Source organism: Bos indicus x Bos taurus, chromosome 6 (assembly GCF_003369695.1).
Source record: "Bos indicus x Bos taurus breed Angus x Brahman F1 hybrid chromosome 6, Bos_hybrid_MaternalHap_v2.0, whole genome shotgun sequence".
NCBI classification, from domain to species: domain Eukaryota; kingdom Metazoa; phylum Chordata; class Mammalia; order Artiodactyla; family Bovidae; genus Bos; species Bos indicus x Bos taurus.
Window position 1 is genome coordinate 46694270 of NC_040081.1, and position 72089 is coordinate 46766358.

The following is a 72089-nucleotide window of genomic DNA, read 5'->3' on the forward strand; positions in this document are numbered from 1 at the left end:
CAGATGGTAAAGAATCTGCCTGCAATGCAGGAGACCTGGATTCGATCCCTGGGGGGTGGGGGAAGATCCCCTGGAATGGCAACCCACTTCAGTAATCTTCTTGGAGAATCCCATGGACAGAGGAGCCTGGCAGGCTACAGTCCATGGGGTTGCAAAGAGTTGGACACAACTGAGAGGCTAACACTTTCACCTTCTTCTCCATTAGCCTGTGGAGGGGGAGCATGTTTCAGACACTAGCAACCAGGAGTGCAGGGGTACCGGCCCTTTGAAATGGAGGCCTTGGAAGGGGTCCTGGGGACCGAGGATTCTGCAGAAGCCCCAGAGCAGGAGTGGCAGGAATACTTGTCTTGGGCCTTGCATAGCAGTTATTTTCCAAGTGTTCACTAGCTGCTGTTATGATATTGACTTTCCAGCACTTTAGACGCTGTTCAATAAATCTTTGTTGCATGATCAAAGGATGAATAACACCCTACCTTCCCATGAAGCATCCTCCAGTCCTTGCCCAACAGCTCTTTCCCTGTTAGAATGGAAGGATTCCTGAGAGGCTTCGCTAGTACTCTCATACCACCTTGCCTGGGGGCGAGGAGCTACTATTTATTGAGCATTTGCTATATACACAGGGCACAGTGCTAAACACATGTCTCCTTTAAACATCGTAGACTTCAGTGAGAAAATAATGACAATATCGAGCACTTCCATGTGTTAGACCCAGTTCCAAACATATTTTAACTCATCTATTCCTTATATTAACTCTAAGAAGTGTGTATGTGTGTGTGTGTGTGCACTCAGTCACTTCAGTCATATTCAGCTCTTTGCAACCCTACGGACTGTTACCTGCCAGGCTCCTCTGTCCATGGGGATTCTCCAGACAAGAACACTGGAGTGGGTTACTATGCCCCCTTCCAGGGGATCTTCCTGACCCAGGAACCAAACCAGCATCTCTTAGGTCTCCAGAATTGGCAGGCGGGTTGTTTACCACGAGTGCCACCTATGAAACCCTAACTCTAAGAGGTGAATATTATTGTCTCCATTGACAGATATTGAGATGGGGGCCCAGAGAGGTTAAGCAGCTTGTTTAAGGTCACACAGCTGGCTGGTGGGAACTCTTGTCAGATTCTCAAGCTCATGCCTTAATGACTGAGCTAGTCTCCCTCTACCTAACCTTGGTGATTGATGGATGGGGAAAAAGGTGGAGGTTCCCCTGGGGTTCAAGATTCCTGGACTTCCTTAAAAGGTTAAAACCTCAGTTACACACTTCACATTTGCCTGAGAGGGGCTGGCACAGTGAAGGTTTTCACAGGTGTGTGCTGGGTGATGGAATGAATGAAGGGAGGGGCAGAGGTGGCAGATGCTTGGTTTTCTATCAGGTGTGGGGCTTCTGCTCCATCTGTACTCTTTCCTGAGAATTCTTGTTCTTAACTTTGGATTTTTGCTCAACGGGAACATTTGAAGGTGTTGAAGTCTCATGGGCCATGCATGTCAGGCAAACTTCCAAGCTATTATACAGCTCTAAATATATACCCGAGATGGTCCCCTGTGTTTTATGTACAATGACTCATCTAATCCTCAAGACTGCTCTGTGATAGAGGGGCTCAACTCATTCCCACTTTACAGATGATGAAATGGAAGCACAGAGAGGGGAGTTCCTGTCCCAGACCTCTCCTTGTGTGGGGGCCGGAGTTGGGATTGGAGCCCAGGCAGGCTGGCCCCAGAGTCCACTCTCAGCAGATACTGCAGGGCAAAGGGGAGCCTCTGACCACAGCCCATGCTGCTGCCTGGGCAGCCTTCATAGGCCTGGCTGCTGCCTCTCCTGTGGGACAGAGTGATTTGGAGCTTGGACAGACTGAAAACTCAAAACGGCATTTGCTTTAGTCTTCCACCTCCTTTTTAAAGTTACTTGAAATCTTTTAAAGACAGTGCCAGTGACATTAAAAACATGAGCAATACCCGGGAGAGTGACCTTGGGCCCAGCTACTTGACATCTCTGTGCCCCAGTTTTCCTGTTGATCAAATGGGGGTAATAACAATACATGTTTCGCAGAGTTGTAGGGATGAAGTGAGTTAATACGTGCTAAAGGCTTACAGCGGTGCTGCGTGCACAGTAAATACGCAGTAACTCTCTTTTTGTTATCTCCTCTCCTTCCTCCATTTTCCTTCTTCATTTCCTCAGGGAGATGTTTCTTAAACCCTAGATAAGGTCAGGTACCCCTGAGAAGCTTTTTAATAGTGTTGTCCTTCCTACTTTGTAATGCTTTTTGCAATTGTGTTTGTGTATATATATATATATGTATACATATATATTTATACATTTAAATATGTATATGTATTTAAGGCATTATTCTAGATCATCAGCTCTGCAAATGCAAAATCTGGTCTCCTATTCATCACTGTACCTTACTACTTGGGCTTCCCTGGTGGCTCAGTTGTAAAGAATCCACCTCCAATGAAGGAGCCATAAGAGATGCAGGTTTGGTCCCTGGGTCAGGCAGATCCCCTGGAGGAGGGCATGGCACCCATTCCAGGATCCTTGCCTGGAGAATCCCATGGCCAGAGGAGTCTGGAGGACTGCAGTCCATAGGGTCCCAAAGAGTCAGACACAGCTGAAGCGACTTAGCATGCATGCATGAACCCTAATGCACATCATTGTCCTCAGCACAGAGCAGACACTCAGTAAGCATTTCCAGAGTGGGTGCTGTGAGAGAAGTTCCCCCACCACCCAGGACTGGATGCTGGCCTCCAGTCACCGCTTAGTCTTCTTTTCACTACAGCCCAGCACTATTGCTCCCATAGCCCCTGCCAGCCTCTCTGGAAGGAATCTGGAGAAGTTGTGTGTACCATGAGCTGGACTCAGGGCACCTCCCCAAACATCTCTCTCCTGAACCTTCTGCCCACTTCCATCAGGTCCATTTTCTCCCAGCCTTCTGTTTTTTCTTTTTCTATTTGGCTGCTTGGGGTCTTAGTCCCCAGCCAGGGGTTGAACTCGTCGCCCTTGCGTTGGAAGTGTAGAATCCTAACCACTGGACCACCAGGGAAGTCCTTTCATGGGACTTCTTGATCTCATCTTGTTCCTCGTGACTTCTCTGTTCTTTTTCCTAGTTTCATCTGTTACTTCCTCACTTTTAACTTATTCTTTCAACATAGCATTTTGGGGTACCTCTTCAGGTGAGTTCCTGAATGTTTTATTGTCAGAAGGGCTGAACAGAAAATGCCTTTCTACATTCACTGGAAATATGAGAATGGATCTTTTGCTTTGGTTCTTATCAGACTTACCCTGCAGACCCCTCTGTGTATCCTCAAGGTTCTTCAGGCTGGAGTTGAGCAGGAAGTGCATTTAACAAAACCTTCATTTGAGGCCCAGGAGACCCAAGCAGCAATGAGCAAGGCTTGGTCACTCTGTGAAGATGACTTCAGAACAAATGGATTGAAAACTTGGCAAGCCCCTGGTTCCTGAATCTCTCCTTTCGCAACATGTCTTAGATTCAGAGCCATTCTATACTCATGAGGGTGGTAAGAAATACTGTTTGAAAACATCTCATTTCACTTTTCAGTACATTTGCTTGGAACCCCCCTTAACTTTCCGACATTTTCTTATCTATGTTGTACCAAAGTTTAATTTCTTCCCTCCTTCACAGAGATGGATGGGCACGAGCTCTCTGCTGACAGGATGGTAGATGGATTTATGCCCGTAATAAGAGGTAAGAGCAGAAGGGACTTTCTTTGGCTTGTGAAGAGATCAATGCCTCCTGAGAACCAGCCGAGACCTCTGGTATCCCAGCACAGAGTCTGTGGCCAGTGGCACCTTGGATGAGGCTGGAGGAGAAAACAGGTGCATCTTCCTGTCTGGACTCGGCTGCCTGGCCACAGTCAGGATGGAGTCGGGGAACCTGTGAGCTCCTTCCTGGGTCTCCATCCCAGGCTGACTCCTGTGAGGACGCCAGAATTTGGGAAAAGAAAGAAAACAAAATAAAAAAAGGAAATATAGGCTTCACAGGACATTCAGGTTTAATCCTGAACCTCAAGGTGTCCCAGCTTTGGGCTCTGTGTGCCCCGTTCAGCACACATGACCCATCCCAAAGCATCTCTCTGTACTGTTTATCTCTGTTGATTCAAATACTGTTTCAGTGCAGCTTTAAAAAAGCAGGAGGGCGGATGGAAGACACCAGGGTGTTTTCTTCAGTCTCAGACAGGCTTGCAAAAGCAAATGACAAGCCCAATCCAGCTCTTCCATTTCCTCTTCTCTTAGTCTTTTTTTTTCTCCTGTCCACATTTTTTTCTTCCTGTCCAAAAAAAAAAAAAAAAAAAAACCCAAAAAGAAAAACCACATTCTTGTGACTGAGTATTGGAGCGGCTGGTACAGGTTAAGTTTTAGAGAAGTGTGGGCATGCTTGGTATCGTAGTCAATCTGAAACAATTTTCAGAATGCCAGGCCCTTTCTGCACTTTTACTTTCTTTCAAATGAAAAAGCTTTATTGTTTTGACTGATTGGAGAGGTAAGCAATCTGTGTGGTTTACTGGCTTAGAATTCAGACTGAGGTCAAGTTTCTTTTTATATTTAGGTAAAATGGCTTGGCACCAGCTTGCTACTGCAGAAATGCATCGACTTTCCTGGGGTCTATTTGTTTTTCTCCTGTGTCAAGTCCAAGAATCCAGGAACTGACTTGATTCAAGCTGTCAGTCCTGGTTACAGCTGCCTGGCGTGGGGAGGTATCGGTAGCCTCTAGTCGGGTCTGTGGATTGTGGCCCCCAGACCAAGGCAGGAACCAGAGTCCTCTCCTTAGTCACTGCGGTGATGTCAGCTGGTAGGTCCCCTAAGGGTGTCTCTTTCTTCAGGGAGTTCTTGAGATTCTATGAAAGTAACCTGCCCACTATTAGAATGACCACTAAAACTACAGCTTCTTTATTTCTCACTTGTCTGATTCTTACCACTGACCCCTTCTGTCAAAATATGAGCCTGCCTATGTGCATACCACACACATATAGACATACATACAGACACACACAGACACGTATACACAGATACACACGGATACAAACAAGACATCTGCATCTCCCGTTACCCCTACAGAACTCCACTTCCTAACCCTGGCTCCACCTCCTGGTGTTTAAAGTGTGGTCCAGGGCCCAGTAGACCCTAAGCTTGTTAGAAATGCAGAGTCCTAGGCCACACCCCAGGCCAATTGACTTGAAATCTATCTGTACGTGATCTCTACTGATTCATATGTGCTGCTCTCCTCCTGCTGGGAAACCTTGCCTTTTCCAGCCATCAAAGGCTCTTTGGATACTGCTTGCCTTGCATCTGGGCCAATATCCAGGGTCTGTCACGTTCTGGTCTGCCCAATAGCCTCCAACCTGCTGTGGTTCCCCCTCGGAAGGTCTTCTGGACCCTGGAGGGTGAGTCTTGTGTCTGTGTTTCAGACTCTCTTTGGTCTCTGATGCAGCGCAGGTGAGGAAAGTGGTTTGTCTTTAGAAGACTGCTCTGGAGCTTGAACTCGCTCAGAGCCATCTCTAGATGCTTCCAGGATGCACTGAATTTAAGGGAGGGAATCCAGGCATCCAGATTGAACCCGTCTGGTGTCCTGCATCCTTGGGCTTTGGCCCAGTGATCTTGCCTAGTATGTCTGTCTGTATGTGCCATAGTGTAGCAGTTACCCTCCAGAAGTCGAGAGGCGGCAGCCCTGAAACCTCTCACGAGATAGTGACTTACCGGTCCCCCAGAGCCTGATTCTCCCTTTGTTTTCAGGTGATACACTTGGAACTAAAGCCTGCTGTTGCTGCAGGTGAATGAATTCCCCTCCTTGCTTTGGTGAGGACGTGTTCTGCTGCTTTCAATAGAAATCCAGCGACACTGGTGTAACCAGATAGAGGTTTATATTCCTTTGCTAACAGTGTGTTCAAAGCGGGGCTGTCCAGGGATGATCTGGGGGCTCAGCGATGCCAGACCAGGCCCCTTCCAGCTCCATGTGCCACCATCCTTAACATGTGGGTCCACCCCCAGGCACCCCTGGGCATGGGATGTGTACCACAGGCAAAACGAGGTGAAGATCTGGTGCCAGCTGATCTGTTACTGTTTGTATCAGAAAAGCAATGGCTTTCTGGGAAGCCGTACCCTGTGCATCTCATTAACCCAAATTGGGTCATGGGGATGTGTGAATAAGGGAGAAGCGAGCCTGGGGTTGGATAGATATTGAGCAGAGTCTTCACAGCTGTAATTCAGGATGTATTGCCAGGTGGTGCTCTGAGTTGATCCGATGTGGGAGTGATTGGGGAGTACAAAGGCAGAATTCAGAGGCTGCTCTGATAGTCTGGGCAAAAGTGAGGAAGATGTCCTTGTGGATGGGTGAAGCCCACATGGGCCAGCTACAGGAAGGACCCCATCTTCATGGTGACACCTCCAAGCCCCCCGCTGCCCTCACGTGGACCCTGTGGTTGCCTCCGGGTTCATCTCTGCTTTTGTTTGCCTTCTGCACAGCAGCCATAATGATCTTTAAAAAATACGTACATCCAAACTAGGACAAGTGACTCTCTGTGGAGAAATTAACCGACAATACGGATTCAGTCAGGCTCTCCTGTCCCACTCTCTCACGACCTCATGTCTTATGTTCTGTAAACAATGACGTTGCTGAGCTTGGTAGCACTGGGCCTGTGCACCCACTTGGCCACGGGCCACTTTTGTCTGTCTTAGTCTATCAGTAGTCTTTGAAGACTCGCTGCTGCTGCTGCCCAGAAAGAATAAACAGGTCTGCAGTCCTCACACCTCCTTGAGTTTTTTCTGTCTTCCCTGGTTGTACCTTATCTACCCTGGGATCAGGGAACAATTTGAGTGGCAAGACAATTGGCTCAGTCAGCAGGATATCCAGCAGGTAGGGGAGCCTGCGGCTCCAATGGAAGGAAGAAGCCAGTGGCCACCACAGTGCATTTGGTACCCGGTGGCCACTGTCCTCTCGGCGTGGGTCCCAAGGGAAGACTGGGAGGCAGTGAATGGGTCATCGGATGATATTGAAAAGACATTATAGGCAGTGAGCTCTCGCTTGCTGGACAAAGCAGCATGTAGGTACTGCTGCTAACACCGTGAGGTGGGTTTTATTGACTGACTTGAAGGCGAACATGGAGAATGCTCTCCCTGATGCTGCGTGAGTGTACAAAAAGTATTGAAAAAGCCTTATAAGCAGCGAGGTCTCACTTGCCAGATAAAGCAGCATGCGCTGCCACCAACACTATGGGGTGGACTTTGTTGAACATGGAGAATGCTCTCCTTGATGCTATGTGAGTGTGCGAACTGCAGAGATGGGCAGAGGAACTAGAGCAACAGGTGCAGTTGCTAGAACAAGAGCTGCATGGCCTTGGGGACTATGGTGTCTTAGACTGAGATTACAGAATGCCAGGCGACTCATGCAGGGTGCACTTAATCAAACACACAGCCTGATGAAATGATTGATGCGGCCATCTGCACCATGTGGACGAAAGCAGGAGAGTTCCTGGATTCCATGAGTAAATGGCACACTTATGCTGAGTTAACCCAAGTGGTGAGAGAATTGGGCATGAGATAGGGCATGTTTAACCTAAATGCCCGGAGCCCATATGATGAACGTTTTACTGGCTGTATTCGAGATGCCGTTTTAACCAATGCTCAGCCCACCTATTTTGGATCCTTGCCTGCTGTACTTACACCCTACTTGGGGCACCCCGTCTGGCTAGCTTGAGAAACACAAAGGGGCTGTGTCAGGCTGTCAGGCTAAAGGGTTTAGGGCTGTGAAAACCCTGAAAGTCAGCCGAGCTGACAAATGCCCCGTCTCGGTGACACAGGCGCAAATGTGGGCTGATGCACTAGCAGCAGGACTTGACAGAAATAAAATTGACAAGCAACTAATGCTGTACTCCTAGAGCTGTGGAAGCAATTGAGACCAGAGCAGCAGTTTACTAAATGTGGAAAGCGCCCACAGCATGAGGAACAGGCGGTTCAGATAGAGGACTTTATGCCAACTGGAGATGTCTCTGCTGATGCCCTGTTCCATTTTGAATAGGGCTCAAACCAAGGTGCCTGCCTAGAGAGCCCAAGTGGGGACTGGAGGCTCCATGTGAAACTTGCAATTCCCTGGTCACCAACCGATGTACAAAGAGTAATGGCCCTGGTTGACACCGGTGCTGAATGCAGCCTGGTACATGACAAACCAGAACAGTTTCCTGGCCGCAGTGCACATATTGATGGCTATGGTGGCCAAAACATTGAAGTAAAGGTTGTGTCCTTGACATTGGAAACTGGGTGACTTTTTGTGCAAGTGTACACTGTGTACGTGTCCCCAGTTCTGGAATATATTTTGGAGATAGAAATCTTCAAGGTCTTGTGCTGTGGACCTCTGTGGGGAATTCCGTCTCCAGTGCATGTTGCGAAGGCAGTCATGAGGGGATATGCCAAGCATCCCCCACAGGTGTTGCCGACACCCCGGAGGGCAGTGACTGTGAGACAATATCGTCTACCAGGTGGCCACAAATAGATGCCACCATTGCCGAGCTAACAAAAGTGGACGTTGTATGTTCTACACAAAGCCCATTCAACTCGCCTATGTGGCCCGTCTGGAAGCCTGATGGCTCTTGGTGGATGACTGTGGACTACGGGGAACTGAATAAAATGGTGCCACCTGTGCATGCTGCTATGCCATTTATCCATGGCTTGATGGACCAGTTAACTACAGCGCTGGGCACTCATCACTATGTGGTGGACTTACTGATGCTTGTTTCTCTGTAGTTATAGCTGCTGAGAGTCAAGATCAGTTTGCATTCACTTGGGAAGGGTATCAGTGGATGTTCCAAGTCCTTTCCAAGGATATCTGCATAGCCCAACAATATGGCATGGTTGCAAGAAATTTGGAAGAATGGAACTGCCCTGCATCAGTGAAACTGTTTAATTATATCGATGACGTGCTACTGATTAATCTCTGATTCTTTTGCAGATGAAAAACAGTGTACTGTAGAGCTGTATCCTATGATGTAGACAGTGTACTGTAAAGGTTGTAACCTCAGATTAAAAAAAATGTAATCATGTGGGTGAAACAAGTTCTTCCTAATGAGGTGATGCCTTGGCTACACTGGCACCTACCATCAAGCAGGGACAAAAACCAAGTAGGCAATTGCCAGAGGGTGGGATCTTCCTATTTCTTGGAGAGAAATAGCAGATGCCTGCCATGATTATTCCACACGTGCCCGGGAAGCGCTTCATCCCTGCAGGCTGGCAGCCACTGATGGACAGGTGGTGAGGGGAGAGTTCCTTTGACTCGGTGGCAAGTGGACTTTGTAGGGCCTCTGCCACTATCAGAGGATGCCAGCTTCACTTTAATAACTGTAGATACAGCTACAGGTTTGCTGTTTGGCCATGCAAGGCCGCTGACCAATGCTGTACACTTAAGGTGCTTGACTGACTGATAGCAATGTATGGCTGTCCTCTGATTACAGAGAGTGACTAGGGTACTCATTTCACCAGAAAGGAAGTGCGAGACTGGGCAAAGAGGCTGGGAATTCAATGGGTATTTCATGTCCCATATCACCCACAGGCATCAGGCATGATTGAGTGATACAATGGTTTGTTAAAACAAGGCTTGCGGCTGTCTATTGATTCCCCCCTCCTTAAAGTGGTGGACCTGATGCCTATGGGGGGTTTTACGGGTCCTCAATGAAAAACCATGTAGCCTCCCTGGTCGAGGCTCTTCTGAATCGAGCTGCTGCGCTGATACAACTGCAGATGGCAACAACAGATATTCTCTGAAAACCTGGCTATGGAACCCAAGGTAATATCTTGTTGCCAGCCCCAACGGAGATTGCACAAGAACAGATGGTGGACTGGACTTGGCCATGGAAGATGAAGGTCCACCCCATGCATTGAGTAGCTCTCCTAGCCCCATGCGGGCAGAGGCTGCAACATGACTTTCAGACTGTACCCTGGGTGACAAGCCCCTGGCCCCCTCCTGTGCGTGTGACCTGGCCAGGACCACAGGGAGCTGCCTCAGTGTTGAAAGGTGCATTTATACTCTCCCTGTGGCCTGTCATGAATTTCCCTATTATGCTCCACGTGGAGCCACAGGATGTAAGAAATCCGTGACGTGCAACGCCTAACTGGAGACACACTGCAGGAGAGGTGGGCCAGCCTGTCCAGTACCCGGCACTGGGTTTTGCTCTGTAGCAGCTGTGCAGCCTGCCCTCGAGTGGTTTGTTGTTGTAGCCCTTACTGTTGTTGTGGAATGTGGGTGCAAGCAGCTGTGTGCACCAGAAAAAAACCCACAGGGGGTCGAGTCTGTGTAAACAGTGGGACAGAAGACCTGAGGAGTGGATTGTGGAGAAATTAACTGACAACACAGGCTCAGTCAGGCTCTCCTGTCCCACTCTCTCATGGCCTCATACCTTCTGTTCTGTAAACAATATTGCTGACCTTGGTAGCACTGGGCTTGTGTGCCCACTTGGCCATGGGCCACTTTTGTCTGTCTTAGTGTATCAGCAGTCTTTGAAGACTCGCTGCTGCTGCTGCTGCTGCCTGGAGAGAATAAATATGTCTGCAGTCCACGCAGCTCCTCGAGTCTTCTTCCAGCTTCCCTGATTGCGCCTCATCTACCCTGGATCAATGAACAGTGTGAGTGGCAAGACACTCCCTTTGCTTTGTTTGAGTCTCTTCCCATTTCATGTACAAACCCTAAATCCCTACCATAGCTGAGGAGGCCCTAGCACATCTGGTGCCTGAGGAACTTCTCACCTTGTCTCCTACCAGTCCCCTCTTCCCTCTGCTCCAGCCACACAAGCTCCCTCTGCTTTTCACCTACACTTGATCTGGCCCCAGGACATTTGAACTCTTCTCCCCCACTCTGCCTCCAGCACTTTGTTCCCCAACATTGGTGCCCCACAGGCTCTTTCTCATCTTATAAACGCCATCTCTTCTGAGAGGTCTTCCTTGACCACCTATCTAAAGTCATCAGACACACCATCACCACTTCTTTTTTGTGGACCTTCTACTGTTTATAGCACATGTGCTTCCTGGGAGTGGAAATCTCCATCTTATGCACCCATGTCCCTGGTGCTCAGAATGGCGTGGGACACACACAGGAGTGCTGAGCTGCTATGCTGTGCTTAGTCGCTCAGTCGTGTCCGACTCTTTGCGACCCCATGGACTGTAACCCACCAGGCTTCTCTGTCCATGAGATTCTCCAGCCAAGAATACTGGAGTGGGTTGCCATGCCTTCCAGGGGATCTTCCCAACCCAGGGATCGAACCCAGGTCTCCCACATTGCAGGCAGATTCTTTACCATCTGAGCCACCAGGGAAGCCCAAGAATACTGGAATGGGTAACCTATCCCTACTCCAGGGGATCTTCCTGACCCAGGAATCGAACCAGGGTCTCCTACATTGCAGGTGGATCCTTTACCAGCTGAGCTACCAGGGAATCCCTAGCAGCACTGTACCTAGGTGTTAACTGCAGGTGATGAGACGAATTAAGGACTCATTCAAACTGCGGAGGAGGAGCTGGTGTGCCTTCCTCAGTGTGAGGGCAGTGCCCGAAATGCGTCCAGTGGGCTTGGCCCCTGGGTGAGAAGCCCAAGGTTTCATAAGCAGTCATCCACCTCAGATGGGAAAATGGGAGCCTAGAGCAGGATCTGGAGAACAGGTGAGGTGGTCAGAGACTGGAGCAAACGCTGGGCAGGCAGTTGCCTTCCAGGAGCCTGGTGCCATCTGGCTTGGCTACTTTCTGGGCAGAACAGTCCCATTTGCCCAGTTACAAGTTGTCTTTAAAGCCCTACCTCATGTATCACCAGTTCCTTTCTTAGTGGCTGATTGATTCTGAGGGATGAGGGGAATCAAGGAGGCCTCTCAAGCTCTTAGCAAGGTGACAGTGACGTGGGTGATTCTGTTGACTAAAGGGGATCACGAGGAGAAGTCATTGGTTTAAGACATATGAGGATGAGTTGCTCAGGGTATTATGGATGCTTCTCCAGGCCTCCTGTTCCTGGGAATGTGAGTGTAATGAGGGGTGTTTGCCTAATCAGTCTGTGATCCCGCTTTCCTTTCCCCTCTTGTGGTCTGGCTGAACCATGTCTTCCTTTTCATGCCGTCTTGGCAGTCCCCCACCTCCCCCGCCTGGCTCCTTCTGCCTGGTGATACTTCCCCTGGCCCCTTCTGGCTTCCTCTGGGATAGATCTGTGGGCTGTCTGTTTCTTGATTACACGGAAGCAAAATCAGGACTGATTTTTTCCTCCAGTCGTGAATTCTAGTGCAATGGAATTGCTTCTGTAGCAAAAAATAGAGTACTGACGTATAAATGGAAAGCAACCCTCTGCCCACTGCTGAAGGTTTAGTCTGGTGTTTACAGGAAGCCTTGTAGCAGGAGTTCACCAGGCTTTCCAGACTTTGTGTAATTACCCTCCTTGAGCCCTGGAAAGCTGGAGGAGGGCACAAACTATTGGTGCTTATATAACAGAAGGAGTAACTGAGGCTGTGTTTATTCTTGTAAAGAATCAGTGAAACAGAGCAAGGCCTGACCCCTTGCCTTGACTTATTGCTCAGAAAGGAGGGTGGCCATTCTCAGGGAGCTACCCAGCACATCACTGGGGGTCTGTGGGCCAGGTCTGAGGTTTGCCCAGCCCCTTACCTTCATCAAGAACTTCAGGCCAATCAATCTTTGGAAAAGAGCCAAAGCCTTAACCGTGGAGCCTGACTGGGTCAACTTTTAATAAGAAGCATCTGATCACAGCTTTTGTGGGTGATGTGCTGGTGTAGAAAGACAGTTTAAATCAAGCAAAGATGAGGCATAAACCCTGGAGAGTTCACTGGGTAGGAAGCTCATGGCCCAGAACCAAGATTAGCTGGTACCTAGGTAATTCTAAGCACTTGGAGCAACAGAATAAAATGTTCCTTTTTTCCTGGCTGAGTTCTGCCCGCATCTGCCCTTGGCTATGATGCACTCCATCTCCATTTCCATCTGGCAACTCACTCATCCTTCAGGTTAGCTTGTGCTTCATCTTCCTGAGATTGTCCCTGGGTCCTGGTTGGAGGGAAATGCACATTTCCGTCACAGGTTTGTGTACTTATTGTGCTTTCTGCCTGGAAGTTTTTGCAGAGTTATCTGTCTGACATCTTCCCTCACTTCTTCCAGGTCTCAGTTCCAATTGGACCGCCTCAGAGATGCATTCTCTGATCACTGCCTATACTAACACCTGCACTGATCTCTCTCCTTGATGCGTTTTTCTTTAGAGACACTAATATTACTTGATTCTCTCTCTCTCACACACACACACACACCCCTATCTACCTACTTACCTATCATCTATCTCATTGTCTATGCAAATTTTGGTCTGTAACCTCCATGAAAGTATAAGCTTCATGGGTAGAGTATAAACTTAATTATCTTGATCACAGCTGCTCTCCAGTTGTGCTAGCCTAATGCCTGGCATAGTTTGTTCAACATGAACATATTTGTCAGTGAGAAAACTGATGGATGCCTGAACTCTGTGCAGCCACAGCAACCTCTTTTTATTTCTATTGTAGCACTTCCATATACTTTCTATCATCCCCTTGAGACTATAAGTTTTTTTTTCTTCTTTTTTTTTGAGCAGGAAATCCTATAATTTCTTTTCCAGAACTGCTTGCCCTTTGCTCAGAATCTGGCACAATGCAATGCTCAGAAGTAAGACGGGTTGGTAACCAACTGACTTTCTGAATGTCCTGGTAAGAGACAAAGATGGACCAAGGTTACGGCTGTGGGGTCAGAGAAGGGCCAAGTCAGTAGCAACTAGTGACAACTTGTATAGGACGGGAAGTAGCAGAGGGGGTTGTGCTTAACTCTGACAATTTCAGCAAGAAGGGCCTTGTGGGTGGTAATATTAACTGAAATATCAAACCCAGGAGAAGGTGCAGGTGGTCAATGGGAAATGGGGGGTAACTCATCTTAAGTCATTTGCATTATCTGACCTCCAATAAGCAGTTATCTTATCGTGTTCTTTTTATCCCCACACTGAAATAAAAATAATATTTTCTCATTTTCTCAGAAGGATGTCATTAAAAAATTTTAATACATAAATAATTTTGTCAAACCAATATTAATGCTTATGATGGGCTAAACTCTATGACGAGACAGTGGATAGGAAAGTTGCTTACATGCTTTGCCCCCTTTGTTTTGGAGTGTCTTTTCTCTTTATCTCACTTTATTAAATGCCCTGAAAGATGATGCTGTGAAAGTGCTGCACTCAATATGCCAGCAAATTTGGAAAACTCAGCAGTGGCCACAGGACTGGAAAAGGTCCGTTTTCATTCCAATCCCAAAGAAAGGCAATGCCAAAGAATGCTCAAACTACCACACAATTGCACTCATTTCACACGCTAGTAAAGTAATGCTCAAAATTCTCCAAGCCAGGCTTCAGCAATACATGAACCGTGAACTTCCTGATGTTCAAGCTGGTTTTAGAAAAGGCAGAGGAACCAGAGATCAAATTGCCAACATCCGCTAGATCATGGAAAAAGCAAGAGAGTTCCAGAAAAACATCTATTTCTGCTTTATTGACTATGCCAAAGCCTTTGACTGTGTGGATCACAATAAAGTGTGGAAAATTCAGAAAGAGATGGGAATACCAGACCGCCTGATCTGCCTCTTGAGAAATTTGTATGCAGGTCAGGAAGCAACAGTTAGAACTGGACATGGAACAACAGACTGGTTCCAAATAGGAAAAGGAGTACATCAAGGCTGTATATTGTCACCCTGTTTATTTAACTTCTACGCAGAGTACATCATGAGAAACGCTGGACTGGAAGAAACACAAGCTGGAATCAAGATTGCCGGGAGAAATATCAATCACCTCAGATATGCAGATGACACCACCCTTATGGCAGAAAGTGAAGAGGAACTAAAAAGCCTCTTGATGAAAGTGAAAGTGGAGAGTGAAAAAGTTGGCTTTAAAGCTCAACATTCAGAAAACGAAGATCATGGCATCCGGTCCCACCACTTCGTTGGAAATAGATGGGGAAACAGTGCAAACAGTATCAGACTTTATTTTTGGGGGCTCCAAAATCACTGCAGATGGTGACTGCAGCCATGAAATTAAAAGACGCTTACTCCTTGGAAGGAAAATTATGACCAACCTAGATAGCATATTCAAAAGCAGAGACATTACTTTGCCAACAAAGGTCCGTCTAGTCAAGGCTATGGTTTTTCCTGTGGTCATGTATGGATGTGAGAGTTGGACTGTGAAGAAGGCTGAGCACTGAAGAATTGATGCTTTTGAACTGTGGTGTTGGAGAAGACTCTTGAGAGTCCCTTGGACTGCAAGGAGATCCAACCAGTCCATTCTAAAGGAGATCAGCCCTGGGATTTCTTTGGAAGGAATGATGCTGAAGCTGAAACTCCAGTACTTTGGCCACCTCATGTGAAGAGTTGACTCATTGGAAAAGACTCTGATGCTGGAAGGGATTGGGGGCAAGAGGAGAAGGGGATGACAGAGGATGAGATGGCTGGATGGCATCACTGACTCGAGGGACATGAGTCTGAGTGAATTCTGGGAGTTGGTGATGAACAGGGAGGCCTGGTGTGCTGCGATTCATGGGGTTGCAAAGAGTCGGACACGACTGAGCGACTGATCTGATCTGATCTGAACTGGACGTTTTACAGGGTAAAAGTAACTGCACTTTGTTGTTGTTCAGTCACTCAGTCGTTTCCCACTCTTTGAGACCTCATGGACTGCAGCTTATCAGGCTTCCCTGTCCTTTACCATCTCCTGGAGCTAGCTCAGACTCATATCCATTGAGTCAATGTTGCCATGCAACCATCTCATTCTTTGTCCCCCTCCCCTCCTGTCCTCAATCTTCCCAGAATCAGGGTTTTTTCCAATCGGTTGGCTCCTCACATCCAGTGGCCAAAGTATTCGAGCATCAGCTTCAGAACCAGTCCTTCCAATGAATATTCAGGGTTGATTTCCTTTAGGATTGACTGGTTTGATCTCCTGGCTGTCTAAGGACTCTCATGAATCTTCTCCAGCACCATTTGAAAGCACCAATTCTTTGGTGCTCGGCCTTCTTTATGGTCCAACTCTCACATCCGTACATGATTACTGGAAAATTCATAACTTTGACTAGATGGACCTTTGTCACAAAGCAATGTCTCTATTTTTTAATACACTGTCTAGGTTGGTCATAGCTTTTTGTCCAAGAAACAACTGTCTTTTAATTTCATGGCTGTAGTCACCATCTGCAGTGATTTTAGAGCCTTCCCAAAACAATCTGTCACTGTTTTCATTGTTTCCCCATCTATTTGCCACGAAGTGATGGGACCATATGTGAAGAATTATGGACCATTTCAATGTTTTTTTTTTTTTCTTTTTGGCTAGGGGAAGTAGAGAGAGAAAATGGAGAAAACTTTAGAGTAGGGTCTCCAAACTCTGGGATCTAGTGCCTGATGATCTGAGGTGGAGCTGGTATAATAATATTAGAAATAGAAGTGTGCAATAAATGTAATGCACTTGAATCATCCCGAAACCATACTCCCCACCTCTGGTCTGTGGAAAATTGTCTTCCACAAAACCGGTCTCTGATGCCAAAAATGTTGGGGACCATTGCTTTAGAAGATAGCATTTGATTTATGTCTATACCTTCCATTTGTTCATCTTTTATACATATCTTTTATGATCTTCCAGTTTTGCTTGTACCATTTTCTGCCAAACTTTGAAAAATAACATATCTTTGTAATTTCAATTTTTTTTTCCAAACTAGAACATCAAAACTGAATAGCTTTAAAAATGTAAAGTTTTTATCTTATTAGCTTATATGCCAATTTTCTAAATATATAGGACATAGAAGAAATGGCTCCATGGAAAGATTTGGGCTTTTAATCTGAAGATTAGTTTCCATATAGTTTACAAAAATAAGTATAAGACATTATTCCACTGAGGGAGAGTGATCCAGATCATAAAATTTCTATTTCCATTCCTACGTTAATCATAACATATTAGAAACACAGACTTTAACTCCCCAGTTTTACCATTCTTATGTAGTACAAATTGTTTCCCAGATTGTCTAGTTTCGATTTGAAATATTATGTTCATAAAACTCCGAGGAGCACAATTTCTTTGTAATGCCTTCCTCTCATCACTGCTGCTGTGTATAATTTATGTAGCATCTCTGACAGTCTTTGTGCTTTGTGTAGCTGAGATTCCAGTGTTAGGTCTTTATCCTGAAGAACTTAGAATTCAGAATCTAAAGTTCCATGCACTGTGAACAGTAAAGCCAGAAATGATGGTGGTGGGTGGAGGTTTCAAGGTCTCTCTAAATCTGCTCTAACAAGGTTCTCACATCATCATTGAAATGGGTCCTTTTTGTACTCAGTAGCCAGGATTAAAAATGGGACCTTGGGTAACCCCAGTTCTTTTTCTGTGAAGCTATGAGAACTTGTCAGGCTCTATAGTCTTAATTTTCATGAAAACTTATCAGAGTGGCAGGTTGTTTAATTCATAACAATGAATGTCTACCCCTGGGTACCATATGTACTATTTTACCTAGCATGTAAATTTCCTGGAGGAATAGCCTATGTGTTTTGTATTTTAAAAATACTTTCACTATGTTAGAACTATGTCTAAGTCTTATTACTTCAATATTGAGTAAAAGAATCCCTAGCAAAATATTTAAACAAACATAAAAAAGGGAATTCATTGACTTAAGAACTTAAAAAGCTAAGGGGTTGTCTGCTTCATGTGTGGCTGGTTCCAGGCTCAAATGATGTCACAATTGATTGTCAGGTCCTGGTGTCTCTCCATCCTTCCATTCTACTTCCCATGGTTTGTTTTTATGGTTGTCAGCTCAGCCTTCTCCTCTTGGTGGCAACCTGGCTCCAACTAATCCAGGCCAGAAGATAAGAAGATAAGAGAGCTTTTCTCTATATTTCTCTGTCTCTGTCTCTCTGTGTTTCAAGCAAAAGTCATTAGTTTTAATTGCTTATCCATCCCTGACCCATCATGGTAGCTGAGGATGTAATGTTCTCATTAGCCAGACCAGGTATGGCATTATTATTGATATAATCTAAGCATCATCAGATGAGAGTGAAAGAAGGAGTATTTCACTGAACAAAATTGGGCTATTATTTCTGTATAAGAGTGAGGGATGCTGGCTAGTCTATCAAAAGAGATAGTTGGTAATCATTTACTGACAGATGAATCTGAATCATTTAAATTTGGACTGTCATTTGGATTTCTCAAACCCTCGTCAGAAACTGCTAAGAGGACAAAGCAACGTATTTATTTTCATCAAGTCAATATTCCTAAGAAAGACTGCTAATGCAGGACTGTTCAGAAACTTTTGTATTAACAGCCTTGTTTTCAAGTCTAAATTAACCATAAGAATGTTACTCACTGATGCATTCAGTTAATCAGTTATCTAGACCAGTGTCACCCGTTTAGCCAAACTTTGAGGGACAGAAACTGGTTTCCTCTGCTTTATGCAATAGTGTTTGGAACCTGGATCCTGGTGGTGTTGAACAATGCTATTGGATGAGGGTAGTTATGTAGAGGTCTCCAGAGTCTTCATTTTCAAATAGGTAACAGAACACTGCAAGGCTGGTGACAGGACACGACACTTCTTCTAATGTGTTCCATCACTTTGGGATGGTTTTTGTAAGTTAAATGAAATCTCCTTTGCTCTTCCTTTAGGCCAATTCCCTTGCAAGGCAAGACATTTATTTCTGACCTTAAGGCATCATCACAGGGAGCTGACAGTGCCTTCTGGGGAAGACCTAGCTTATCTCCTTTGTGTAGCAGTCTCTGAGGTCCCAATTCCCCATTCACCAGTTAAACCCAAATCCAGGTTAACTGTGCCTATTAATTTGTAGACAAAAATAACAGTTTAAGTAGCAAGAAGGAAGTTTGCCCTTAAGGGAATACCCAAATGCTATACTGGATTCTCACCAGAACCACCTGCATCAATTTTAAAAGAGTTTTTACCAGCACAGGAAGAATTTTCTGCAAACGTTTGTGTTTGTGGAGTTTGTTTACCTCAGCTGGAAATTGCAGCAGATCGCAATTTGAGGAATGTTTACTTTTTTTCTTCTAAATCATACTCAGTGGTAATTATTGAGATCTGGATTTTGTTGTTCTCATCTGAAAGTGGTGGGAAGTAAACTTAGATTGGGTTCATACTCTGGAGACCTGATGAAATAGGAAAGGTGTAATTCCAAATGATTTCTGGAAGGAGAGAACAGATCTGGAAGAGTTCCTGTAGTTCGGGCCCCTCAAAATAAAGTCTTTGAGAGATATCTTTGGGATATCTTAAGATTGACCCTTAGGTATTACATGAGTCAGAACATCAAAGATTCTTTTATGTTTAATTGACTCCAGTTAGAAAGTTGCAAGTCATAATTGTCAATGGAGACTTCTCAAAGAATTTGTAGTAAAAGTTTGGCATAAAAATTTTTCTGGTCTTGGTCCTGCAACTGACAAGAATTTCAGCATCCTGGCATACCTTCTTTCTTGAGGATCCCAGGGAATCCAAGCTGCAGAGTATCTGGCGGGGTGGTGGTGGATGGAATGGTTTGCACATATGTACCAGGGTGCCAGAAGTGGTAGGATGTCAGAAATTAAAGCCTCCGAGTATCAGATTTGGGATGAATCTTGAGGATCTCCTTCAGTATTTTTGTACTATGAAATTAAAAATATTAAAAAGATATTTTCTTTGCACATAGTGCTAAAATAGTGGATGGTATGTGGCTAGAGAAAGCCACCTTAAGCAGCATAAGAGACATTTTCTTCAGTTTAAGAACTAACCTTCAGTCTTGTAAACTTAGTTGTTTTCTTTTCTGAATCTACTAAAGGAAGAGTCTTTTTTTTAACCCATGTGTATTCACATTTTATGGCTTCCCAGGTGGCACTAGTAGTAAAGAAGCTGCCAGCCCATGCTGGAGATGTAAGAGATGTGGGTTTGATGCCTGGGTTGGGGAGAGTCCCCTGTTGAAGGCATGGTAACCCACTCCAATATTCTTGCCTGGAAACTCCTAAGGACAGAGGGACCTGGTAGGTTACAGTCCATGGGGTTGCAAAGAGTTGGGCATGACTTAGTGACTCAGCAACAACAATATTCACATTTAAAGAGTATGGCAGTAAAAGTAATGTATGCAAAATATTTCATTTATTCACCTACATTTTCCATTGGTCTTGCAGTAAGGCAAGGCCGAGTGATCAGTTTTTGTTGGTGGACTCTGTATTTTCCTCTTCTGGTTTAAGACATAGATGAGTAGGTGTGAAATTCCTGTGCATTCTCTTTTGCTGTTGTCACTCAGGAGGCCTTGTGTTCTACCACATGGTACAGTTCAACTGGGTGGATTTTCAACTTTTGAGTTAATAAGTAAGAGCATTATCCCCACCCCACCTCCCCCCACTGCTTGCCTCGTGAACTTGTAGCAAGTTAAGGCACTTAGATATTGGGTTTGTTTATCACTGCAGCAGAATTCCACCTAATATACTAACTGTATGAGATCGTTGTATAGAAATCAAATGCTGATTGGTTAAAAAACCTTTTATTTTGTATTGGGGTATAGCCGATTAACAATGTAATGACAGTTTCAGGTGAACAGAGAAGGGACTCAGCCATACGTATACATGTATCCATTCTCCCCTTGAATCCCTCCATCCAGGCTGCCATATAACACTGTGCACAGTTCTATGTGCTGTACAAGGGGTCTTCTTTGGTTACCTATTTTAAATATAGCAGTGTGCACATGTCCATCCCAAACTCCCTAACTGTCCTTGCCCCCAGCAACCAAAGGTTCATTCTCTAAGTCTGTGAGTCTCTGTGTTTTGTAAGTTCATTTGTATCCTTTCTTTTCAGATTCCACATGCAAGGGATGTCGTAGGATGCTTCTCCTCTGTCTGACTTTCTTCACTCAGTATGACATCTCTAGGTCCATCCATGTCGCAGCAAATGGCATTCTTTCTTTCTTTTTAATGGCTGAGTAATATTGCATTGTGTGTACCACATCTTCTTTATCCATTCCTCAGTCAATGGACATTTACGTTACTTCCACGTCTTGGCTATTGTAAAGAGTGCTGCAATGAGCACTGGGGTGATGTATCCTTTCAGATCATGTTTTTGTCCTGATGTGTGTGTGTGCTAAGTGACTTCAGTCATGTCTGACTCTTTATGATGCTATGAACTGTAGCCTGCCAGGCTCCTCTGTCCATGGGATTCTCCAGGCAAGAATACTGGAGTGGTAGCCATGCCCTCTTCCAGGGGACCTTCCTGACCCAGGGATTGAACCTGGGTCTCCTGTATTCCAGGTGGATTCTTTACTGTCTGAGTCACCAGGGAAGCTTTTCTCCAGATATATATAAACAGGTCTATCTATCTATTTATTTATCTGTATATCTATATCTGCAGATTTTAAAGTTAGGAATGATAAATGTCAGTGTTAAAGGGCTGCACATCTGAGACCTTAGATCAGTGTTTTCTTTCCTTAAAGAAGATCAGGTGTTCATTTCCTAGGGCTGCTGCAACAAATTAGCACAAAACTGATGGCTTAAAATGACAGAAATTTCTTTTCTTACAGTTCTGGAGACTGGAAGTCCAAAATCAAAGCCTTGGTTGGACCCCATTGCCCCTGAAGGCTCTATGGGGGATCTTTACTTGTCTCTTTCAGCTTCTGGTGACTTCTGGTATTTCTTGGTTCATGGAAGCATAGCTTCAATCTTTGTCCCCATCTTTATATAGCCTTCTTTTTTTGTGTGTGTTTCAGTGTCTCAAGTTTTTCTTTTTCATTATAAATCCAATGACATTAGTCACTAGAATCTAGGATTCTAGACACTAAATCCAATGACTCTAAATCCAGGATGACTCTATTTCAAGACTTCTAATTTAATTACATCTGCAAAAATTCCAATTTCCAAATAATGTCACACTTACTGTTAAGTGTGGCTGTTGGGACTTGGAAACACCCTTTTTTAAAAATTATTGGAGTATAGTTGATTTACAATGTTGTGTTAATTTAAGGTATACATCAGAATGAATCAGTTGTATATATACATATATTCCCTCTTTTTTAGATTCTTTTCCCATAGACGCCATTACAGAGTATTGAGTAGAGTTCCTTGTGCTATTTGGTAGGTCCTTATTAGTTACTCTAGTTATTATTTATTTTATATACAGTAGTGTGTATATGTCAGTATCTTTTTATGAGATAAAACTCAACACACTAGAGACTACATGGGAAATCAAATGACCGTCAAAATATTGTTTTTTCAACATGGACTCTGAATAAAGGGAATTAGTTGCATGAGTTATTCTATTTCTTTAGGTTGACTTTGCTTATCTCTTCTCTGATCCCTTTTTTATTAGTCTTAAAGTTATAATTCCAGTCTTATTTTCCTTATTTCTAAATTCTTGAAAATTTCTCACCAGAACCTCATGTACTACATGTATCAAGAATTTCCCTCAATAGTGAGGGAAACTTCTTCAACCTTGTAGCTGCTTCCTTCACTTTGTTCCTAGTCTATCCTCCACCATGTAGTTCAATAAGCATTTATTTTTACATGCTAATTCTTAATAAGGTATTGATACATGCACTGAAAAACATATTTTTTATTCACTTCTCATAGTTTCTGTTTCTACCTGAAGGTATTTAACAATATGTGAGATAACTTTTGCCTTTTTCTCTGTACTGCTGTTTTTTCCTTTTTTTTTTTTTTTAAACAGTCTTTCTAATATAATAGCCTCTGGCATTAAAACATACCAAGACTACAGTTTTCTCCTACTTCATACTATTTCATAGAGACAGAGTTAGGAACAAAAGCGTATGTGACTAAGATTTGAAATTGAGGAGGAGGGCCCTAGGAGTGGGGAGTGGGGAACTAGGAAAAGAGAGCTGGAATTTGCACTTGGACAAAATTGCAGGGTCAGGATAGCAAAAGTCACTTGAAGTCGCCTTCTAGAAGTTGAGGAGGGAGCCAGCAAAGGCCCTTATTGGTTTTTCCAGTCCACACAGGATGAGATGGTTTGATGGCATCACCAACTCAATGAATAGGAATTTGAACAAACTCCAGGAGATGGTGAAGGATAGCGTAGCCTGGCGTGCTACAGTCCATGGGGTTGCAAAGAGTCAGACACGACTTAATGACTTAACAACAGCAACAGGACTGGGGGCAATTACTCGAGGGTGAGCAATTTCGAAGAGTGTTTTCTTAGTTGTGGTTTGCTGGTATGCTTAGGATCACAGATCCGTGCTTTGGAGACCCAACTATTTTAACACCATTAGCATTTCTGTAATCACTTTTTTTTTCCTCTGTTAGATTTTAATAAAGCTCTTGATGAAAATGTCAGGCTGTCTCGGGAATGACGTGTGTATACATTTTCAGGTCACCATTTTAAAGAGAGGGCACGGGGGCCTCTTCTACGGGAGGTGAGTCAGAGTGAGAAAACTGGAAGGAAAATAAATGCAGTTTTGGCTATTGAGAATGTTTGTTTCTGTAATTCCAGCTTGCACCTGCTTTTGCTTTCAGGCATTATCACACCAAACATATATGGGGGAAGATTAGATTCTGTGTGATTCAAGTGTTCTTTTGGGAGAGGGAGGAAAAATAACAGAATCGCTTGCGTCCCTCTTGCAGGTGACAGGAGGAATATAAGGACCAACTGCCAAGTTCCTGAGGCCTCAGGGGCCTCCTTTTGGGATCTTATCTTTGTCTGCAGGACCTGAAGGAAACTTTGATAATGGCAAGTGGTAGGTTGGGGAAGTAATTTTCCTCCATCTGGGTAAAGTCTGAGTCTGTTATACTAAATGGGGAAAGAAAACACCTAGAAAGCATGCTCTCACCCCCATAGTCCACGTCCTGGCACATATGGCTAATTAGACTTGGTACTTTCTCATTGACTTTAGATCAAGCTTTATAATTTTCAACATAGCACTTAGCTCAACCATCATCAGTCAATAAGACTTGATGTGCTGGGGAAATGTAATTGCCATTTCTGAAATAGACTGCCTCTCTTTCAGTTTCCAGAAGGCAGAAATCAAGTCTTGCCCTTATTTGTATTTGTAATAGCACTTAGCTTAATTCTGAACCCAAGGTGTTGCTCAGTGATTTGTTGGGAATAGCACCGGGTAGGAGAAGGCTGAGGATGGCTTCCTAATTGCCAAGGCGGCCAAGCACAGCCAGTTCCCAGACAGCTGTGAGGCTGTCCTTCCAGATTCCGAGGTTCCATTTTGGTTGATTTCTAGTAGGAAGAGCTTCATGTTTGCACCTTGTGTTTATACCATTCTGAGGTTCCTTGTTAAAAAGGAATCATGGTAAGCTATCTATCATATATAGGATGGATAAATGACAAGGTCCTACTGTATAGCACAGGAACGATGTACACTATCCTGTGATACACTATAATGGAGAAGAATAGTTTTTAAAAAAAGATATGTATAACTGAGTCACTTTGCTGTGCAGCAAAGATTGGAACAACATTGTAAATCAACTCTGTGTTGTGCTGTGCTGTGCTTAGTCGCTCAGTCATGTCTGACTCTTTGTGACCCCATGGACTGTAGCTCACCAAGCTCCTCTACCCATGGGGATTCTCCAGGCAAGAATACCAGAGTGTGTTGCCATGCTCTCCTCCGGGGGATCTTCCCAGCTCAAGGATTGAACCCAGGTCTCCCACATTGCAAGTGGGTTCTTTACTGTCTGAGCCAGTAGGGAAGCCAAAATCAACTATACTTCAATAAAAAAGAACTATGGAATATATTTCTTTTCAGGAAATATTATTTGGAAACTTTGATATTTTATTATTGCTAACAAGTAATTTTCTACTTTCCAGTCAATAGGCTTATCCACCTTTATACTCCCAGTGCTACGTAGAGTGTCAGTCATATAAGTGGTGCTCAATAAAGTGAATTTACATGTTGGATCTTCACATTTTCAAAAGGCTCTTGAACTTAGAATACTGGTATCTAAATATCTCTTGTCTCCCTGATGACAAAATAAGAGGAAAGTAAATTAACTGCAATGATCCTTCCATTAAACAAAAGCAGAATTCTTCCTAGGGAGAGTGGATGAAAATTGAAAGGGTTAGTGAGTGAAGGTCAAATTTCTATTTTTTTTGGGACAGCTTTTAAATACGTCTCGGCCTGAAGGTAAGAAGAGACTAAATGACCTCTCTAAGTCCTTCCAAACCTGGAGATACTGTCTTTCTAGAGGAGAAAGAAACCCTGGAGAGCATTGACTGTTCTAAGCAATTACTTATATCAAAGAGCATTGTTATCCTGTGACCAATGGCTAAATGGCAACAGAATAAGGACTCTCAGGGGCATCTTGAAAAATACAAGTGAAACCTTAAGGTCAGGAAGTTATACTCATTAAGCGTGATCTCCTGGAGATGAGTGAGTGTACTTACAACACTGCTAATATTTTATCAAGAGTTAAGGACCTATTAGCATTTTAATTTGCAATAGTGGGTTTGCCTAGGTTCTGGTACACAACTGCTGTCTCTTTGGCTAATAATATTTTGTGTGTGTGTGTGTGTGTGTGTATGTTTTTCTTGGGCTTTTATTTCCCTTTCTCACTCTTAGCCTCAATTTGGTAAGCTGTAGTGACAAAGCTTCAAAATATAGCCATTGATCTTTTCTTGATTGATTGCAATTCCTTAAATGAGAAATCTCACTTTGGGAGAGGATTGACTAGGAGAAAGATTTGTAATTTCAACTTATAAATCTCTCTCTTTTGATTTCCTGGTTTCTTGGTTACCTGGATGGGAAGCTAGTAACTTTTTTTAAAGAGGCATATGGAAGAGACTGTCTAGCTGTCCATCAAACTCATTTTGTCTTCTTTCTGAGACTGTGTTTAGACCGTATTTGCCATACTATCTCGGGCTTTCCTGGTAGCTCAGCTGGTAAAGAATCTGCCTGCAATGCAGGATACCCCGGTTTGATTTCTGAGTCAGGAAGATCCCCTGGAGAAGGGATAGGCTACCCATTCCAGTATTCTTGGGCTTCCCTGGTGGCTCACATGGTAAATAATCTGCCTACAATGTGGGAGACCTGGGTTCGATCCCTGGGTTGGGAAGATCCCCTGGAGAAGGAAATGGCAACCCACTCCAGTATTCTTGCCTGGAAAATTCCATGGACAGAGGAGCCTGGTGGGCTACTGTGCATAGGGTCACAAAGAGTCAGACATGACTGAAGTGATGCATGCTCACACGCAGACCCACTTGGGGAAAATATCTGGTTGGAAAGATTACATGGCTCATTCCCTCTTCTCCCCTCCTTGAGTCCTGGGAAAGTCTATTCCAAGAGACTATCCTCCAACCTTAACGTCTGTAACTGATTCTTGTAACAGAGACCTTAAAGAGAAAACTTTGCAAGAGAATAACCTTCTTTAAGTGATTCAGAAAAAAAATCTTCTTCTTAGGGAATAACTGTACTGTCATTTAAATATAAACTCACTGTGGGTTTGAAAACATTAAATGTGACTAGAAGGTAAGATTTAATCTTGGGGGCTAAATTTCACAAAGACATCTTCATGGGGAAAAATAAAAAGCCCAAACCACAAGGATGCGGTAAAAGACTGAGAAAAAAGGAGACTACAAAGGTTTCTCAAGGACAACTTTTGTCTGCAGTTCCTTTAATGAACTAGAAGCTGAGACTAAGAGAAACGATCATGTGTGTGGCTGGTGGCAGGTGGCTTTATCACATCACAGACCCACCTCCAGCCTCTAGTTTATTCGTTCTTATGCCTACAGATGTGGTTGCTCCAGGAGTTTCTTTCCTAACAGAAGGGGCAGATGCAATACCCAGCTGATGACTCGGAGGCCCTCAGAGCTGAGTGAGGGCAGACATAATCTTTTCCTTGGTGGTTTTTTTGCCAAGTGTGCTGCTATTTGCACATTTCCCTCCAGCTACCAGAGAAACAAACCATCTCCTCTGGGATACCACAGCCTCTTTGTTCAGATATTTATCATAGTGTTTGGCACTTTGCACTGTGTTATCTTTCTCCCTGCTTTGCCTCTCCCACTAAATCTGCACTTTTTAGAGGAAGGGACTCTGTCTTGTTTATGAAACATTCCCAGAGCCGAGCACAGTTCTTGGCAGGCTACAGATGCTCAATAAATATTTGCTGAAGGAATGAGTAAATAAATGTATGAATAAAATAATTAACATGCACAGAACAAAAAACATAGTCACTCAGCTGTGTCTGACTCTGTGCAACCCCATGGACTGCAGCCTGCCTGGCTTCTCTGTCCATGGAATTCTCTAGGCAAGAATACTAGAGTGGCTTGCCATTCCGTTCTCCAGGGAATCTTCCAGACCCGGGGATTGAACTCAGATCTCCTGCATCACAGACAGATTCTTTATCATCTGAGCTACCAGGGAAGCACATAACAGGCTGAACATAATTCTGGGAATTAAAAATATGATGATCTCTGAACATCCAAAACACCAAAACCAAAATGCAAAAAAAATGTTTTATTTATAACATTTTTGTAACTTTGGATTTAATAATTCTTGGAGTAGTTCATCAACTATATGAGGTAGTTATTTTGTTTGATAGGAACTGAGGACCGATTGTAGGGACTTAAATGAATTAGGACTTTGTTTTCTCCTGTAAACAAAACCCATAAGTAGGGGATTCATACCAGCTGGAGCAGCATTATGAAGCTGTCAGGCACCCAAACCTTTTCTCTTTTTCTGTCCAAGCCATCCTTAGTGTGTGGCTTTCATTGTCAAGGTTACCAGAGGGCTGTTGGAGATCCTGCTAGTATGGATACAACTGTATGCTGTCTCATATTGTCAGCTTGTTATTCAGCTCAGTTTTACTTAGAAGAGTTTTCAATGACTGGGTAGAGCAGAGTTTCAACTCAGGTCTCAGAAGTTATACAGAATCAAGATCAGATCCTCAATAAGACATCTCATCCTCACGGACTATAAGAGTGCTGGCTTTCATACTTGTGCTAGAGAGTATGCTTGCCCGGCATTCTTACCTTAAGCCAGGACAAATTCTGCAGGATAATTTGTAGTTCCGACAACACTGAAAGTTCAGATTGAGGCTAGGGCTTGACCTGAAATGGCATCTTTGCTGGGCTTCTCCACTCTCCTAAGCCCCTATCAGTTTCTTCTAGAAGCACTCTCTTAATAAATTGCTTGCATGTGAATCCTTGTGTTAAGAGTTTGCTTTTGGGGAACCTTGGAGAAGGCAATGGCACCCCACTCCAGTACTCTTGCCTGGAGAATCCCATGGGTGGAGGAGCCTGGTAGGCTGCAGTCCATGGGGTCGATAAGAGTCGGACACGACTGAACGACTTCACTTTCACTTTTCACTTTCATGCACTGGAGAAGGAAATGGCCACCCACTCCAGTGTTCTTGCCTGGAGAATCCCAGGGATGGGGGAGCCTGGTGGGCTGCCGTCTATGGGGTCACACAGAGTCGGACACTACTGATGCGACTTAGCAGCAGTAGCAGCAATTTGGGGAACCTGACCTAAGATAATGCCTGCTGAGGAAAAGCTGAGACAAAGTTCAAAGTCAAGAGCAAGTAACCTGTATCCAAGTCAGTCTCTATGCCTGATGATAACGCAGGCATTTGCTCAGGGGCAAAGGCCGGGCTTCTCTTTTCCTAAACCCTCAATGGTTGGTGCTGGGTGAGATCCCTTTCCTAGCTGGAGCCCTATGGCCTCTGCCTTTGCTGAGGCCCTTGGCTCCCTGTCTTTGATGAGACTCAGAAGACTTTGCTCAAGATTTTTATGTAGAATCTGCCACACTGAAGAGGCTGTTCTGAGCAAAGTAATCTGCACTGTTGCCAAGATGCTTAGTGCCTCTGGTCTGACCTGATAGTTAACGCCTACTGCACATCTGTAAAAAAGACTTGTATGGATGGATCAAAGTAAACATTTAGGAACCAACAAGACCATAACACTGTGTCTGCATGTTCACACCCACAGCCCCACACTGGGAGCCCTTGTCCATCAGAAGCTTCAACAGGTTCATGAAGACTTTGCTGCCCCATATCTTACACCTTTTCTATTTCCCAGGGTTCCTGACTCATGCACCAGAAGCTCACTGTCACCTGAATTAAACATAAATGTTAGTTGCTCAGATGGGTCTGACTCTTTGTGACCCCAAGGACCGTAGACTACCAGGCTCCTCTGTCCATGGGATCCTCCAGGCAAAAATACTGGAGTTGAGTTGCCATTTCCTTCTCCAGGGGATCTTCCTAACCCAGGGATTGAACCTGTGTGTCCTGCATTGACAGATTCTTTACCATCTGAGCCACTAGGCATATCCCCTCACCAAAATATATTATTTCCTGTGTGGAGTACTGCTGTTGACAGATGAAGAGTCAGAAGGTGGAGAGGAGATTGCATGCCTCTCAAATAACGAGAAGGGCTTGAGGGGAGTGGTATGGAAATCTGGCCAGCTGATCCTCCCAAACTTACCAGCCAGATATATCATCCCACTCCTCTTCCCATCATTTTGAATTGGATTTAGGGTAGAGAAGACCCAGGAGATTTATACTAAAGGGGCTCCCTACAACATGGAAGGAAACATGAGAAGTGGGAAACAAATATTCTTCTTTATATTTTCAAACAGTACTTTGGATTTTCAGTCTCCATGACCAGGTGCTTCAGGAAATGCTGCCGCAGCCCTAATTCCCACTCACTGTGGAGAACCAGTTTGGTCTGGGCCCATCTTGTTAGTGCTATTCTAGTTGGCTATGTTTGGATGATGAAGATGAAGACTGATGAAGATAATTCCCTATCCTCCACTGTAATCACTGAGGACTGAATACTGATCTGAATATATATTTCTCTTGAGGTATACTAATTTTTCCATTTCTGTTGTTATTATAATTTTGTCAGCTCAAACTGTATAAAACTAATACCCTTAGATAATTTTTACATGAACAGTTATTAAACTAGATTATTTCTTACATACTAGTGCCTATGATTTTTTTGAACTTAATTCAAGTGCAATAATCTTTCTCCAACTTCAAAAAATGCTAAATTGGAATGAAATCTACTTCTGCACACCTGTTTGGTAATTGTTGGAATTTTGGTTCCAGAAAAACAGAATTGCGTGGATTGTGAGTCACTTCTGCTGAGGATAATCAGAAAGAGAGGAAACTGGGAGTTGGAATAGATAGGGGAGGTAGAGCAGATGGCGGAGGAAGGATGGAGAGTTTTGCAGTGAATCCTTGGGGAAGACAAAGGAAAATGAAGCACAGCAGACTCAGGATATTCAGGTGACATCTGTGAGGAGGAGGTGAGGAATTGAGAGCTGAGATGTGAGAGAGAATATTTGACAGGCATGTGATCCAGGGAGGAGGTAGAAAGCAGCTTCTGAGTCATGTAATCAGGAAGGCATTGATCATTTGAATGGAGAACCAGGCAAAGAAAAAAGGAAATAGAATTTACAAGCGCTTCACTGAAATTTTAAGAAACTCAAAATTTCAAGAAAGTTAAATGGAAATTAATGTCATAATATCCATACTACTAATCTAATAATATAATTATTCTTTTATTTTCATAAATGAAAAATATATTTAAATGAGCTTTCATAGGTTCAATTCTGATTTCAGTTTCTTGATTTCTGTTATATTATCTTAATTTCCCAACCTTAAAATTTCTGGCAGTAAAGATTTTCTGAGCTTCAATCAGGAGGTTGATAAAGGGATGACAATAGTTACATTTATCACCCCTAAGTTTCACCTTGTGAGTTTATAAAAGAAATATTGATGGACTTGATCACTTAAAACTACAAGCTTCCCTAGTGGCACAGTGGAGACGGAAACAGGCTTGATCCTTTGTTCAGGAAGAGTTCCCATGCCATGGAGCAATTAAGCCTGTGTACCACGACTACTGAGCTCATGCTCTAGAACCCACAAACTGCAGCTACTGAGCTCATGCTCTAGAACCCACAAACTGCAGCTACTGAGCTCATGCCACAGTTACTGAAGCCTGTGCACCTAGGACCCACGCTCCATACTAGAAGCCACTGCAATGAGAAGCCCATGCTCCACAACTAGAGAGGAGCCCCTGCTCTCCAAAACTAGAGAAAACCTGCATGCAGTAACAAAGACCCAGCATAGCCAATAATAATAAAAAGATTAAAAAAAACCTCAAATTTCTTCACAGAAAAATGCAACAGGGACAGAATAAAAAGTTGAACAATGGACTGAGAGGATATTTGCAGCACATATGAATGACAAGGATTAATAACCATAATTTACAAGCTGATGAGGAAATGACATATCACTCAACTGAAAACTAGGTAAAAGTCTGGAATGAGCAACTCAGAAAAGAAATGATATGTGGACAGTAACCATGATAAGCTGCTTAGCTTGCTGGTTTATCAAGAACATGCAACTGAAAAGAATGAGAGAACATACTGGACAGAAGAGCAGCAGAAATTTATAAAGTTGGTAGCAATCAGTGTTGGTGAGGATGTGGGGAAATAGGACATCTTATACATTACTAATAGGATTATTAATTTTTATATACTGTTGAAAAAATATTTTAAAAGTGAACATATTCTTTGACCCAGAAATCTTTTCCAATTTCCTGTTAATTCATCCTACAAAAAGAAAAGCAAACTAGCTAAGCATATGTGTACAAAGATGTTAATTGCAATATTTTTGCAGTGGAAAATCTTGAAGGCATCTGAATACTCATCAGTAAGGGAGTTGATGAATGGATTATGGGGCATCCATATTATGGAGCCTCAGTGAGTTATTAAAGTAAGCATGTGTTTCTCCATGATATGGGAGTCCAAGATCAACTTAAACAGCTGGGGTACAGAGAAAGTGTGGAGAAGGAAATGGCATCCCACTCCCGTATTCTTGCCTGGAGAATTCCCATGGACAGAGGAGCCTGCAGGCTATAGCCCATGGGGTCCTGAAGAGTCGGACACGACTGAGCGACTAAGAACAGCACAGAGAAAGTGAAATGTAGAGGGAGGCTTGGGAGCTGGGAGGGCTTTAAAGGAAGGCCAAGGGCCACATGAGCTTGGATGAATGGGATGGGGGTCAATGCATTCCTACAAATGCCTCTGCTTCATTTCCCCTTAAACATGGATGAAGAAATGTATTGTCTGCATTATCTATCATATCTAATTCAACTCCAGATATTTCAGCTCTTATAACCTGATAGAAGAGGGTGAATAGTTGCTTTTTGCTTTGTTGTTGCTTTGTTTAGTTGTTAAGTCATGTCTGACTCTTGTGACCTCATGAATTGTAGCCTGCCAGCCTCCTCTGTCCATGAGATTTCCCAGGCAAGAATATTGGAGTGGGTTGCCGTTTTCTTCTCCATGTTGCTCTTTAAGATTTCCTAACTCTGATATTTTCCTGCCTGCACTCTTTTCTTTCTTTCTTTCTTTCTTTGATTAAGATCTTCTAAGGTGCTGAGCCACATATTCTGCTGCTTCTGGTTGGTATAAAATTATCCAGCCAAGATGACAAGGCTGAAAAGTCAGAAGACAGAAAGTTTTTTTAAAGTCATGTTGTTTTGCAAATGGTATTAAAGCTGTATTTACACTCACAAGGAGAATGCTGCTTCAGCATATTGTTAATTAGGACACTACCCGAGGCTAGCGCAGATTAATCTCCTCAAATATGCTTACTGTATAGAGTAATCATGATTAATTAGCAGAATTGCTCCACAGGATTGGTCCAAAATGAGAGAATTTGAGGACAATCTTGTTTTGTCTCCTGTTGGAGAAGCTGCAAAGCTTCTAGCTGAGGCATCTTTAGCACAGAGTCCACTAGTTCATCTGAGTAGGTACCATGGTATTAGGTGAACAAGAGATGATAAATAGGCAGCCAGTAATACCCTTTCAATTATCCTTGTAAAACTGCTACTTAGAGACCTCAAGGGTATTAGATCAAGACACTAGCAGGCTAATGGGCAAGATGCCTTTGGAGAGAGCTTGGCACTCAGGAGACAAAGAACTTAAATTTGCTCTAATGTCTGACCGCCACTTGGTAGCACTGACATTTCTCCCTTAATTTTTAGAGCGCTTGCCTAGAGGTGACCCACTGTGTTTCCTAGGGATCAGTGGGATTGTTGTTAATGCTAGGCTGATTTTCTTTTATTGTTTGATATTTCTGCACACTGCCACATGGCTGCCTTGGGTACTGCCTTATTGTAATAGTCTGGACTCTACCTGCTCAGGCCCAGCTCTGTGGACCTGTGCCTTCACCAGCTTTGTTTTGCTGTGTCCTTCTCTGGATCATCAGGGCTTCCCTGGTGGCTCAGATGGTAAAGCATCTGCCTCCCATGCAGGAGACCTGGGTGTGATCCCTGGGTCGGGAAGATCCCCTGGAGAAGGATATGGCAACCCACTCCAGTACTCTTGCCTGAAAAATTCCATGGACAGAGGAGCCTCGTAGGCTACAGTCCATGGGGTGGCAAAGAGTCGGACACGACTTAGCAACTTCACTTCTCTGAATCATAGCTCCATCTCAGGTGTTATTTTGTAGCCAAATGTTGCAACTCCTGCCTCTACTGTGCTAGGTGTTCTTTGAGATACTATAATGAACAGGATTTAGTTCCAGCCATGGGCAACTCCAAGGGTGACCTTGGGAAAGGGCTTTATTGTCCCCCTCATCCTCACCACTCTCCCAAATCCATCCAAACTCAACATAGGGTATGTATTAGCCAAGATCCTTTAGAGAAACAGAACTGGTAGAATAAATATCTGTCTTTCTATCTAACAAAAAATATATATGTAGGATGATGAGACATTGGCTGATAAGTCCCATGATTTGCTATCCACCAGCTGGAGATCCAGGAAAGCCAGTGGTATAATTCAGTCTGAGTCCAGAGGCCTGAAAACTGGGGGAGCCAATGTTTTAAATCCCTGTCTGAGGGCTGAGAAGTTGAGACAAGATGTCCCAGCCTAAGCAGGCAGGGAGGAAGCAAAAAGGGCAATTTCCTCCATCTTCTACTTTTCATTCTATTCAGGACCTCAATGAAATGGATGATGCCCACCTGCATAGGAGAGGGCTGTCTAGTGAGTCCAGATTCCAATGCTAATTTCATCCGGAAACACCCTCATAGGCACATTCAGAAGTAATGTGTTATATGGGCATCTGATGGCCAGCCAAATTGACACATAAAAATACTATCAGAGAGTGGTAGTAAACACTGGGAGCTTGAAATGTAATCAGCTTCATACAACTCCAAAGAAATATATAGAGTTGCAGGAGAATTTGCTGTAGTGTGCTTGCTACACAAATGGAACTTCTAGGTAAATCCCTAGAAAGAGATTTACTAATCAGATTACCGCCCGCTGGTCCCCATTGCCACCTGAAATTTGGGAGCTTCCACTGGACCAATACAGGAGTAATAGTCTGGTGGTGGAGGCAGGGAATTCCCAAAAAGCCTCAGTCAAAAGCAGTGTGGACAGGACTCTAGATCAGATGTAAGTGCTGTGAGAGAAGAGAGAGTGGGCAAAATTTTTGACTGTTGTAATAGATAATCAGCTTCCCTGAGGGCTTAGCAGGTAAAGAATCCACCTGCAGGAGACAGAGGAGACGCGAGTTTGATCCCTGGGTTGGGAAGATCCCCTGGAGAAGGAAATGGCAACCCACTCCAGTATTCTTGTTTGGGAAATCCCAGGGACAGAGGAGCCTGGTGGGCTACTACTGTCCATGGGATTGCAAACAGCTGGACACGACGGAGTAACTAAGTACACACACAACAGATGATGTTCAAGAGTGGGTATGTCTCTTGATCCAAAGTAGTTTCCTTCTGGAACAAGAAAAGGGATACATAACAGAGGACTATACTTTGCTGACTCAATAAAAGAACAGTACAGAAACTCACAGGGGTTAGCTTTAACTAAGCTGCAGAACCCGGACTGCATGTCATCTTAGAGCACTGGGGTAGGGGCTCAGCCATCTGGGTCCTGTTAAACCAGGGATGAAGAACTTAAGCCTGAGGTTGAGGCTGCAGACTCATTAGCTGGGAGCTAAAGGCTGAAAACTAAGCTGTCTGTGTTTGGTCTGAAACCCTGGCTTGTGACAGCGAGCTAATAGACTCTCCCCAGGCCTCTGTCAAGAGGGGACTTTCCTTCAGAGAAAATGGGGGATTATGTCCCTGGGAGGTTATAGAGCTTCTCTCAGGGCGGGAAGTAAATCAATACTGATGCTGGTAACAGAATCACATAATTCTGCTGACTTGCAGTGGAGTGGTGTTTCAAATATTATCCTGAGCACCATGGAGACACCCCAGGTGAAGTGTAGGTATGTGTGTGTGTGTGTGTGTGTGTGTGTATGCACACACAGAACATACAAGAGCTCACTTTTCACCCTTCCTCTGGCCTTCAGAGCACTTTGTGTGTTTACTACCCCATCATGCCCTTCACTGGGGCTGTGAGTGCATTTGCATGCCCTCGCTGGACTGTAAGCACTGTAGGAGCAAGATAAAAAAGTTCTTGCTTTGTTTTATAATGCTCACTGTGCTAAGCAAGTGACTATGCACTGAATCATCTAGTCAAGGCTATGGTTTTTCCTGTGGTCATGTATGGATGTGAGAGTTGGACTGTGAAGAAGGCTGAGCGCCGAAGAATTGATGCTTTTGAACTGTGGTGTTGGAGAAGACTCTTGAAACTCCAGTACTTTGGCCACCTCATGCGAAGAGTTGACTCACTGGAAAAGACTCTGATGCTGGGAGGGATTGGGGGCATGAGGAGAAGGGGATGACAGAGGATGAGATGGCTGGATGGCATCGCCCACTCAATGGACGTGAGTCTCAGTGAACTCCGGGAGTTGGTGATGGACAGGGAGGCCTGGCGTGCTGCGATTCATGGGGTCGCAAAGAGTCGGACATGACTGAGCCACTGATCTGATCTGATCTGATGCACTGAATGGGCACAGGAGTTACAGCATCCTCCAGTAACAGGGCAGGAAGTGAGGGGGCTCTGGGGAACACGCAGAGAACAGCTCACAACCCTCAGGTTTTCTGTGCTCTGCCAGTAGTACTGAGCCACCATTGACATCACAGTTCATAGCTGTGGTCATGAACCACTATTTGGAACTCCATTTTGCAAATGTGCTCTATGGAGCACTGTTTAGCAAGATGTTAATAGCATTTTTGCAAATAAATAAAATGATTAAGTTAAGTAAAAATTTCAAATGGTCTGTATTCAAGTAAATCTATGATACACTATAGTCCCGCTGGTGACTTGTGACTTAATGGTTTTTCTTTTTGTTGTTCTTTTTTTAAAACTCAGCTAGATGTAACTTTTACTGTTTATTTATTTATTGTATTGAAATGTAGTTGATGTCTGATATTAGGTTAATTTCAGATATACTGCATGATGATTTGATATTTGCATACATTATGAAATGACCACCTCATGTCTAATAGCTATCTGTCCTCATTCACAGTTATTACAATATTATTGACTATATTTCTTACACTGTGAATTCCATGCTCATGCCTTCCTTATTACAGAACTGGAGGCTTGTCCCTCTTAATCCCACTTATCTATTTTGTCCACTCCCTACATCCCTCCCTTCTGGCAACCACCCAGTTTTCCTCTGTATCTGTGAGTCTGTTTTCACTTTGTTTTGTTTTTTAGATTCCATATATAAGTGAGACCATGTGGAATTTGTCTTTTTCTGTCTGACTTGATTTGCTTAGCATAGTATCCTCTAGACCCATTTATATTGTTGCAAATGGCAAGATACCTTTTTATAAGCTGAGTAATATTCCATTGCATATGTATGTACACACACATACACAGACACTTAGATTGCTTTCATATCTTACATATTGTATGTAATGCTGCAATGAACATTGGAGAGCATATATATTTTTGAACTAGTGTTTTTATTTTCTCTGGGTAAATTAATATTTACATTAAGAAGTGCAATTGTTGATTCATATGTTAGTTCTATTTTTTGAGGAACCACCACACTATTTTCATAGTGGTTGCACCAATCTACAATCCCACCAACACCACATAAGGATTCCCTTTAGTCCGCATCCTAGAGCTATTTGTATATTTTGATATTAACCCTTTATAGAATATATTGTTGGCAAATATCTTCTCCCGTTCAGTTGGTTACATTTTCATTTTGTTGATAGTTCTGTTTGCTGTGCAAAAGTTTTTTAGTTTGGTGTAGTCCCTTTTTTTCTTGCTTTTGTGTCCTTTTCCTAAGAAGACATATTAAAAAAAAATATTACTAAGACAAACGTCAAAGAGCATACTCTAGATGTTTTATGGTTTCATGTCTTACATTGAGTTCTTTAATCTATTCTGAGTTTATTTTTGTATATGGTTTGGGAAAGTAATGAACTACTTATATGCCGGTTACCTTAAACTACATAATTTCTCTTTCTTAGGAATTTTAAAGGGAACCAGGAACCAAAGGGGATAAGAGAATAGCCACCTTTGGCCAAGGAAATGCCCATGCTATTAATAAAACACCTGAAAGCTTAAAAAAGCTACTGGGAGAACAGGCAGAAAAGAAATTATGACAGAGAAAGCATTTATAAGTAATTATAGGGGCCATGAAGCTCCAATACCTTGGCAACCTGATGCAAAGAGCTGACTCATTGGAAAAGACCCTGATGCTGGGAAGGATTGAAGGCAGGAGGAGAAGGGGACGACAGAGGGTGAGATGGTTGGATGGCACCATTGACTCAATGGACATGAGTTTGAGCAAGCTCTGGGAGATAGTGAAGGACAGGGAAACATGGTGTGCTGCAGTTCATGGGGTCATAGAGACATGAACTGAGCGACTGAACAACGACAACCACGTTACGGCAATCAAAGTAACAGACAAATCTAACACCTCCCAAGCTTTCTGTGTCCTTTTTCCCCATTGAGGTTTTTTTTTTTTTTTGTGGTAATAATACTTAAGACAAGATCTACTCTCTTTACTTTTTTTTTTTTTTTTTTTGGTTTTAATTTTATTTTATTTTTAAACTTTACATAATTGTATTAGTTTTGCCAAACATCAAAATGAATCCACCACAGGTATACATGTGTTCCCCATCCTGAACCCTCCTCCCTCCTCCCTCCCCATACCATCCCTCTGGGTCGTCCCAGTGCACCAGCCCCAAGCATCCAGTATCGTGCATCGAACCTGGACTGGCAACTCGTTTCTTACATGATATTTTACATGTTACAATGTCATTCTCCCAAATCTTCCCACCCTCTCCCTCTCCCACAGAGTCCATAAGACTGTTCTATACATCAGTGTCTCTTTTGCTGTCTCATACACAGGGTTATTGTTACCATCTTTCTAAATTCCATATATATGCGTTAGAATACTGTATTTATGTTTTTCCTTCTGGCTTACTTCACTCTGTATAATAGGCTCCAGTTTCATCCACCTCATTAGAACTGATTCAAATGTTTTCTTTTTAATGGCTGAGTAATACTCCATTGTGTATATGTACCACAGCTTTCTTAGCCATTCATCTGCTGATGGACATCTAGGTTGCTTCCATGTCTTGGCTATTATAAACAGTGCTGCGATGAACATTGGGGTACACGTGTCTCTTTCCCTTCTGGTTTCCTCAGTGTGTATGCCCAGCAGTGGGGTTGCTGGATCATAAGGCAGTTCTATTTCCAGTTTTTTAAGGAATCTCCACACTGTTCTCCATAGTGGCTGTACTAGTTTGCATTCCCACCAACAGTGTAAGAGGGTTCCCTTTTCTCCACACCCTCTCCAGCATTTATTATTTGTAGACTTTTGGATCGCAGCCATTCTGACTGGTGTGAAATGGTACCTCATAGTGGTTTTGATTTGCATTTCTCTGATAATGAGTGATGTTGAGCATCTTTTCATGTGTTTGTTAGCCATCTGTATGTCTTTTTTGGAGAAATGTCTATTTAGTTCTTTGGCCCATTTTTTGATTGGGTCGTTTATTTTTCTGGAGTTGAGCTGTAGGAGTTGCTTGTATATTTTTGAGATTAGTTGTTTGTCGGTTGCTTCATTTGCTATTATTTTCTCCCATTCTGAAGGCTGTCTTTTCACCTTGCTAATAGTTTCCTTTGATGTGCAGAAGCTTTTAAGGTTAATTAGGTCCCATTTGTTTATTTTTGCTTTTATTTCCAATATTCTGGGAGGTGGGTCATAGAGGATCCTGCTGTGATGTATGTCGGAGAGTGTTTTGCCTATGTTCTCCTCTAGGAGTTTTATAGTTTCTGGTCTTACGTTTAGATCTTTAATCCATTTTGAGTTTATTTTTGTGTATGGTGTTAGAAAGTGGTCCAGTTTCATTCTTTTACAAGTGGTTGACCAGATTTCCCAGCACCACTTGTTAAAGAGATTGTCTTTAATCCATTGTATATTCTTGCCTCCTTTGTCGAAGATAAGGTGTCCATATGTGCGTGGATTTATCTCTGGGCTTTCTATTTTATTCCATTGATCAATATTTCTGTCTTTGTGCCAGTACCATACTGTCTTGATAACTGTGGCTTTGTAGTAGAGCCTGAAGTCAGGTAGGTTGATTCCTCCAGTTCCATTCTTCTTTCTCAAGATCGCTTTGGCTATTCGAGGTTTTTTGTATTTCCATACAAATTGTGAAATTATTTTTTCTAGCTCTGTGAAGAATACTGTTGGTAGCTTGATAGGGATTGCATTGAATCTATAAATTGCTTTGGGTAGTATACTCATTTTCACTATATTGATTCTTCCAATCCATGAACATGGTATATTTCTCCATCTATTAGTGTCCTCTTTGATTTCTTTCAAAAGTGTTTTATAGTTTTCTATATATAGGTCTTTAGTTTCTTTAGGTAGATATATTCCTAAGTATTTTATTCTTTCTGTTGCAATGGTGAATGGAATTGTTTCCTTAATTTCTCTCTCTGTTTTCTCATTATTAGTGTATAGCAATGCAAGGGATTTCTGTGTGTTGATTTTATATCCTGCAACTTTACTGTAGTCATTGATTATTTCTAGTAATTTTCTGGTGGACTCTTTAGGGTTTTCTATGTAGAGGATCATGTCATCTGCAAATAGTGAGAGTTTTACTTCTTCTTTTCCAATTTGGATTCCTTTTATTTCTTTTTCTGCTCTGATTGCTGTGGCCAAAACTTCCAAAACTATGTTGAATAGTAATGGTGAAAGTGGGCACCCTTGTCTTGTTCCTGACTTTAGAGGAAATGCTTTCAATTTTTCACCATTGAGGATAATGTTTGCAGTGGGTTTGTCATATATAGCTTTTATTATGTTGAGGTATGTTCCTTCTATTCCTGCTTTCTGGAGAGTTTTTATCATAAATGGATGTTGAATTTTGTCAAAGGCTTTCTCTGCATCTATTGAGATAATCATATGGTTTTTATTTTTCAATTTGTTAATGTGGTGTATTACATTGATTGATTTGCGGATATTGAAGAATCCTTGCATCCCTGGGATAAAGCCCACTTGATCATGGTGTATGATCTTTTTAATGTGTTGTTGGATTCTGATTGCTAGAATTTTGTTAAGGATTTTTGCATCTATGTTCATCAGTGATATTGGCCTGTAGTTTTCTTTTTTTGTGGGATCTTTGTCAGGTTTTGGTATTAGGGTGATGGTGGCCTCATAGAATGAGTTTGGAAGTTTACCTTCCTCTGCAATCTTCTGGAAGAGTTTGAGCAGGAGAGGTGTTAGCTCTTCTCTAAATTTTTGGTAGAATTCAGCTGTGAAGCCGTCTGGACCGGGGCTTTTGTTTGCTGGAAGATTTTGATTACAGTTTCAATTTCCGTGCTTGTGATGGGTCTGTTAAGATTTTCTATTTCTTCCTGGTCCAGTTTTGGAAAGTTGTACTTTTCTAAGAATTTGTCCATTTCTTCCACGTTGTCCATTTTATTGGCATATAATTGTTGATAGTAGTCTCTTATGATCCTTTGTATTTCTGTGTTGTCTGTTGTGATCTCTCCATTTTCGTTTCTAATTTTGTTGATTTGATTTTTCTCCCTTTGTTTCTTGATGAGTCTGGCTAATGGTTTGTCAATTTTATTTATCCTTTCAAAGAACCAGCTTTTGGTTTTGTTGATTTTTGCTATGGTCTCTTTTGTTTCTTTTGCATTTATTTCTGCTCTAATTTTTAAGATTTCTTTCCTTCTACTAACCCTGGGGTTCTTCATTTCTTCCTTTTCTAGTTGCTTTAGGTGTAGAGTTAGGTTATTTATTTGACTTTTTTCTTGTTTCTTGAGGTGTGCCTGTATTGCTATGAACTTTCCCCTTAGGACTGCTTTTACCGTGTCCCACAGGTTTTGGGTTGTTGTGTTTTCATTTTCATTCGTTTCTATGCAAATTTTGATTTCTTTTTTGATTTCTTCTGTGATTTGTTGGTTATTCAGCAGCGTGTTGTTCAACCTCCATATGTTGGAATTTTTAATAGTTTTTCTCCTGTAATTGAGATCTAATCTTACTGCATTGTGGTCAGAAAAAATGCTTGGAATGATTTCTATCTTTTTGAATTTACCAAGGCTAGCTTTATGGCCCAGGATGTGATCTATCCTGGAGAAGGTTCCATGCGCGCTTGAGAAAAAGGTGAAATTCATTGTTTTGGGATGAAATGACCTATAGATATCAATTAGGTCTAACTGGTCTATTGTATCGTTTAAAGTTTGTGTTTCCTTGTTAATTTTCTGTTTAGTTGATCTATCCATAGGTGTAAGTGGGGTATTAAAGTCTCCCACTATTATTGTGTTATTGTTAATTTCTCCTTTCAAACTTGTTAGCATTTGTCTTACGTACTGTGGTGCTCCCGTGTTGGGTGCATATATATTTATAATTGTTATATCTTCTTCTTGGATTGATCCTTTGATCATTATGTAGTGACCTTCTTTGTCTCTTTTCACAGCCTTTGTTTTAAAGTCTATTTTATCTGATATGAGTATTGCTACTCCTGCTTTCTTTTGGTCCCTATTTGCATGGAAAATCTTTTTCCAGCCCTTCACTTTCAGTCTGTATGTGTCCCCTGTTTTGAGGTGGGTCTCTTGTAGACAACATATGTAGGGGTCTTGTTTTTGTATCCATTCAGCCAGTCTTTGTCTTTTGGTTGGGGTATTCAACCCATTTACGTTTAAGGTAATTACTGATAAGTATGTTCCCGTTGCCATGTACTTTATTGTTTTGGGTTCGAGTTTATACACCGTTTTTGTGTTTCCTGTCTAGAGAATATCCTTTAGTATTTGTTGGAGAGCTGGTTTGGTGGTGCAGAATTCTCTCAGCTTTTGCTTGTCTGAAAAGCTTTTGATTTCTCCTTCATACTTGAATGAGATCCTTCCTGGGTATAATAATCTGGGCTGTAGGTTATTTTCTTTCATCATTTTAAGTATGTCTTGCCATTCCCTCCTGGCTTGAAGAGTTTCTATTGAAAGATCAGCTGTTATCCTTATGGGAATTCCCTTGTGTGTTATTTGTTGTTTTTCCCTTGCTGCTTTTAATATTTGTTCTTTGTGTTTGATCTTTGTTAATTTGATTAATATGTGTCTTGGGGTGTTTCTCCTTGGGTTTATCCTGTTTGGTACTCTCTGGGTTTCTTGGACTTGGGTGATTATTTCCTTCCCCATTTTAGGGAAGTTTTCCACTATTATCTCCTCAAGTATTTTCTCATGGTCTTTCTTTTTGTCTTCTTCTTCTGGAACCCCTATGATTCGAATGTTGTAGCGTTTAATATTGTCCTGGAGGTCTCTGAGATTGTCCTCATTTCTTTTAATTCGTTTTTCTTTTATCCTCTCTGATTCATTTATTTCTACCATTCTATCTTCTAATTCACTAATCCTGTCTTCTGCCTCTGTTATTCTACTATTTGTTGCCTCCAGAGTGTTTTTAATTTCACTTATTGCATTATTCATTATATATTGACTCTTTTTTATTTCTTCTAGGTCCTTGTTAAACCTTTCTTGCATCTTCTCAATCCTTGTCTCCAGGCTATTTATCTGTGATTCCATTTTAGTTTCAAGATTTTGGATCAATTTCACTATCATTATTCGGAATTCTTTATCAGGTAGATTCCCTATCTCTTCCTCTTTTGTTTGGTTTGGTGGGCATTTATCCTGTTCCTTTATCTGCTGAGTATTCCTCTGTCTCTTCATCTTGTTTAAATTGCTGAGTTTGGGGTGTCCTTTCTGTATTCTGGCAGTTTGTGGAGTTCTCTTTATTGTGGTGTTTCCTCGCTGTGTGTGGGTTTGTACAGGTGGCTTGTCAAGGTTTCCTGGTTAGGGAAGCTTGTGTCGGTGTTCTGGTGGGTGGAGCTGTATTTCTTCTCTCTGGAGTGCAATGAAATGTCCAGTAATGAGTTATGAGATGTCTATAGTTTTGGGGTGACTTTGGGCAGCCTGTATCTTGAAGCTCAGGGCTGTGTTCCTTTGTTGCTGGAGAATTTGCTTGGTATGTCTTGCCCTGGAACTTATTGGTCCTTGTGTGGTGCTTGGTTTCAGTGTCGGTATGGAGGCATTTGATGAGCTCCTGTGAATGAATGTTCCTTGGAGTCAGGAGTTCCCTGGAGTCAGGGTTTGGACTTAAGTCTCCTGCTTCCGATTATCGGTCTTATTTTTTACAGTAGTTTCAAAACTTCTCCTTCTATACAGCACCATTGATAAAACATCTACATTAAAGATGATAAGTTTCTCTACAGTGAGGGTCACTCAGAGAGGTTCACAGGGTTACATGGAGAAGAGAAGAGGGAGGAGGGAGTTAGAGGTGACCCAAATGAGATGAGGTGAATCAATAGTGGAGAGAGTGGGCTAGCCAGTAGTCACTTCCTTATGTGCACTCCACAACTGGACCACTCAGAGATGTTCACGGGGTTATACAGAGAAGAGAAGAAGGAGGAAGGTAACAGAGGTGGCCAGAAGGATAAAAGGGGGGAATGAAAAGGAGGGAGACAGATCCAGCCAGTAATCAGTTCCCTAAGTGTTCTCCACCGTCTGGAACACACAGAAATTCACAGAGTTGGGTAGAGTAGAGAGGGGTTAGGGAGGAGACACAGGCGACCTGGTGGAGAAAAAGGAGGGTCCAAAGGGAGAGAGAGTAGTCAAGCCAGTAATCTCACTCCCTAGTGAAAAATGGGTCCTGAAGATTGGGTCCTTAAAGGTACAAAATTGGTAACAAATACATAAAAGCAAAAATTAAAAATCTAGAGTTGATTTTGGAATTTCAAAAATACGATGTTAAAGAACAGAAGAAGGAAAAGAAAGAGAGAAAGAACGAACAAACAAAAACAAACAAGGTCGCGAAAATTATAAAGAAAGTACAGGTACAAAATTGATAACTAATACCAGAAAGCGAAAATTAAAAATCTAGAGTAGAGTTTGGAATTTCAAAAATACGATGTTAAAGAAAAGAAGAAGGAAAAGAAAGAGAGAAAAAACGAACAAACAAAAACAAAGAAGGTCGCGAAAATTATAAAGAAAGTACAGGTACAAAATTGATAACTAATACCAGAAAGCAAAAATTAAAAATCTAGAGTAGAGTTTGGAATTTCAAAAATACAATGTTAAAAAAAAAAAAAAAAAAAAAAAAAGAAGAAAAATAAAGAGAGAAAACAAACAAACAAATACGAACAATGTCACAAAAATTATACGGAAAATACAGGTACAAAATTGATATCAAATACCAAAAAGCATAAATTAAAAATCTAGAGTAAAGTTTGGAATTTCAGATATACAATGTTATATAAAAGAAGAAGAGAAAGAAACAGAGAAGAAGAAAAAAAAAAAAGTCACAGAAATTATATAAAAAAAAACTATAGGTACAAAATTGATAACATATACCAAAAAGCGAAAATTAAAAATCTAGAGTAGAGTTTGGAATTTCAAAAATACAATGTTAAAGAAAAGAAGAAAAAAACAAAAACAAACAAACAAAAAAAACAAGGTCAAAAAATTATAAAATATATATATATGAAGTTTGCTGAAGAAGAAAAAATAGGGTCTTTTTTTTTTTTTTTTGCAAAGTAATAGGTTATAAAAGTGAAAATTAAAGGAACAATAGAGGACTTAAAATTTTTTTTTTTAATTAAAAAAAAAGAAAGAATGATCGTAAAAATAATAAAATATATCTAGGACTTTTTTTTTTTTTTTTTTGTGGGTGTTGTGGGTTCAGTTCATTTTTGGCTAGTTCCTTGGTCAGATTTATATTTCTCAAGATCTATAGGCCCCTTCTTATGTAGTCCGTAGTAACCACAGGGTTTTGATCTATTGCCTGTAGCTTCCAAGGCGTTTCCCTCTGTTATATCTTCTTCTGTTTGCTAGTCTCTTCAGTATCTGGTTTCCGCCCTGACTCAAAGGGCACGGTGGCGGACACTTTTTTTTTTTTTTTAGGCTTACTTGTTCAGTCGCGCTGTGGGGAGGGAGGGAGGGATGCTGCAAACAAATAACACTGGCGTGGGCTCGCAATGCCTCAGCCACCCTGGGTCTGCCCCTGCTCACGGCGCGTGTAGCCTCCCTGTCCACACTGCTCGGACTCTAGGTTGTTCCGCCGGGAACAATCCGAGGCTGGCCCTGTGCTGCATGCACCTCCCAGGTCCAAGCCGCTCAGGTTCAGGCACTCGGGTAGTCCTCAGAGGCGCAGACTCAGTTGGGCCTGCGTTTTGTGCTCTTCCCAGGTCCGAGCGCCAATTTGCTCTTCCCAGGCGAGCGCCAATGCTGCGACTTATCGCCTCCCCGCCACTCGGTTATCTGGATGTAAAACCGGCGCACCTTCTCAGGCAGATATTGACCGTCCAGACCCCCAAGAAGTTTTAGTTAGCAAAGAAGCCTGCTTACAGTTTTATAGATAATGTCTCTCTGGGGCTGCGATTGCCCCCTTCCGGCTCTGGCTGCCTGTCACCGGAGGGGGAAGGTCTGCAGCCGGCTATCTCTGTTCAGTCCTTTGTTCCGTGCGCAGGCCTGGCGGTCTTAGGTTAGGGCTGGCTTTTCGCGTGATAGGTATCCCACAGTCTGGTTTGCTAGCCCCAATTATTTCGCTCAGATAGCGCTCAGGGTATTCAGGCCAGATTCGTACTCTCAGCGATGCAGCCCACGCCGCGCCTCCCTGCCCAGCCCCGGTTTGCTAATGGCGGATGCAGGCGTCTGCGCTGCTTCTCTGCTGGGGGAGTTACCGTAGGGCTCGCAATCTGCGAGTTTTAAATTGTTTATTTATTTTTTCTCCCTGTTATGTTGCCCTCTGTGCTTCCAAAGCTCGGCGCAGATTCGGCAGTGAGAAGGTTTCCTGATGTTTGGAAACTTCTCTCTTTTTAAGATTCCCTTCCCGGGACGGAACTCCGTCCCTCCCTCTTTTGTCTCTTTTTTTTTGTTTTTAATATTTTTTCCTACCTCCTTTCGAAGAGTTGGGTTGCTTTTCTGGGTGCCTGATGTCCTCTGCCGGCATTCAGAAGTTGTTTTGTGGAATTTACTCGACGTTTAAATACTCTTTTGATGAATTTGTGGGGGAGAAAGTGTTCTCCCCGTCCTACTCCTCCGCCATCTTGGCTCCTCCCCCTACTCTCTTTACTTTTTGAGTGCACAGTGTTGTAGAGCAGATCTCTAGAACTTATTCATCTAGCATAACTGAAATTTTATGTCCAGTGAACAATTCTTCATTTTTCCAAAGTCTATATCCTCCATTTGTGAAAATCTATTCTTGATCCATAGCACCTGCTAAGCTGTATGATCTCATAAACCATCTCTGTTCAACTTCTGTTTGAAGTGTGTGCTTTGCCAGCTTGACTTCTACTTCTTGTGGGTTCCCTGTCTAAGCCCCATCACTCATCAGGTGTTGTGCACATGTGTGTATGTGTGTGTGTGTGTGTGTGTGGCAGAACTGGGAGGACAGCAGTGGGGGATAAAAGAAGTAAGGGCTGTGCTTGATAAAAAATACCTGCTTTCACTACTGTTCTATTTTTCTAGGTTCCTGTTTCATCACCTCACACCGTCCTATTCAACATTCTAAACTTATTTTTATTCCACTCCCCAGCCTGCACCATCCTATCTCTATCTCTAGAGATACTATCCACATTCCCACTCATTTTGAATGCAATGTAAAGCATAAAAACACACATACATATGCCTCTTTCTTTTTTATATGTTTCTCTCATGTGTATTATTCTGTTTAGTTATATCATTGTTCTTATTTTTTTAAGATGGAAATTATTCCCATTTTTCAGATGAAAAAGCAAATACATAGAGATAAAGGTGATCAACTGGGGATCTCAGGCCATGGGAAAGTGATTGTATTTGGAATTAAATCTTTTGTTTAGTCAATAATGATTGTTTGCAAATTGCTTCATTACATTAAGGCCAATGAGGTTGGTAGCCTCTCTCTTTCCCTCTCCTTTCCAGTTCTGGGCTGTTTGACCCAACTAGTCTTGGTTATTATTTTTGAAACATGGCTTTACATTTTTTTTTTCCTTTTTGTTTTTTCTTTTAGAACATCTTTCAATTTCTCTTCTAGAACTGGCTAGTTTCCTGGAGGACTGCTTAGGTGACCAAATTTCCCACTCCAGCCGACCTTCTTTTTCTCTCTGTAGTTTTGTTATTCATCTTAGTTAACGGCTACATGAGCCAGGTGATCATTCAAGCCAAAATTCTCAAATGTATATCTAAATTCACAAGAAGAACTTGACATCTTGCATTGGATGATGTTAAACAACTACCAGAAAGGAAACCAACCGTGTACTTCCTACAGGCCAGGCTCTGTATGAGGCGTTTAAGTGAGATAATGGAACAGATTGCTGGTATGATTGGTTCCCATCCTGGAGGAGGTGATGTTGGAGATTAACCTGGAAGGACAGGGATTTTAATAGGTGAAAGGAGGAATTAACAAACCAAGAGAAATATTAAACAAGGAGTTAAGAGCCAAGTAGCCTTAATGGTTGCATGTCTTGTGTATTTACAGCATTTTTTTCTTTTTTTAAAGTCGCTCAGTCATGTCTGAGTCTTTGCAACCCCATGGACAATATAGTCTATGGAATTCTCCAGATCAGAAATACTGGAGTGGGTAGCTGTTCCCTTCTGCATGGGATCTTCCTGACCTAGGAATTGAATCAGGGTCACCTGCATTGCAGGTGGATTCTTTGCTAGCTAAGCTACCAGGGAAGCTCATTTACAGCATAGGTCTTGTGATTAATTCCTATAATAGATTAGAGTAAGACTAATCTGCTACACTCCTTGGAAGGAAAATTATGACCAACCTAGATAGCATATTCAAAAGCAGGGACATTACTTTGCCAACAAAGGTCCGTCTAGTCAAGGCTATGGTTTTTCCAGTGGTCATGTATGGATGTGAGAGTTGGACTGTGAAGAAAGCTGCGCGCTGAAGAATTGATGCTTTTGAACTGTGGTGTTGGAGAAGACTCTTGAGAGTCCCTTGGACTGCAAAGAGATCCAACCAGTCCATTCTAAAGGAGATCAGTTCTGGGTGTTCTTTGGAAGGAATGATGCTAAAGCTGAAACTCCAGTACTTTGGCCACTTCATGCAAAGAGTTGACTCACTGGAAAAGACTGTGATGCTGGGAGGGATTGGGGGCAGGAGGAGAAGGGGACAACAGAGGATGAGATGGCTGGATGGCATCACCGACTCAATGGACATGAGTTTGGGTGAACTCTGGGAGTTGGTGATGGACAGGGAGGCCTGGCGTCCTGCAATTCATGGGGTTGCAGAGTCAGACATGACTGAGTGACTGAACTGAACTGAACTGAACTGAATCTGTTATAACAGGTGGCTCAGTGGTAAAGAATCTGCCTGCCAATGCAGGATACACAAGAGTCATGGGTTCAACCCCTGGGTTGGGAAGATCCCCTGGAGAATGAAATGGCAAGCTATTGGCAATGTTTTTGCTGGGAGAATCCCATGGACAGAGGAAACTGATGGGCTATAATCCGTGGGGTTCACTGAGTGACTGAGCCCACACAAGCTGCTATAACAGAGACTTGAAAATACAGTGGCTTAATGAGTAAAGCAGTTTTTTTTTTCCTCTTATGAAACAGTCCTGTTGTGAACAGTCCAGGTGGGCTGGTCTGCTGTCGTCTGGGGCGCTGCCATTTTCTTCATGTTTGAAGCTGGTTTGATGTCACATTCAGGTTCCAGCGATTGGAAAGGGGAATGGGGAACACAGAGGAAGCATGTTCCATGCCCCACAACTAGGTCAAAGGGACAAAAAGAGGCTGGTTGTGTAATCTAGCTAGGCTGCCATGTGCTCTCCTTGATTCCACTTCATTTAACTTGGCAGGTTGAGAGAGTGGATGCGGGGTACCCTGCAGCCTCATAGCCATCCCAATGATTTCCTTCACTCCTTTTAAAAAAGGTTTTTATTGTTACACCATTGCTTATGTTTTATGTTTTGGTTTTTTGGCAGTGAGACATGTGGGATATTAGCTCTCTGACCAGGGATTGAACTGGTACCCCCTGAATTGGAAGGTGAATTAACTACTGGACTGCCAGGCAAGACCCTTCCTTCACTCATTTGAAACTTTATTGGGAGTGACAGTGGGCTCGCTGGGAGCAGGGAGAAGTGTGTGGCATCAAGAAAATGAAAACTATTTCACAGAATCAAAAGCTGTGGTGTGAAGCTTACACTATGTTCCTGCTGACCACCTTGAACAGAGCTGTTCTACTTCTAGAATCAAACAACCAAAGGAAACTTTAGTTAATTTATAGAAACAACAAAGTTAACAGTGAGATTAGAATGCTGATGACTTAAAATTGTCTTCTGGTAATTTTCCATGAAAACTTTGGCATCTGCTAAGGCTTACGGTCGGGAAGATCCCTGGGAAAGGAAATGGCAAGCTACTCCAGTATTCTCGCCTGGGAAATCCCGTGGGCAGAGAAGCCCGGTGTGCTACAGTCCATGGGGTCCAAAAAATGGACACAACTCAGTGACTAAACAACAACAACAACAAAGCTTAAATGCAAATAATGTGAAGAGATGAGAAAGTAAATGAACACTTGACACATTGAGAGGGTGCTCTGATGCAAAAAGCTTTCCTAGCCACACCCTCACAGTTCACATTTTATTTCAGGGGCCTATGTGTTTCTGGTTGAGATTTCACTTGAAATACACATCATGCAGTTATGCGTCCTGCCAGAGGAAGCGGTTTCTCTCTTGTAAGCTGGAATGAAGCACATCATTATTTCGCATGGCAGAACCCCGACAGCTCCCAGGCACTCCTCCACCCGAATGTGTCTGAGAATTGTTTGTTTAGGAGAGGGGAAACGACCTGCTGTTTCATTTGCTTAGAATAATCCCGCCACCTGCCTCTGATGGCAGGTGTCATGGGGTGCGAGGTGAGGGGCCTCCCTTACAAGGATATATCCTGAGAAAAGCTGCTAGAATCTGTTCTCAGGTTGGAGAGGGTGTATACACACACACACACACACACACACACACGCTTGAATACATATAGCACAATCCAAACTGGAGACAGAGTGGGTCTGGGCATGAGATGTTTTGCCCCTACCTGCTTCCCTGAAGCACACGCCAGTTGGTGGCAGTTTAAAACTTTGCACTTAAGAAGCTTAATTTTTTTTTCCAAAGAGCAAGACTCTTCTGGGCTGACATCTTCTTCACATGCAGCCTGGTGGGAATGAATCCTGTAAAAATGAGAACCAGGCCATCTCTTATCGTGCCTGAGAAGGTCAGGGAAGGGGCATTTCGCTGCTCCGCCTTGCGATGTTTTCCCTCAGGGTCCCATCTGCCTCATCAAATTCTGCTTCTGACTGGCTGATACCAGCCCCCTGGGAGTTGTTCTTGACATCCGAAATCAATAAGCTGAGCTGTCAATCTTCCCAGGCTTCCTCAACTGCGAGGGGCTGCCTTTCCTGACTGGGCATTTTGGGAGAAGCCAGAATTCCATTTTTATAGCAACTCACTTGGTCCTCCGTGAAGCTGGCTAATTCTCAGGATTAATTGCCTCATTAATGAGGGAGATTCACACAGTATATTTGCTTTTAGCCAGGTTGTCAGATACCTTTGAAAGGGTTTAATGTCAATAAAATTTCAATGTAGCTGTTAGTTTAGCTAAGGAAGCATTTAACAACTCCACTTGGGCCATCACTGCTCTGGGAAAAGACCAAAGCAGGCTATCTGCTAAATTCAGGGTTCCATGGGGACAAGAACTTGGATCCAAGTGTAAAGAGGTTGCTCGGTGAGTCTGGGGAAATCGGGGGAGGCTACAGGAAAATGAAAATAAATAAGAGCTAGACTGAACTTGAATATTAGTCATGTATTACATAGCATGAAATTAAGCATGCCATCTGATTTACCAAATACTTGGTTCAAATTGGAAAGCTTTAGCATTGTGATTTACGGACATCCTTTTTTGCATTGTTATATCCTGCCCCACGACATTTATATCTGCTTTTCTTTCTACATCGGTGTTTTTCTTTAGGTATTTACAGTGATTCCCTCTTGAACTTTTTTTGATTCTTGATTTCAGTGTTCCTACCATGGGGAGATTCTTTCATCACCTTGTTAAAAATAGTTCGACCTGTCATCACTCTATCATCTCTTTTTAAAGTACTGACATGGGAGCAGGTGCTTACATGTTTAACATCTGTCTTCCCTGTGGAGCGGAAGAAGGACCAGACTTGTTCTGTTCACACCCGTACCCCCAGAGCCAGGAACAATTCTTGGTGTAGTGTACCTGCTCAATAAATAAACAACAATTGAATCAATGAAATATTAATAAAAGAAACAATATTAATTATAAGAAAATCTTTCCAAATACTCTCATCCAGAAATAAACACCGTTCATATGAGGAATCCACCTCATTTCAGATACTGTTCTATATTGTTGCTGTTGTGAAAATGGAAGTGTCAGTCGCTCAGCTGTGTCCAACTCTTTCCCGCCAGTCTCCTCTGTCCATGGGATTCTCCAGGCAAGATTACTGGAGTGAGTTGCCATTCCCTTTTCCAGGGGATCTTTGCAACCCAGGGATCAAACTCAGGTCTCCAGCCTTGCAGGCAGATTCTTTGAGCCATGCTGAGCCGCCAGGGAATCCACCCTGATGTTGTTTAGCTGTTGTTGTTCAGTTTGACTGTTTTTGACCCCGTGGACAGAAGCACTGCAGGCTTCCCTGACCCTCACTTTCTCTCTGAGTGTGCTCACACACATGTCCATTCAGTCAGTGATGCCATCCAACCATCCAACCATCCTCTGCCACCCTCTTCTCCTTCTGCCTTCGATCTTTCCCAGGATCAGGGTCTTTTCCAATGAGTCATCTATACATATTTATATTAAAATAGGATAGGACTATCAGTGCTCTTTTAAGAGTGTTTTAAGTTTAATTTCATTTGACTGAACAGAAGAGAAAAATGAAGATAAAAGGTGAAATTTTAAATGGATTTATTTTTTTACTGTAAGAGACATTATTTCCTAAAATATTCCACTAAAAAGATTATGCAAAATATTGACAAGTTGGAATCACTATCATTTTTTAAAAAAATTACATTTTGAGTTTGAGTTTCTGCCATAAAAGATTAGTATTCTCATATTCCCTCTTTCCCAATTTTTAAAGTTATTTCTCTTATAGTGTTCACAGTTTACTTTTTCTTTATTATCTGTAATTCAAACAATTGTCAAGTGTTTTTGTTTTGTTTTGTTTTTAAAAGGAGTCCCTACCCACCATCAGTCCTTTCTTATTGGAGCTCTGCCATCCCTGAGGTTAACATCTGCTAAAACTCTCACTTAACTGGATTCCCTTGGCAAGTGGATTTTCCCAGCAGGCCATGGGGTGGCAGTGTGGCATTGCTATTAAAGAGGGAAGTTTCTAGAGTCACCACCTGGGGTTAACGTTTCAGCTCTGCCATTTCCTAGCTGTGTGACCTTGGGAAAGTTTCCTACTTTCTCTGTATCTTAGTCTCTTTATTTGAAATGTGGATAATAATAGAACCTACTCCATAGGGCCATGCTGCTGTGCTGTGCTCAGCTGTGTCCCACTCTTTGCGACCCCATGGACTGTAGCCCACCAGGCTCCTCTGCCCGTGGAATTTTCCAAACGAGAATACTGGAGAGGGTTGCCATTTCCTCCCCTCTTCCCCACCCAGAGATGCAACCTGGGTCTCCTTTGTCTCCTGCACTGCAAGCGAATCCCCTTGCAATGCAGGAGACCCTGGTTTGATTCCTGGTTTGGGAAGATCCTCTGGAGAAGGGAAAGGCTACCCACTCCAGTATGGGATCGCAAAGAATTGGGCACAACTTTCACAAAACATCACATATAGGGACATGGATTAGATGAGACAATGCTCTTCACACAATCCTTGGCACTCAGTAAACCTGCCCCTCGAACTCCCCTTGAGAGATCTCATTCCTTTCAGGGTTGCCTGCCCCAATAGCTCTCATCCTTCCTGGCTGTGGAGCCCAACAGATCAAAGATTCTTTCTTCCCTAGACCTCACACTTGAGTTATACAAATACTGCCGTTTGCTATTCCCAGTCCCTTCCAATTAGGACTTGTGAGTTCAAACGTTAGGCTGTCTATGACACATGCAGCAGTGAAACTGACTGACAGGGAGCAGAGGCAGCTGTGGAGGGAAGCCAAAGGCGGCCGTGGGAGGTGGCCCGGTGCTGCTGAACCATTTTGGAATCGTCCTCTGGAGCCTGGCAGCCCCGGAGAAGGTCTGTAGCTTGGGATGCAGCCTGTATCTGACAAGTTTATTTCCACAGTTGGATGTGATTTGCCTTAATGCTGGTATCCCTCCTGCCAAGGTGCATGCTGTTTGCTCAGATGTTGGTCACATTTTGATAATCATTTAATCTTTATTTATTCTGTGCACCCTGTGGTGTAGATAATCATCTCTGGCTGCCAGAGGAGGAGACCTGCTAGAGTCAATATGGAACCTGAGTACCCTTTTCCAATGGGATTCTTTTCAAGAGATGGATGTGTTGATTTAAACTGAAAGTTTCTCGCAAAACTAATTTTTACACAGGACAGGCATTTAAAAACTTATGGCAAATGAAAAATATGGGGGAAATTTTATGTTTTCTCTTAGAAAATTCTGATTAAGGCTCCTTTTTTTTTAATGCTTGCTGCTGCTGCTGCTAAGTCGCTTCAGTCATGTCCGACTCTGTGCGACCCCATAGACGGCAGCCCACCAGGCTCCCCCATTCCTGGGATTCTCCAGGCAAGAACACTGGAGTGGGTTGCCATCGCCTTCTCCAATGTGTGAAAGTGAAGTCGCTCAGTTGTGTTTGACTCTTAGCGACTGCATAGACTGCAGCCCACCAGGCTCCTCCATCCATGGGATTTTCCAGGCAAGAGTACTGCTTATGTTTTGGTAATTTCTCCACTGTTAATCCTTGACAATTCAAATATACTTGAATTTATCTATTTCCACAACTGAATTAGAGAGATGAGGATACTGAGAAGAGTAAACCAGTATAAATGATTTTCAAATTTCATTAGTGAATTCTTGGACCTATTCTTGAAAGAAATTGGCACTATAAATTTAATTCAGTATGTGTAATTTTTTAAATTTAAGAAATATTTTTTAAGGATTTGTTATAAGGGTTATGGTGAGTGAGTGACCGAGTGAAAGTCACTCAGTTGTGTCTGACTCTTTGTGACCCCAAGGACTATACAGTCTGTGGAATTCTCTAGACCAGAATGCTAGAGTGGGTTCAGTTCAGTTCAGTCACTTAGTTGTGTCTGACTCTTTGCGACCCCATGAATCACAGTGCGGCAGGCCTCCCTGTCCATCACCAACTCCCGGAGTTCACTCAGACTCACGTCCATCGAGTCAGTGATGCCATCCAGCCATCTCATCCTCTGTCGTCCCCTCCTCCTCCTGCCCCCAATCCCTCTCAGCATCAGGACCCTTTCCAGTGAGTCAACTCTTCGCATGAGGTGGCCAAAGTACTGGAGTTTCAGCTTTAGCATCAGTTCTTCCAATGAACACCCAGGACTCATGTCCTTTAGAATGGACTGGTTGGATCTCCTTGCAGTCCAAGGGACTCTCAAGAGTCTTCTCCAACACCACAGTTCAAAAGCATCAATTCTTCGGCCCTCAGCTTTCTTCACAGTCCAACTCTCACATCCAAACATGACTACTGGAAAAACCATAGCCTTGACTAGACGGACCTTTGTTGGCAAGGTAATATCTCTGCTTTTCAATATACTATCTAGGTTGGTCATAACTTATCTTCCAAGGAGTAAGTATCTTTTAATTTCATGGCTGCAATCACCATCTGCAGTGATTTTGGAGCCCCAAAATATAAAGTCAGTCACTGTTTCCACTATTTCCCCATCTACTTCCCATGAAGTAATGGGACCAGATGCCATGATCTTAGTTTTCTGAATGTTGAGCTTTAAGCCAACTTTTTCACTCTCCTCTTTCACTTTCATCAAGAGGCTTTTTAGTTCCTCTTCACTTTCTGCCATAAGGGTGATGTCATCTGCATATCTGAGGTGATTGATATTTCTCCCGGCAATCTTGATTCCAGCTTGTGCTTCTTCCAGCCCAGCGTTTCTCATGATGTACTCTGCATAGAAGTTAAATAAGCAGGGTGACAATATACAGCCCTGACGTACTCCTTTTCCTATTTGGAACCAGTCTGTTGTTCCATGTCCGGTTCTAACTCTTGCTTCCTGACCTGCATATAGGTTTCTCAAGAGGCAGATCAGGTGGTCTGGTATTCCCATCTCTTTCCGAATTTTCCACACTTTATTGTCATCCACACAGTCAAAGGCTTTGGCATAGTCAATAAAGCAGAAATAGATGTTTTTCTGGAACTCTTGCTTTTTCCATGATCCAGTGGATGTTGGCAATTTGATCTCTGGTTCCTCTGCCTTTTCTAAAACCAGCTTGAACATCAGGAAGTTCATGGTTCACATATTGCTGAAGCCTGGCTTGGAGAATTTTGAGCATTACTTTCCTAGCGTGTGAGATGAGTGCAATTGTGTGGTAGTTTGAGCATTCTTTGGCATTGCCTTTCTTTGGGACTGGAATGAAAACTGACCTTTTCCAGTCCTGTGGCCACTGCTGAGTTTTCCAAATTTGCTGGCATATTGAGTGCAGCACTTTCACAGCATCATCTTTCAGGATTTGGAATAACTCAACTGGAATTTCATCACTTCCACTAGCTTTGTTCATAGTGATGCTTTCTAAGGCCCATTTGACTTTACATTCCAGAATGTCTGGCTCTAGGTCAGTGATCACACCATCATGATTATCTGGGTTGTGAAGCTCTTTTTTTGTACAGTTCTTCTGTGTATTCTTGCCACCTCTTCTTAATATCTTCTGCTTCTGTTAGGTCCATACCATTTCTGTCCTTTATTGAGCCCATCTTTGCATGAAGTGTTCCCTTAGTATCTCTAATTTTCTTGAAGAGATCTCTAGTCTTTCCCATTCTGTTGTTTTCCTCTATTTCTTTGCATTGATCTCTGAAGAAGGCTTTCTTATCTCTTCTTGCTATTCTTTGGAAATCTGCATTCACATGCTTATATCTTTCCTTTTCTCCTTTGCTTTTTGCTTCTCTTCTTTCCCCAGCTATTTGTAAGGCCTCCCCAGGCAGCCATTTTGCTTTTTTTGCATTTCTTTTCCATGGGGATGGTCTTGATCCCTGTCTCCTGTACAATGTCACAAACCTCAATCCATAGTTCATCAGACACTCTGTCTATCAGATCTAGTCGCTTAAATCTATTTCTCACTTCCACTGTATAATCATAAGGGATTTGATTTAGGTCATACCTGAATGATCTAGTGGTTTTCCCCACTTTCTTCAATTTAAGTCTTAATTTGGCAATAAGGAGTTCATGATCTGAGCCACAGTCAGCTCCCGGTCTTGTTTTTGCTGACTGTATAGAGCTTCTTCTCCAGGGGATCTTCCCAACCCAGGGGTTGAAACCAGGTCTCCCACATTGCAGGCGGATTCTTTATTACTTGAGTCACAAGGGAAGCCCAAGAGTACTGGAGTGGGTAGCTTATCCCTTCTACAGCAGATCTTCCAGACCCAGAAATCAAACCAGGGTTTCCTGCATTGCAGGTGGATTCTTTACCAACTGAGCTATCAGGGAAGCCCCAGGGTTCTGGTGGTTTGATAAAAATAAACAAGGATGCTTTCTATATTATTTTTTGTTTAAACAGTACTTAAATAGTATTAGAATTATGTATTTCTATTTGACTCATGAGCTTTTAAAAGTAATTTTTTTAATTCTCAAAAGAACTTTGTATACTTTGTTCTTGGATGTACTTATCAATTTCCTACTATCATACTTTCAAAACATATGGATTATTCTTTTCTAAAAAATTGTATTCATTTATTAAAAAAACATGGATTATTCTTAATCAAGAAAAACATTACTTGGGACTTCTCTGGTGGTCTAATGGATAGGACTTGATGCTTTCACTGCCATGGCTCTGAGTTCAATCTCTGGTCAGGGAACTAAGGGCCTGCAAGCTATGGGAGTGGCCAAAAATTAAAATTAAAATAAGTAAAAATACATACTTAAAAAAAAAAAAAAAACCTTATTAGAACTTTAGACTCTTGCATATGAACATTATCTTCTTTAGTCTGTGAATCAAAAATTCAGTCAAGGGAGGTAATGTAGACAGAATAGAGTGGAGGGCATCTGAGAGGTTCTTTTGTTCCAAATCATCAGAGTTTGGGGTGAGTGGACCTCAAAGCCTTGACTTTCTGCTTGACACCGAGTTGGATTTTGTGCCCCCAGCTTACACTGACAGATGTAATCAAAGTTTTGCAGGGGGATTGCTGAAGACATTGTACTCTGTGTTACTCTGTATCCTCTAGGTAGACCTAGACAACTCTTTCATTTAGAACTGTGCTGTCCACATGTGAAATATGGCTAATGCAACTAAGAAAATAAATTTTATTTAATTTTTAATTAACTTAAATTTGAAAATGAATATTCAGCAATTGGAAAAGCTTTAAGTATGTTGGAATAATTTGGTTATGTGAATCTACTTTTTCTACTGTGCTGTGCTTAGTTGCTCAGTTGTGCCTGACTCTTTGAGACCCCATGAACTGTAGCCCAGGCTCCTTTGTCCATGGGGCTTCTCCAGGCCCCTTTGTCTATGGAGTGGGTTGCCATGCCCTCCTCCAGGGGATCTTCCCAACCCAAGGATTGATCACTGGTCTCTTGCATTGCAGGCATATTCTTTACTGTCTGAGCCACCAGGGAACCCTCTGTACAGTTTGTGAAATCAAGATGTATTAGGTTGGTACAAATATAATTGCTGTTTTTGCATTGTTGAAATTTGCTGTTTAATATCAGAATACATTCTTAATAAATGTGGTTATTTTATAGATCATTTTAATACTCATTTCTCACTTTATGTTTTTTTGCTAATGACTTATTATTTGCTATCCATTTAATATTTATTTTAAACTAGGAAATGATGTTAGACAAAAAGCAAATTTGAGTGATTTTCTTATTCAAGTTCAAAATGAGTCATAAAGCAGCGTAGACAACTCTCAACATCAACAACGAATTTGGCCCAGGAACTGCTAATGAACATACAGTGCCGTCGTGGTTCCAGAAGTTTTGCAAAGGAGATGAGTGACTTGAAGATAAGCAACATAGTGGCCAGCCATCAGAAGTTGATGACGACCAACTGAGAGCAATCATGGAAGCTGATCCTCTTACAGCTACATGAGAAGTTGCCAAAGAACTCAACATAGACCATCCTTGGTCATTCAGCATGTAAAGTAAATTGAAATGTGAAAAAGCTCAATAAGTGGGTGTCTCATGAGCTGACCAAAAAAAAAAAAAAGTCTGAAATGTTGTCTCTTTTTCTATGCAACAACAATGAATCATTTCTCTATTGGATTGTGACGTGTGACAAAAAGTGGATTTTATAGGACAACTGCTGATGACCAGCTCAGTGGTTGGACCAAAAAGAAGCTCCAAAGCACTTCTCAAATCCAAATATGCACAATAAAAGGGTCATAGTCACTCTTTGGTGGTCTGCTGCCGGTCTGATCCACTACAGCTCTCTGAATCCCGGTGAAAGCATTACATCTGAGAAGTATCCTCAGCAAATCAGTGAGATGCACTGAAAACGGCAACTGAAAGGGCGCAGTTCTTCTCCACTACAACGCCCAACGGCGTGTTGCACAACCGCTTCAAAAGTTGAATGAATAGGGCTATGACGTTTTGCTTAATCTGCCTTATTCACCTGACCTCTGGCTAACTGACTACCACTTCAACATCTTAACACCTTTTTGCAGGGAAAACGCTTCCACAGTGAGCAGGAGGCAGAACATTCTTTCCAAGAGTTTGTTGAATCCTGAAGTATGAATTTTTATGCTACAGGAATAAGCAAACTTATTTTTCTTTGGCAAAAATATGTAGATTATAATGGTTCCTATTTTGATTAATAAAGATGTGTTTGAGCCTAGTCATAATGAAATTCACGGTGTGAAACCACAATGACTTTTGCACCAATATAATAGATCAGGTATTTCCAATGAAAATTCAGTGCCTCTGAGAAGTGCTATGAGTGTAAAATGTACATTATATTTTAAAGACTTAGTATGCAAAAAAAAAAAACCACATGGTTAGTTTGTCTATTGATTATATATTGAAATGATAATACTTTGAATATATTAAGATTTTATAAAAATTAATGTCATTTTATTTACATTTTAAATGTATTTATTAGAAAATTTAAAATTGCATATGTGACATTATATTTCTGTTGGACAGCACTGGTATGTACTAAAGTTTCAGGAAAAAGCTTTGCTTCTTGGAAGGAAATCGTATATCTTTTTTCTTTTCTCAAAAAACCTGGATTTTATAATCATATTAGTTTATCTAAAAAGGTAAATTCTTGGCCACCAGAACCTCACAACTCCATTTTTGGCTCAGTATTATTTTCTCTAAGATCTTATCACTTTCATGGCTTTATTTAGTTCTTTCCCCTGGTCTTATCTTCCTGCTATATCTTTATTTTCTCTTGCTGTGATTTAATTTGGTTTACATCTTATTCTTGTGAATTACACCAAAATCATGCTATGGAGAACCCATCTTCCTCATGTGGTTTGCTGTGAACCTGTCTAGGTTACAAGCATGGTAGGATATGGATGTTGGCCTGATGAAACCCTTAACGTTTGAAAGGAAAATGCTAGAAACAAAGGGATTGGCATTTTGAAAGCCCAAACCTCCATAAAACTCAGTTATGTCTGACTCTCTGTGACCCCATGGACTGTAACCCACTAGGCTCTTCTGTTCATGGAATTCTCCAGGAAAGAATACTGGAGTGGGTAGCCCTTCCCTTCTCCAGGAATCTTCCCAACTGAGGGATCAAACCCAGGTCTCCTCTGTTGCAGGCAGATTCTTTACAGTCTGAGCCACCAGGGAAGCCCATAGAACTCAAAACAAGTCTTCTATTTTTGAAAGCCACTTCAGGTTTGAGGTAAGTTTCTGGAGATCTAGAAATCTTTCCTGGAGTGATTTTTGTGTGTGTGTGTGTGTGTATGTGTTTTTTTTTTTTTTCAGGTGCCTGTGTGGCTTGTGGGATCTTCTTAGCTCCCTGACTAGTGATTGAACCCAAATCTAGTTCTCTGAAATATTGATGACTAAAAAGGCTCTGAAATTGCAGAGTCATTTCTGTAAAGGTTACCTGCATTCAGGCAGCAGCCACCCTGTGATTGGCTGGGGCCAGTGTGCTTTGGGGCACAACGAAGTTCTTTATGGTGAGAGTTATAGAAAGAAGAAAGGGTATGTCATTTTATGCGATTAAATTTTTTATTGAGAAAGTGACACATCAATTAACTGTTATAAACATAGAATACCTCAATTATGATGAGAGTTAAATGATAATATATTCAAGCCTAGCTTTAGGACTTAGTTTATAAAATAATAAGCAAAAGCTCCTCTCTTTAAATGTTACTTGAATAGGTTGGGATAAAAGGCTGTGATGTGAGGTAGGGGTTCAATGTAATTCTTTTGTGTTTGAAAATCTGATCATCCCTATCACTGATTCTTTACTTCTCTGACAAATATTGTTTTTCTTTCTTGTCAATATCTTTAAAACTTTAAGAATTCATCTCAACTATCACAGAAAAATAGGACAAAATTACTCTTCTCATTACTTCACATTTTAAGGGTTAACTCCATTTTTGACAAATATCATTTAGAGAGGAACAGCATCCACGGACCACGTTTCCTCAGTAGGACCTGAAAATAGCAACTTCATTTACTGAAGGGACTAACATGTGACAAGCAGCTTGTTGTGGAACTATAAACTTTTATGGATAACTGGAAATAGAGGTTTTCCAAGGTCCTTTAGGGTTCGATAGTCACCTGTACTCTTCCTTTGTGTGTCAGAAATAAGGTTGATCTGGCTGTTTGTAAGTCACTGATATCATGAGGTTATTTTAGCACCCAGAAGATAATCAATATGTATACGCTGATTGATGGGCTTGAGGGGAGATGCATCTGGCAGAATCTAAGTCCTATTTTGGTTTTGACAGCTCAGGGCCCACAAGTGTGTTTATTCATTTTTCAACAATTTTCTTTGCTGAGGGGAAATTTGTGGCCTTTCCTTTTTGGTAAAACTTTTTCTTTAAAGAAGGGTTACAGTTCCTATAGGGCAGCTGCAACTTTGCCAACTTATTTTATTTCAAGAAAATGTAATGAGCATCTATTACGGGCTAAGTGTTTTATGCTAGGCATTGGGGATCCCAAGAAGAACGAGAAACAGTGCTTGCCCCAGGGTAACTCAACAGTACAGTAAGGGAGATAGATATGTATGTATTCAGGTGTAATAAATTATTGAAAACTGAAGATAGTACTTTTCACAAGTACAAGAGCTGTGATATTTTGTAGTAGTGGACTTTGGACCCCAGATGCCATGTTTCATATATTACCTCTACGACTGTGTATATTGCCTCTACAACTGTGTATGTGGGAATTGGTTACTTAAGTGCTATGAGCCTTACTTTCCCATTTGTAAAATGGAGGTAATAAGATTTAACTCAGGGTTTTTTTTTTTTTCAATTGAAATATAGTTGCTTTACAATGCTATGTTAGTTTCTGCTCTATGATGAAGTGAATCAGTCATATGGATACACGTATTCCCTCCTTCTTGGATATGCCTCCTTCTCCCACCTTTCTGGGTCATCATAGAGCACCGAACTGAAACTCCTTGTGCTATACAGCAGCTTCCTGCTAGCTGTCTATTTTATACATCATAGTGAGTATATGTCAACCCTAATCTCCCAATTTGTCCCATCCTTCCTTTCCCCCCCTGTGTCCACATGTCCATTTTCTATGTCTGTGTCTCTATTTCTGCCTCAGAAATAGGTTCATCTGCACCATTTTTCTAGATTCCACATACATTCATTAATATATGACATTTGTTTTTCTCTTTCTGACTTACTTAACTCTGTATGACAGACCCTAGGTCCATCCACAAGGGGTTTTACAATACAGTAGAGGTACGGAGATATAACACATCAATGTTTCTGTCTGGCATGCAGTAATTGCTCAAGAGCAAATGTTTTTAGAGGGCCCATGCAGCTGCGGTCTCTCTGCATGATTATCTAAGGCAATCTAGGGCACAGATACTCTCCCCATTTTATTGATGAAACCAACTTATGGAGGTTAAGTTGTTCGCTCCAACCTCCATAGCTAGTGAGCCCCTGCTCATTGGAATTTGAATCCAAGTGGTCTACTCATGGAACTTACTCCCTTAACCACTTTTGTATACTGCCTTTCAATGGAATGAGTAATGTCCTCTGGTCCCACACTTGAAGGAGTAATTATTTAGAGTTGAGATAATCATGGAAGGTTTCCTGGAGGAATAAGACCTTGAGCCTGGCCTTAGGTATAATAGAAAAACTTTAGTTTTTTTTTCTTCTAAACTCTAGTTTAAACACATGGTATTGTGTTAACACTAGGAGGACAGAGAACAGTATTTTGATTTTCTAAAAATGCCCTGGGGTTAAAACTTATCTGCCAGCTTCCTCCTGATGTTTATTAAACTCGACGATGCTGCATTTGTCTAACCATCACATTTCACTGTTCAATACTGTGAATGACAGCATCTCCCAGAAGAGCTGTGGTGCAAAGCAGAGGATAAAGCTATGGTCCAGGGCCCGTCACTCAGGGTTAGTGCTTTCACCGCCTTCAGCAGGATATGAAAATCATAGTTTAAAAGGGGGTAGAAGTTGAATTTGCTTCTTCAGGGCTATTCCTAGCTATACAGTAAATGTTCTTAATACTTGATAAATGTCAAAAGAGCCCCTCCAACTTTGCAATCTGATAAAATTGACACCTTTCACTGCTCAGGTGAGAACTCTGCCAAGCTATAAGTTTATGTATTTCCTTGTTGATAATAGACACAGCTCATGATGATGGAAATTTGTCCAATTTGTACCCACTATGATTATTGGAGAATATTCTTCTAAAGTGATTGACAGCACACAATATAGTGAGACCTTTTTATTCCCTGTATTAATATAATATGAACTGTGAGAAGACGAAAGCCTCATTTACATAACCTGAGATAAAAGAAGGTGAAATGTTGTAATTATCCTTTCAAGCTAAATTTTCAACTGCTATTTAAATTAACCTAGGTGAAGAGCAAGTTAACCCCAAGGAGAGCTCTTGCCCCATGAAATCTACTTGAGAAATCAGGACTGTTGGCAAACTGGCCAATCAATGAGCTGTTTCCTGTTGAGATACAAGGGACTTCCCAGGTGACTCAGTGGTAAAGAATCTGCTTGCCAATGTAGGAGATGCAGGAGACGTGAATTCGATTTCTGAAAGAGAAAACACTGATTATTTCACAGTTAAGGTGGTCGGGAAGATCCTCTAGAGGTGGAAATGCAACCTATTCCAGTGTTCTTGGCTGGAGAATCCCAAGTACAGAGGAGCCTGATGGGCTACAGTACAGAGGGTCTCAAGAGTCAGACATGACTTAGCAACTAAATCACCACCACCAGGGTGGGTCAGGAATCTAGATGAGGCTTATCTGAGTGTCTCTGGTTCAAGGTTGTGTGGTTGTAGCCATGCTGCCGCAGTCTCATCTGAAAGTTGACTAAGGGAGGGTTCATGTCCAGAACTTCTTAAGTGACTGTAGGAAGGAGTTCCTACTTTGCAGCCTGTTGGAGTGAGAGCTTCAGTTTCCTGCTGGCTGTTGACTAGAAGACTCTTCCCTCAGTTCTTCATTTTGTGGACTTCATCAGATCAGATCAGATCAGTTGCTCAGTCGTGTCTGACTCTTTGTGACCCCATGAATCGCAGCACGCCAGGCCTCCCTGTCCAACACCAACTCCTGGAGTTCACTCAGACTCACGTCCATCAAGTCAGTGATGCCATCCAGCCATCTCATCCTCTGTCATCCCCTTCTCCTCCTGCCCCCAATCCCTCCCAGCATCACAGTCTTTAACAATGAGTCAACTCTTCACATGAGGTGGCCAAAGTACTGGAGTTTCAGCCTTAGCATCATTCCTTCCAAAGAAATCCCAGGGCTGATCTCCTTCAGAATGGACTGGTTGGATCTCCTTGCAGTCCAAGGGACTCTCAAGAGTCTTCTCCAACACCACAGTTCAAAAGTATCAATTCTTCGGTGCTCAGCCTTCTTCACAGTCCAACTCTCACATCCATACATGACCACAGGAAAAACCATAGCCTTGACTAGACAAACCTTTGTTGGCAAAGTAATGTCTCGGCTTTTGAATATGCTATCTAGGTTGGTCATAATTTTCCTTCCAAGGAGTAAGTGTCTTTTAATTTCATGGCTGTAGTCACCATCTGCAGTGATTTTGGAGCCCAAAAAAATAAAGTCTGACACTGTTTCCCCATCTATTTCCCATGAAGTGATGGGACCGGATGCCATGATCTTCGTTTTCTGAATGTTGAGCTTTAAGCCAACTTTTTCGCTCTCCACTTTCACCTTCATCAAGAGGCTTTTTAGTTCCTCTTCAGTTTCTGCCATAAGGGTGGTGTCATCTGCATATCTGAGGTTATTGAGATTTCTCCCGGCAATCTTGATTCCAGCTTGTGTTTCTTCCAGTCCAGTGTTTCTCATGATGTACTCTGCATATAAGTTAAATAAGCAGGGTGACAATATACAGCCTTGACATACTCCTTTTCCTCTTTGGAACCAGTCTGTTGTTCCATGTCAAGTTCTAACTGTTGCTTCCTGACCTGCATACAAATTTCTCAAGAGGCAGATCAGGTGGTCTGGTATTCCCATCTCTTTACAGTCAGCAAAAACAAGACCAGGAGCTGACTGTGGCTCAGACCATGAACTCCTTATTGCCAAATTCAGACTTAAATTGAAGAAAGTAGGGAAAACCACTAGACCATTCAGGTATGACATAAATCAAATCCCTTATGATTATACAGTGGAAGTGAGAAATAGATTTAAGAGCCTAGATCTGATAGATAGAGTGCCTGATGAACTATGGGATGAGGTTCGTGACATTGTACAGGAGACAGGGATCAAGACCATCCCCATGGAAAAGAAATGCAAAAAAGCAAAATGGCTGTCTGGGGAGGCCTTACAAATAGCTGTGAAAAGAAGAGAAGTGAAAAGCAAAGGAGAAAAGGAAAGCTATAAACATCTGAATGCAGAGTTCCAAAGAATAGCAAGAAGAGATAAGAAAGCCTTCTTCAGCGATCAATGCAAAGAAATAGAGGAAAACAACAGAATGGGAAAGACTAGGGATCTCTTCAAGAAAATCAGAGATACCAAAGGAACATTTCACGCAAAGATGGGCTCGATAAAGGACAGAAATGGTGGACTTCATAGGGAAGCTCAAAACATGACAGCCGAATTCCTCAAGGCGAGTGAGTGAATGAAGGGAAATGAACATCCAGGACAGCAGCCAGTTTTCCTATAACCTGATCTCACGAGGGACATCCCATTGCTTTTCTACATTAATTAGAAGCATGTCAGTAATTTCAATTTGCCCTTAAGGGGAGAGGATTATGCAAGGCTGTTAAACCAGAAGATGGGGATCACTGGGGTCATCGTAGAGGCTGTCTCCCACAACATCAAATGTTCCTCCACCTTGTTTACTTCAGAACAGTGATTTTGGACATTAGGAAGTGATTATTCTGTGTCTCTAGCTAGAGGAAAACAATAATCTTTACAAGAAGATGCTATTTACTTAAGGAAGGTAAATTCCAGCCCTACGTTGAAACATGTGAAATATTGGCAATTGCAATGACTTTAGAGGACTGTCAATATAAGAAAATTAATAATCATTTAATGTCAAGGATGTAGAGGAGAAGCACAGATGTGCCACCTTATAAACTGAGTTGTCTTCTTGGTTGGCTACAGATAGCTTGTAATCATAGTTTATCAATCTTCTGTTTGCTCTGAAGTCACATAAAAACTCGTATCTTTTAGCTTGATTATTGCCATAGTCTTTTCCGATACTAGGCATGGTGACAAATGTTGTTATTCTGGGTCAAATAGCTAAGTGGACGCATTCATTTTGGTGCCCTCTTTCCCTTTCTGATTCTCATCATCTCTGCCAAGTCCTGTTGGCAAGAAGAGATATGAAACCAGTAACTTGGAAGCACATCAAAGTATTAGCTCATGCAATGGTATTTGCATTTTAAGCCTGGCTTTGTGGAATGAAATCTTTGTCCTCTGAGGAAGGAATTTCAGCAAAACAGGTGGGAAAGAAGTTTTCTCTCCAGAGAGAGAAGCAGAGGGTAAAAAGCCTCAATTCACATTTAGTAGGAATTACCTGTCCTTCCTAAAGGTAAAGTCCAATTTCTGTTTCCAACCATTGATCATGGAACAATGTGCTGTGTTGAAGGTCATTACTTTTCTGGTTCACAGCAGATTATACCATTTGTTTTCTGGTATTTAGCTACTGTGCCTTGTGAAGATAAGAAAGGGACAATCTTGCTGGAGAAGAGCTCTATTATTTCTTTTATAGAGAGCAGAGATGGTGAATAAGATGGGTTTGGTGATGGGAAAGGAAATTGACATAAATGTGTGTGCTGTTCATGTCATGTTTTACTTTTATCTATAAGAAGTAAATGTTAGTATTTCTAGTTTACACATAAGAAAATGTGTATTTAGTAAAATTGGGTGATTTTCTGCATCCTCAAAATCTGGATAATGCTAGCCTTTCCCTCACAGGGTTAACTGGATGAACACCTAAAAGTGTTGGTTAAAGGCTTGTGTTGTTCTCATCACTATTATTGCAGTTTGACAAAGTCACATAGTTAGGAATTAGCAGGATGACGCTATGAACCAAGATACCTTATTCAACCTTTTCTGCTTCCTCTAAAATAAGTAATTCGATAGTTGGTGATGGGATGTTGATTCAGGTGGGTGAGAGAGCAAGGGAGAAGGGAAAGAATTGCAAGTAGTAGAGGAAAGAGGCTGTGAGATGGTTTATGTGACAAGAGCAGCTGAGGAGTGTGGGAGTTGATATAGGCAGACATGAATTGCTGGAGGGCTTTAAAGTCAACTGTGATTTACTTGAATTTGATATGATATTGAATGCCACTGGAGGATTGGGAGGATGCATTATTTGGTCAAAGCAGGGGTGGGGAAAAAGTTTTATGGGTGACATTCTCAGCTATTAATAAAGAAGGTCGGAGGACAAGAGGCTTCTTTTAAAAATAAACCAAGACCTGGGATAGGAGGAATAGCTGGCAGTAATACCTTTGTTGTTTTTTAGCCAATAAGTCATGCTGACTCTTTGGTGACTCTGTGGACTGTAGCCCGCCAGGCTTCTCTGTCTGTGGGATTTCCCAGGCAAGAACACTGGAGTGGGTTTCTGTTTCCTTCTCCAGGGAATCTTCCTATCTCAGGGGTTGAATGCACATCTCCTGCATTGTCAGGCAGATTCTTTACCACTGAGCCACCAGGGAAGACCCAGGATAGGAGGAAACAGTAGGTAGATGATACCTTAGAATGGGCTAAACAAACATTGGACTGCCTTAGTTCTTGGCCATTTCCCCCACTAGACTTAGAATCTATGACGGGTTTCATCAAGATAATGTGATTGGCACCTGGGGACGATATCCGAGCACTATGGGAATGAGCGGTTTTGCATGGAGCCAGAAATCCAGCGAGAGTTGCCAACACATCTTCAGGGTTTGATATTTGCCAGTAGTGAGGACCAAATGAGGTGTGGGTTTCTGCAAAAGACTGCACAGATGATGTTTGAAGAATTCAAAAAGTAGAATTATCCACAGAGGCAGGGTGATTGCCAGACTGAAAGTATGGTGAAAAGCTCTGTGATTCAAGAGTTCCCGACTCACATTGGAGTTGAGATGGATTAACGTGAATTAGAGGCAGTGGAAAGTGCTGTGATGGTGAGGAGGGTGCCTGCAGTGACGAGGCTCCAGTCCTTTTCTTTTTTAAACTTTCGTTCTCCCTTATTTTATTTTTTTCTTTTGGCCAAGCCATAGGGCATGTGGAATCTTAGTCCTCAGGACCAGGGATGGAACCTGTGCCCTCTGCAGTAGAAGGATGGTGTCTTAACTGCTGGACCACCAGGGAAGTCCCAGAGGGTTCTAGTCTTGAAGGCACTTTAAGCTAAGCTACATGTCTGGGCTTTGTTTAGTGGAAGAGAGAGGTGAATGCTATGCTCCTGTTCTCTTCTTTATGTAGTGGAGAAATGCCAACTCCAGTGGGCTGAGAAGGGCATAGACCCTGTTTGCATGTACTAATTGATTTCCTTTTCAGGGAGATACCACCTTTTATCAGCAGGGCCACAGTTTTCAAGACGCTAGGCCATGGGAAGAAGTATTATGTTCACCTGTGCCTTCCTGGGAGTTGACTAGATAGATTTGATGGTCTCCCCCAGTTTCACTCAATTTCTGAGTTCATTCAGACCTGGGCAGGAAATGTATTAGCAATCTGAGCTTCTCTGCCTGGTGGCATCTAGATCATATTTTGGTCACAGAATCGTAAGCATCAAGGATGAGTCCTTCCTCACTCCCTCTGAAGGATCTGCTTGTGGTATCTCCAGCCTCTGACTGGATTTCCTGTGAATCAATAAACCATCAGGAACCTTCTATAATTGGAGACATTATTTTTAGTGAAAACTTTTGTTTTGTTACTTGTTGCAAAGTATCCTTTCAGTTCAGTTCAGTTCAGTTGCTCAGTTGTGTCTCTTTGCGACCCCATGAATCGCAGCATGCCAGGCCTCCCTGTCCATCACCAACTGGAGTTCACTCAAACTCACGTCCATAGAGTCATCCTGGCAACTTCTTGAGCCACCTTACTTCATGTGTATTTTCTCAGTAGTCAAGATATGGAAACCTAAGGATATATCAGTGGATGAATGGATGAGAAAGATATATATATATATATATACAGTGGAATTTATATAGCCATAAAAAAAGAAATGCTGTCATTTATGACAACATGGATGAAATTTGAGGGCATTATGCTAAAAGAAACTAAACAGAGAAAGACAAATACGGCATGATATCACTCATATGTGGACTTAAAAAGAAAATTCATTTATTTATTTGGCTGCCAGGTTTTGGTTGTGGCATGTGAATTCTCAGCTGGGGCCTTTGGGACCTAGTTCCCTGACCGGAGTTTGAACCCCAGCCCCCTGCATTGGAATTGTAGAGTCTTAGCCACTGGACCACCAGGGAAATCCCCATATGTGGACTCTTAAAAGAAAAAAAAAGACTAACTCTTAGGAAGAGAGTAGAAAGTGGTTGCCAGAAGCTCAGGGGTTGGGGTTTATCAGAAACAGAGGAACTAGAGAAAGATTGGTAAATGGGTACAAACTTTTCAGCTATAAAATGAGGGGGGTTTAACATATTACATATAGTTGGTAACATTATATATCTAACATTGTATATCTTGTATTACTATATATAACTTATTACATGATATTTTGTTATATTTAAGTTATATTATATAATCAAAGCTTTCTAAGAGAGTAGAACTTGGATGTTCTCACCAAAACCACCCCCACAACATGCATATGTTAATTAATTAGATGGTGGAATCCTTTCACAATGTGTATTTATATCACATATATGTATATCATATCACCATGGTGTATATTTTAAATATCATGCTGTTTTAATTGTCAATTACATGTTAATAAAGCTGGAAAAAATCCAATTCTTAATTGCTACATCAAACTGTGGGCTTCCCTGGCGGTTCAGTGGTAAAGAAGCTGCCTGCTAATGCAGGAGATGCAGATTCAATCCCTGGGTAGGGAAGATCCTCTGGAGAAGGAAATGAAAACCCACTGCAGTATTCTTGCCTGGGAAATTCCATGGATTGAGGAGGCTGGCAGGCTCAATCCATGGGGTCGCAAAGAATCAGACATGACTTAGCGACTGAGCACGCGTGCATGACACACACACATCAAAATGTCTCCTTGACAACAGCTAAGCATCAGAAATAAGTTAAATTATGTTCAGTGAATTCTGCTTGAAAATGTAGGCAAGGAACTAATATACTTTAGGCATATTTAAGCAAAAGGCTGACGACTTAATCATGTAAGCTTTAGTTATCTGGATAAACCACTTAAGTGGACTAGACAGACAGAAAAAAGGAGCCACTGTGATGCTATGTCGTATTAGGTGCACTCTAAGCAATTACATCAAATATTGAATAGTCACTTTGAATTTTGTCCCTCAAGAGGTGACATCAGCCTTTTGCTTCTCATTCTCAGTAGAGATCTATTCACAGTGTCTTGGATCTTTGCAGAATCTCTCAGCTCATTGTTCAGACCCCGTTTACTTTATTTCCCCAGTTTATGAGATTTGAGGTCATGATGGTTTTTTTTTTTTAAATGGTATAAAAGTTGTTAACATTTCAGTAACTGAAGTTTCACAGATCCAGATGCAAGTTTTCTGTAGCACAATGAGAATGCCTTTAAAGTCAGTCTGTTAGGTTTGACACAGTCTGTGTCAACTACAAGTTTCTACATACTTATTCTGAATTCTTTATCTAATATCAGAAGTTGTTTATTTGTCTTCTCTTAACCTCTTTTTTTCCCCTTAAGTTGTATACTTCTTCCCTGACATAACATCAATTTCTTCAGCACTGCAGTTTTGATTTGTCCATGAAATAAAGGCCTGTGCTCCTCTACATAATCCTTCAGAATATTTTTTCCTGTTGTATAAAATGCCTTGATTATTTCTGAAATCATTCTGAGGATCTATAATGTGTCCCTTTCATTTGCCTTTGGACACTTAGATGATTTTCTAAAAACCCTGAATAGTATGGATGGTTACAAACCTACAATTTAGTCTTAAAGTTAGTATCAAAATCCAAATTCTGCAAGGACATATTCTAAAGAGTATTTCTATTGACTATTAAAATAACAGAGCATATTATTTTAAAAACAGCCACTTTGCTTTTGAGTACATTTTGTGTTTATGTTTGAACAATTTTCCATTTCTCCTCTTCCTTCCTTCTTGCCTTCTTTTCTTCCTCCCTCCCTCCCTCCATTTCTTCTTTCCTTCCTTCCACAAATAGTTATCAAATACCCACAGGTGGCAAATCCTGATCTAGACACAGGTGTGTTTCAGGAAGAACAAGATGTCAGTGTGGCTGGAACAGAGTGAGGAGGTGATGGTAGGAGATGAGGCTGTAGAGGCGGAGAGGTGACAGTAGACAAGATCTTGCAGAGTCTTAGAGGCCGTTGTAAAAATGTCACCTTTTGTTTGATAAGTTGTGGGGCTGTCAGAAGGTTTGAACAGCAAGGTGACATCATCTAGCTCACTGTATCACTTTGTTTGTCAATATGTTGAGAATAGACTCTAGAGGGAGGACAGACAGATGCAGGAAGCCTAGCTAGGGAACTATCATAATAATCTAAGCCGGAGGTGATGCTTTTTGGACCAGGGTGGAAGTAGGGAGAAGTGGTCAATGCTGGATGTGTTTTGGAGGTAGAATCAATAGGATTTACAGTTAGAGTAGACATGATGAGAAGAGTAGATGAGGGGAAGACAGGGCTAAGGGGGTGATTTTAAGGAGTTTGAACTGGGTAACCACAAAAAAGAAAAGAGTTGCTATGATGAGGCAGGAAGAATGAGGGTAATTTTAGACATGATGGGTTAGAGATGCCTGTTAGGTGTCTAGGTGGAGATACTTTACCTACATGTGGTGGTTTAGCTGCTGAGTCACGTCTGACTCTTGCAACCCCATGGATTGTAGCCTACCAGGCTCTTCTATTCATGGGATTTCCCAGGCAAGAATACTGGAGTGGGTTGCCATTTCCTCCTCCAGGTTCCATATATAGTTGGTATTTAAAACCAT